General features: G+C 40.0%; 1 protein-coding gene and 1 long non-coding RNA gene across 4 annotated transcripts; both read left to right on the plus strand.

Moving 5' to 3' along the window:
* Positions 1-2,989: 2,989 nt before the first annotated feature.
* LOC131242968 (vacuolar protein sorting-associated protein 41 homolog) lies at positions 2,990-55,279 on the plus strand. 2 transcript variants are annotated; one of them, XM_058241983.1, is made up of 19 exons: positions 2,990-3,299; positions 4,647-4,916; positions 5,414-5,593; positions 5,660-5,932; positions 8,513-8,645; positions 8,728-8,818; positions 24,048-24,150; positions 27,765-27,868; positions 27,938-28,031; positions 28,141-28,296; positions 28,401-28,478; positions 28,607-28,672; positions 29,253-29,453; positions 37,234-37,311; positions 37,402-37,521; positions 37,672-37,752; positions 37,854-37,939; positions 54,239-54,320; positions 54,627-55,279. In XM_058241983.1, the coding sequence occupies exons 1-19, from the start codon at positions 3,051-3,053 to the stop codon at positions 55,050-55,052; spliced, it is 2,871 nt and encodes a 956-aa protein (XP_058097966.1). In that variant the 5' UTR covers positions 2,990-3,050; the 3' UTR covers positions 55,053-55,279. The 2 variants fall into 2 exon arrangements, with proteins under 2 accessions (XP_058097966.1, XP_058097967.1); XM_058241984.1 differs by having other exon boundaries at positions 2,991-3,299; positions 28,401-28,463.
* Positions 24,157-24,936, plus strand: LOC131242969 (uncharacterized). 2 transcript variants are annotated; one of them, XR_009169790.1, is made up of 3 exons: positions 24,157-24,492; positions 24,628-24,694; positions 24,830-24,936. It is a non-coding gene; the product is annotated as an uncharacterized LOC131242969 (long non-coding RNA). The 2 variants fall into 2 exon arrangements; XR_009169791.1 differs by having other exon boundaries at positions 24,834-24,936.
* Positions 55,280-72,089: the final 16,810 nt, after the last annotated feature.

The raw sequence follows: 72,089 nt of genomic DNA on the forward strand, positions 1-72,089 counted from the left end.
ATTGATATTAAGAACTACTTAAGATGTCGGGTTAGTCAGAAAATCACTAAATACAGGGGTAGCCCGAGTTAGGGCGGCCACTCTAGGCTTGTTCGATTGACCTGGGTCGAATATAGATGACCGATAGTAGGTGGACTACGCGGGATTCTTTCACCCAATGCTGGTTGCATCCGGGTTTTCTCAGGTCAATCAAATTTGTTTAATGACTGACTAATCATGTATGTTCACCATGTATGACCACGACTGATTAAATTTTGAGATATCTCATGCCCTTTGAATAAGTCCATTGATAACCATTAACGATACGATCAAGAATCATGAGCCAAGCATGGTAGTATGGGATATCATTTTCATGCTGTCAACCTACGCTGTGGTGATGAGCCTCCTTGTAGTGACTATAAGCAATTCTATTGACAACCTACCTATCGTATGTATTCGATTGGGAGTGACGAACCTAAACAGATTAAGGGACATATTCAATGAGTTGCTACAATTGTTCCGAGCCTAGTGATCCAGTTGAGACTAATGATAGAAGTGGAGGTACTCTAGCTTCCCTAATATGCTGGACGAATATAATTTAATAACTACTCGGTTAAACATACACATCCACCACATTACATTAACTCAGGTTGTGGTGATATAGTGTTATAGTCATGTGATGAGGGAGTATTGGTAATTGCGAAATAGGCATTGAAATCACTTGTGAGGAAGTGTTGGATTGTAAGAGCATACATCATGTTATAATCCAATTTATGTATATTAACAAGAGTACTTAGGAAATGTGTGTTTATATGCTTTATCATTACCTGTGTTGATAAAATTGATAACATGTGTAACTTAAAACTAATGGAACCAGGGATGATGTTTTAAAACACCAACTAAATGGTACTGTAGATGGAGGTGTTACTGAGGTCAATGAGTTGGAGGAGGTGTACATAGACTCAGAGGATTAGTTCTTATACATTTAGCGATCTAACGGACCGATTTGGCCGATGTGCCGCTCGGCTAGGAGTATTGGATGTTTTGGTGTTGGATGGACTTTACTTTGACATATTTTATTTACCTTTACAATTGTATATTGGACCCCAATAGTGGACCCGTACTCTAGATAGATGTGCATTATACCCAATAGCTTTACTTACTTTCGATGCATTTATTTCAGAGTATATTACACTATTTAGTTTAGTTCTATGTGAGCTCATATATCAAGTTAAAATATAACGAAACACCACATTTTTACAAAGCAAAAGTGACACCCGAAATATCAGAGAAAATCTTTGAGGCCACCCAGGTACTTAAAAATTATTTAAAAATTGCATAGTGGAATATAAGTACTCAAATGGGCTAAATTATGTTACCATGTGTAGACGTATCATTAACTTAAAATGAGCTTATTCTATTATCAAATTGAGGGACATTTATTACATGATTAAAAATGAAAAATATCTAATGTTCGTATTTCTACACACAAACATCCAAGAATTAGACGTTATGATTGTTTAACCAATTTGTTCGATCATGGCTTGGGCTAAAGAGGGTTATTCAATTTAGGCAGCTTTACTTAATTTAATATACGACTATATACAATTTGAGAATGCCAGTGTATCAAGCGTCATACGCAGCCTAGTCATCAAAGTATTTTAAATTTTGGCTTCACTAGAGCCAATGCAAGTTCAATAAAGCTCATGGCAACACCACACGTGCTAGCATCACTTGATAAGTCCGAAATCCAATCCATCCATTAGATTGGAATCATTATATTGATTGGCTAGCCCTAAGAACAAGTTGATATACTTAGTCATGTGGTCTACAATTTGCAAAATAATTTATGAATTAAGGTTTTTCAACCCATCCACATGTTTCTAATATTATGGCGTACCATTTTATTTATGGAAAAATATGTAGCAGATCAGGCTAACCTGATGGATGGATCAGATCTCATGCCACCACATGTGTAGCATGTATATAGCTTTAGTACATGCTTGTGCACTGAAGATAGCTCTTAATTCCTTCTGATTCGAAAAAAAAAATAATTTTAATTTGATTTTCCCATTGCATCTCTCCTTACCTAAATAATATAGGCAAAAAAGTCTTTTCACCTACGTCACTTGATTCGGACGGAAGCATACTTTCGTAGGACGCCGAATGCTTGATCCGAAACTTCTCCAGCTCCCAATAAGTTTTTAATGGTGGACAATTAATCCCCACTTTTTGGTCCACTTAAGCCCATTCCCTGCCTCATATTTTGGCTAATACCTTAAAATGATCTGAGAAAAATGATGAACGGTGTGGATAAAACACTTACATCACGGTGGGCCCCACAGTACCCTCCCGGGCGGATTATCGCATGGGCGGGGGTAGGACGCAATCCGCGTCCACTTACGTAAATACTAAATCCAGGTATTTTTTTTTTTTTTTGGAAAATCGGTATCCATGAGGAAATTTTAGGTAAAAATTCCAATGCTATTCAACTATTATGGTGGGGTCTACTGATATGTAAGTTATCCAAGTTGCACATCAAAGCTGAGTTCCATCATGACGATGGGACGCTCCAAAGATCAAGCATGTAAAGATCAGTAGGTGGGCCGTGCCATTAGAGGACAATGGACATCCACTCAAAAAGCTTTCAATACACGTGGTGGCCCATGTAACGGTTGGATCGGCCTTATGTTTTTAGGTATCCAAATTTCTCGGTGGGGCGGCCCTTATCCACGGGATTTCGTACGCAAACCACGGTGGACGCTACAGGTAGAGTTGTAGATTATTTGGGATATTTATGACGGTCCTGTGAAATTGCCCCGTTTAAAGAGTCGGTCCGATCGGGTCCATCCATTTACTGATTGGGTCAAACTTTCGACCGGGACCGCTGAAAAACTCTTTAAACTTTTTCATGTTGGCGATTATTCCGATAAGTCGCCGATTAAATCGCCGTCCCAAGTTCGTCTCGCTCCCGAAAGGAGCTGATCTTGAAATCATTCTGTCTCGTCACCCAATAAAAGAAGAAAAAAGCAGAGAGAGGAAGACGAAGAACGGAGAGAGAGAGAGAGAGCATGGCGCGAAATCCTAACGAAAATGGCGTTGAAGGCGACGATGAAAGAGAGGAAGAAGAGGAGGAAGAAGAAGAGGATGAGGAAGAAGAAGAAGAAGACGAGCCGAGGCTGAAATACCAGAGGATGGGAGGCAGCATCTCTTCCCTCCTATCCAACGACGCTGCTTCCTGCATCTCCGTCGCGGAGCGTATGATCGCCCTCGGCACCCACGATGGCACCGTCCACATCCTCGATTTCCTTGGCAATCAGGTCTGAATTCCAACTCCTTTTTTCTCCTGTTAGGGATTGCTTCTTTTTCTCTGCCAAAAAAAAAAAGGGCCTGTGGGTTTTGTTAGTTTTGAATTTTGGACATGTTTTGATGCTGCAGATTCTTGAATTATGAATGTGTGGAATTGCGATTTTCAGTCTCAGTTTTTCTTGATGTTGGCATCCTAGGAATAATCACATACGCGGCGCCTTACGGTGGATGCTAAGTTTAATTGCCCATCACATGTGGACGGCATCTAAACTGTCCATGGATATCACCTGGTGGAGAAATCGTACGGTTGAATTTGACTGCCAGCTGTTCTGATTTAAACTGTACGGTTGAATTTCACTGCTGGCTGGTCTGATGTAAACTGTACGGTTGAATTTGACTGCTTGCTGGTCTGATTTAAACTGTCCGTTGCTTTTGTACAGTGTAGACCAGGATGATTTTTGCACCAGGTGATCTTCATGGTCTGGCCCACCTTATGCACAGCTGGATTGTCTATTCCCACATGTGCTGGACGTGGGCATTCCAACTCTCATGTCAGTATCAGTGTATTTTCATGCCATGCCATTGCACTGTAAACATAGTTATTTCATGCGACAATAGCGTCAGAATGAGTTGTTAGCTTACCAGAATGACTTGACTTTGGAATATAGTTATAGTCATTGGGTAGGGAGAGCTTTTAAATTACCTGCCCTATCATGTCTCCATCCACATTCCAGACCATTGATCTGACGGGCCATATGATGGATGGAGGATGCCCAGACAATCTTTCAGACTGGATGATACTACCCGTTTGGTGACAATGAAAAAAGATGTAACCAGTTTGGTCAGTTGCCCACCTTAAGGGAAAAAGTACAGCAACAAGACAGAAAAAAGGCTGAAGTTTATGGATTGCTGGGAACATTCCCCTTCCATAGGCAGGGCCATCAGATAGACGTTATGGGTAGCAAACATAGGCCTACTTGCACATAGTGGGAGTTTCTGGACACTATTCACGTTCTGATGCATCAGGTGCTGGTAATTCCTCACTGTAATCCATATTCATGTAGGAAGTTGTTTCTTTCCATTTGGAGTTATCTTGCTCTGCTAAAATTTGCTTAACCGATCAGTATGGTATATTAGGGGCCGTTTCTTATTTTGAAGTTGATGATGGCCTTGGTCTTGAAGGACTTCAATATGATGGGTATAAAATGTGGCTTTGTAGTGTTTGTTTTAGAACTTCAAATGATAGTCCAAACTTTAGAAAGGCTGAGTTTTACGATTATTCATGATTTCTATTTACAGTAAGAAAAATCACTTGTGATTTGGAATGAGTAATTGAGTCCTTTGTTTCTTTCATTCAGGTTAAGGAATTTTCAGCTCACACCGCTACTGTCAATGACCTTAGCTTTGATATCGAGGGCGAATATATAGGAAGCTGCTCAGATGATGGACATGTTGTTATAAACAGCCTTTTTACTGATGAGAAATTGAAGTTTGAATATCATCGCCCAATGAAGGCCATTGCTCTAGATCCAGAATTTTCAAGAATATCATCACGTAGATTCGTTGCGGGTGGTTTGGCAGGCCATCTTTTTCTGAATTCAAAGAAATGGCTGGGCTATCGTGACCAGGTCTGTGCAATTTTAGTAAAAGATACTCTGTTGGGGGTCTGCCGACCCAGTTAGTTGGAATAAGGCTTAGATGATAAGGATATGCAGTTGGGTGTCTGGGGGTACATATGTGTATTTGTGCATGCATGTGTGGGTGCACCTGCATGCTTGCTTTGATTCATATGCATTGTGATATTGAGCATGCCCAATAATTTGAGGCCTCTTTGCATGCGGAGCAGTGCCAGAATCAGATTGTATAGTCCTATCTTTTCCATTTTGAGCTGGAGCTGAAAGGAACAGATTGGATGAAAAGGAACCCTTGTAGTGTATTTCCACTTTGGCTCTGTATGTTTTGGAGAAACCCGATATCCAACTTATTCAACTTGAAAAAGTTGGGGTTCTCCCTCATTCCAAACAGGCCCTTACTATTATTACTGTCGTTGTAATTGTTATTATTATATTAAAACATACCCTGCTATTGTTATTATTTTTATTTTGAATTTGACCACGCCCCCCAGGTTTTACACTCAGGAGAAGGTCCAATACATACGGTGAAGTGGAGAACAAACCTTATTGCTTGGGCTAATGATTCAGGTGTTAAAGTTTATGACATGGCAAATGATCAACGCATCACATTTATTGAGAGGCCGCGAGGGAGCCCACGCCCTGAACTTCTGCTGCCTCACTTAGTTTGGCAGGTCAGTAAAAGAAGTACACGTCTTAATTTTTGATATGCATGCCAACTAACATTTTAACATATCTAGGATGATGCTCTCTTGGTTATTGGCTGGGGAACGTCAGTTAAAATTGCTGCAATTAGATCAAATGTATCTGGAGGGGTTAACGGAAGGGCCAATGGAATACAAAGGACCATCTCGATATCAAGTGCAAAGCATGTGGATATTGTGGCCTCTTTTCAGACCAGCTATTTCATTTCAGGAATTGCTCCTTATGGGGATTCTTTAGTTGTTCTTGCCTATATTCCTGAGGAAGAGAATGGAGAGAAGGAATTTAGCAGTACAGTTCCATCTCGCCAGGTACTTCTCCCTCATCTTATCATCTATGAAGCACAAAAGCCAACCTATCTATCCTTGTATGGAGCCATGCTTTTGTCCTAACCATGCAGTATTTAAACTTGTTTAGTAGTTTGGTTGCATATCTTTATACTTTTTCTTGTTGAAATTTACTCGATTCCTATCTTGCTTCATCTATGTTAGTGTTTTTATCCTTTTCTGATCTTTAAAGTGAATTTTAAAAGGAAACAGGAATAAACAAGACACAGGAAATGTCAAGAAAAGAATGAGACCACAACTCTGGCATGTTCTACTGTAACACAATTCTATAGTAGTAGTGAAAGAAACCAAAATGTTCATTTGGGGCATGTAAGGTTCCATTTCTTAGGTTGAATGCTAGTAGTGCATGATGCACAAAGCAATTGTTTTTTTCCTCTAATATTTCAATCTCTTAAAAGACTTAATGGTCATGGGAATGTGAAGCTCAATATTAATAATGATAGGCAGAAATCACCCTATCAAATCTGTGGTTTTCTGAATATTCTCAACAACTACATTTTGCCCCCCTAAAAAAAACAACAAATTTCTACTTGTCAACAGTGGAATAGAAAAATCTCCAATCATGGGGAAGTGGTTTTTATTTATTTATTTATGTTTAAATTTAATACTTCAAAACTATGGTTCGATTTCTTGATAAACTTGAGAAGCTCCATGAACTAGGAGGAATTACTGAGCTTCTTGATCATTTTATCGGTAGTCTTATTGAATCAAAGATTGAGGGAGTTGATTATCATCTTATTTATTTATTTTTATATTACTCGCTTTCTTTGGGCAATGGAACAAATCACTAGATTGAAACAGGGATGAAAACAGAATGAGTCAAGGTGAATCCTCCCAGTGTTGGTCTCCAGGTGAGTTGCATCCTGACCACATAATGCTCTTTATAACGATGTTTAGGACTCCATAATTTAATGAATTGGATTTAAGATAGTGGACCCAAATAGGTTATTTTTAGACTTTCAGCTCAGGCAAGCTTCAGCAACTATGGACCACAGTAGCTGAACTATAGAGCACGTATAACATTGATGACAATCTGCCATACACTGCATTTATCGATGCTGATGTGCTATACAGACTGGAATTATCTTACCACTCATGGTCTCTGCAGAAAGTATTATGCGACCTTTATTACTTGCATGATTCTAGATTATGGGAATTGGGCGAGCATGTTTTTATTCATTGCGCCATACTTGACCTTTCCATTTCCCTTATCCTCTTCCCTGATAATTTGGCTCATCCCATTTCTAACAGGGTTTAGGTTCTCCAGCTGATGTGCTTTACAAGCTGGTTATCTCATGCATTTTTTCTTATAGGTATCCTTTTGGGAGTATGGATAATAATGATTGTGGGTGTTTTGCACTCTCATTGCCAGTTCCAAACACATAAAAATGAGGGTTGTGTCAGGTTGGCAGCCAGCATGAAACTTCGGCTACACTTTTAAGCTGATCCCAATTAGTTGGGATAAGGCTTACATGATGAGGATGATTTTGAGAGTATGGATGTAGCACCGTAGTCTAGTGAGCATGTTTAGTTATAACAGAGAGCTAGTGTAATGCAGAGGCATTTTCACACTGGGCTTGAGTTGGGTGGCCTGTGGGATGCAGGGGCACACTCAGGGTGGGCAGCCCGTGTGAGGTAGGCCCCATCCGTGTGAGGCGGGTCGCTCGTGTGAGGCGGAACCCGTGTGATGTGGGGCTCACGAGGGGGTTTCGGCCGGGGTGCTAACCCATGCGATGTAGGGCTTAGGTTATGAGATAAAGAGATTAATTTGCCATGCTCTATTAGTTCGAACTTTTAGAGCAAGTGGTTAATTGTCCTGCATCATGATGCTACTTAGATTCTTTAATATTTTAGCACATGTTTTCTCCACTTGCAGTCTTTCATGTGCACGGCTGCATCCATTTAGCTTTTTTTGCATGTCCTCTAAGCCTTACCTGATTTCCGTAGGACCTGTTATCCTCAAGAAGAACACAACCATGGAATACTATCATTTAAACCGAAAATAGAAGAAAGTGGGTGTTAGGCAGATTTCACCTTAGGCTAGTTACTCAGTTGAATGGTAGAGCATGAAATTGCTAATCAATAACAACTTGGATGGTTGTACATGTCGTGAGACTTAGAGATTTGGGATCTAGCTGAAGCTCGAAAGGTACAACTCATTGGAATCAATGGTTAAAATATTCTTAGTGCACCCTTCAGAATCTGAAGAGAGCTGTTTTCGAACACTCTCCTTAAAAGGGAGAACATTACTCCATTCTAAAGGTAGAGAGAAGTTGGTTCGTAGCCAATTTGCTCTCTTAAAAAGTGGGTGAAAAGTCATGTATATCTGACAAGTCCCTGGTTTTTTTTTTTAAAATGCTTTATTTGCATCAAGTTCTTCTGTTGAATAATCATAAATTGTTTGAGAACCATAGCCCGTGGAAGCTGTTTATTTTCTTTCTTCAGCTTAAAATATGAATATAAGTTTCACGGGTTGAACATATTTATAGCAGAAAGCTTCTATACTGCTTATCCTTCTTTACAGTTCTGTGAGTATTTGAGCAGGGAACTGCACAGAGGCCAGAAGTGCGCATAGTCACATGGAAAAATGAAGAACTCGCAATGGATGCTCTTCCCATACATGGCTTTGAACATTACAAGGCAAAGGATTATGCCCTTGCTCATGCTCCTTTTACAGGTGTGCAATATCCGAAATTCATATCTCTGTCCAATTGTATTGATTTGATGGTATATCTAACTGTTTATGCATTTGAATGTAGGTAGCAGCTATGCAGGTGGTCAGTGGGCTGCTGGTGATGAACCTTTGTATTACATAGTATCTCCTAAGGACGTGGTCATTGCAAAGCCTAGGTTAGTGTTGGATGTGTTAAAATGGATTTAGTTGTGTGATGGGTTCGTCACTTTGATTGTGTGGCAATCACTTGTGTCAATAAACTTGTTGAATTGGAACGCATGATCATGTTTAGAGGTTACTTGCACAAAACTTCTTATTGAGGTGCCACTCCTGCTTGAGTCACACCTCCATCTCTCGCTCCTGCTTCCTCTCTGTTTACTTTCTACTTGCCGACATTTTTAAACAGATGCCTATGTTGGGTTTGTGCCCTAGAAAACCAATGTTACCTTACCTTTTACCTTTGTTAATACATGATGCATTCATTCATTCATATATTGGCCTTATTTATGGGTGTGGAAGAGGTATTTTTCCTACTTTTCAAGACTTGGCAAATCCTCAAAATGAGGCAATTGTGTTTGCGAGGACGAAGCTTTGGAATATTGAGGAAAGAGTCGTTGGCGAACTTTAGGAGCAGAAGAACAAGAACCGAAAGATTTGTGTGTCGATTCTCAAGGCTCAGGAGAGGAAGGATCAATGAAGAGAAGGGGAAGAGGAGTTGAGAAGCCGGATAGAGAAGGTGATATTAGAGAGAGGAGGGTCAGTTAGAGAGCTTGGGGCCTGTTGAAGAAGCATAGAGGGTCTGCTGATTCCAGGAAAGGGAAGAGAGTGGTAGTTGATGAGGGAGGACCTTTTGGGGGGGTGGTGAAAGGAAAGAAGTATGGGCTGTTGTTGGAACTCCTGACCATCCTCGTGGAGTTCCTGGATAACTGGGAGGAGTATGACTTCTCTAGGGTAGTTTGGGTCTATTAGGAAGGTCATCATCCCTTAGGTCAAGGGGTCCGGAGGTAGGTAGGGATTTGCTTTCATGTATAAGAACAATGAGGTGGAGGTTCGTAATGCACTCTCTCCATGAAAGGGAAGAGATTTGACAGTTGAAAACTATCGGTACAATAGGCTAGATATGGCTCGGAAATGGTGAACCATGGAAATAACAGGGAGGAGGAGATGAAGGCAAAATGGGGTAGGGGGAGTGAAGGGAGACTTGGGGAAGAAAGGCAATAGGCTGATAGGGTTACTAAGAAAGGGATGGAGGAGGGGAGAGAGGTCTTACAGGGAGATGATGGAGGGGAAAGGTAAGGAGAAAAGGGATATTGGATTGTTGGAGGAGGTAGGGGAAGTGGCTATGGAATCAATGGGTAGAGAAGAGGGTATAAGGGATAAAGAGGTGGGATCAGGGTCTCGCTGTTGGGTGTGGAAAGAGGAGGAAGATGGAGGAACGGTGGTGAAGGTGCTATTGCAAGTGGTGGGGAATGCTTGGGTTGGAATGCAATAGAGCCTCGTAGCAATGTTCAAGATCGATACATTAGCTGCAGATCTGGGCAATTGGCTGCCTCAGTGGTGTGGCCTGCTGGAGTCTTGATTATTTTGGCCTTTGAACGATTCCGAATATTGGATTTCCTTCTAGTCGGGGAAAGACTTAGGATCATCATCACCGCGTCGCTGTGCAAAGAAGGGCTGCTTGTTTGTCTAATAAGATGGGCTTCTTATTCTCAGCTGGGATGGGATGATGTGCTACTAGCTTAGGGGGTGATGAGGACATCGTGCACACGCACGCCCGCACACCACCACCCCTACGCACGTACGTACGCAGAAGGAGGACCCCACCATCGATCTGGCTCGATGACGACGTCCAGGGAGGGCCTCCTAGCTAGAATACAAGTTTTGGTTCAGAAAAGTGGGCCCGATAGTCAAGAAAAGCCCATCATGGGATCTCATGATCGTAGCCCACTCGTCGGATTGATTTCATATTTTAGGTTTTGTTTATTGTTATTATTTAAAACATTGTGAACGCTTTAGATTTCTCTGTTTGGTTTTTATTTTAGTTTACTTCATCGCCAAGTAATAGGTTGCGCACATGGTGCGAGTTTTGGGGTATAGGATTTTCCTTATAAATAGACACCCCTTGTAGTTCTTTTGATTCATTGAAGTTAATAAAAAAAATTCTTGCTTTATTTTTCTGCTCGCTTCGTGAGTTGTGGAAGAATTCAAAAGTGGGTGCGAAGCCCTCCCTTTTCGAAGGGCTAACTACCGTGGTGCGAAGCCACATCGATCCCGATTCACCCCCATCCTCCATCATCTTTTTTTCCATCTTCCCCCACCATCCGTACTTCGAATTCGTCCTTTTGTTGCATCAGATTTCTTTATTATAGCAGGTTTCTAAATTTTGGCCCGCAGGCGAGCTGAAACTTCGGCGGAGCACCACGCACAAACCGTACATTGGATCGAGCTGAGATTTGGGGGTTGTGGAGACCATCCCTGGCCGACCAGGGCCAAGGTGGCCTTTTTCTAAATAGTGGGCCCCACACACGTGCGGCCGAGATCACACGCACGTCCGTCTGACCATTGTTGTTGTCCACACGCGGGATCGTCTTTTGGCTCAGGTTTTTATCCTCTCATAGCCGTTTTTTATGAATCCTAGCCCTAAATTATGTTTTCCCTAAGTTATTTGTCAATTTTCTTACCCTAGGGTCCCCCGAATTGGAATTTCTGAATCCCTTGGATTAGGGACTGATTACTATGCATGCGTGGATGATTATTTCTTATCTTTGAGTATTGTTTGGTTTATAATTTTTATTGATTCAGCCCTATCATGTGTAGGCCTGGACCCGCATAGATTCTCCTTAATTGAATGTTTGGACTTTTATGTGGGATATGGAATTTGTGTAATTGTTTCTGAACTAACGTGCTCTTAAGCCTGAAATGTCGCATATCATATTTAATTTTCATCTCCTGCATCAAATTTGGTATCGGAGCCTAGGGTTCTTGTAGGGGAATTCACCACATATTTAGGGTTTAGTTTGTTTGAGTCCTTCATGCATTCAATCCATCATATATAGCTGAATTTTAGTAACGGTGTGTAGTCTCCTTCATATAGAGTCTCGTAGGGTCATTTAGTTTTTTTGACACATATAGTTGCCATAGCAGGTCCTTAGGATTGAGTTAGCTTGTGTATGCCCACACGTACGGGTCGCGGTTTTGGTTTGCACCCTAGTCTAAACATGTAGCAACTACAAGAATCAATGGCCCAGTTAGCCCAGTAGGTTGAGTCTATGTCTAAGCATTTGGAACAACGCATAGATCAACGCCTTAACCAATTTGATGATCGCGTTACTCAAATAGAGGCCTCCCTCAGGGCAAACCCCACTATTGGGGAAGATGCCTATTTTGAGGCAGGTGGTTAGGAGATTAGACCAAGGAATGGAGGCGGCCAAGGAGTTGGTCATGGGCGTGCACCTGTGCACCCACCCCGTGAGGGACATGATGATCAATATGACCTAGATGCGCAACTCCTTAAGGGAGTTAGAGTAGATGCCCCTACTTTTGATGGTAACTTCGACCCTAAAGCTTTTTTAGATTGGTTGGCGGATATGGACCACTATTTTGAGTGCTATGATATATTGGATGCTCGACGAGTCCGATTCGCCAAGATGAAGCTTGTGGGTCAAGCAAAGAGGTTTTGAGCGACGGTTGAGTGAAAAAAAAGAAAGAGCGAGGGAACTTCCAATAGTCCATTGGGGAGAAATGAAAGAAACGCTGAAAGAGAAGTACCTCCCTTTCTCTTATCGCCTGCGGTTGATTGAGAAGTGACAGTTTCTTCAACAGGGTTCCATGAGTGTTGTTGACTATATTGAGAAATTCGAAGAGTACTTGACCCGCTGTGAGGTTGATGAGGATCCCGTACTCACCCTTGCTCGTTTTAAAACGGGCCTCCGTCCTGACATTAGGAGAGAATTGCTCGCCAAAGACTTAGACACTATAGAACAGTTGTACCAAGTAGTGTTATATGTCGAGCAATACCTTAAAGCATCTGTGGGAAGGCGGTTTGACTTTCGCGAATCCGGTGCTAAGGCCAACCCGTCTGGGGCTAGACCTAACACGGCATTCCAAAACAAATCTTCCCCTAATGTTCATCCCTGACCTAAGGATGATAAGGGTAAAGAGATTGTCGGGTCTAGTTCACGTGGAAGTGGGGCCACTAGGTGTTTTAGGTGTCATGGGTTTGGTCATTTTGCTCACCAGTGCGGCACGAGAGAGGGCACCAAAGTACTCCTTATTGATGGGCAAGTAGAAGTAGTGCCCCCAGAGAGTGATAGTGAGGAGGAGGAATATGAGCCAGTTGGAACCCCTAGTGATGAGGAAGAGGGAGCACAAGAGTTTGTGACCCTCGCAATTGTGCGTTGCGCCCTGGCTCAAGCCAAGAACACTGATGACTGGCGCCGCAACACGATCTTCTATACTTATGCAAAATGTGGGGAAAAGAGCTGTAAGATGATCGTGGATAGTGGTAGTTGTGCCAACGTGGCATCGACTAGCATTGTGAGTCGTTTGGGCTTGAAGATAGAAGTCCATCCTCAGCCCTATAGAGTTTCCTGGGTTGATGAAACATCCATTCCAGTCTCGCACCGCTGTCTTGTCCCTATTCAGTTCCGATCTTATAAAGACACAATTTGATGTGATATTGTTCCTATGGATGTGAGCCATATCATTCTGGGTAGGTCGTGGCTCTATGACAGGGATGTGACCATATTTGGTCGTTCAAATGTGTGTACATTCTGGTTTGAGGGCAAAAAGGTCAAGCTAAATCCTTTGCCACCCAAGAATATAACTAGAAAAGAGTTCACCACACAGTGCTATGAGCGGCCCAAAAGAAGTGAAGGAGTCGAAGTCCAAGTCTAAACCGCTCTATATTTTGAATGCCAAAGACTTTGAGCGAGAGACGGAAGTGGACTCGATGGTATACGCCCTTGTGACCAGAGACTAGCGTAGAGTTACCCACTGAGGCCATTTAGGTAGTACATGAGTTTCGTGATGTCTTTCCTGATGATTTACCGAATGAGCTTCCCCCTATGAGGGATATACAACATGCCATTGATTTAATCCCTGGGGCAACTCTACCAAACCTCCCGCATTACAGAATGAACCCGAAGGAGCACGCTGGGTTGAAGAGGCAGATTGATGAACTCCTAGAGAAGGGTTTCATTCGAGAGAGCTTGAGTCCGTGTGCCGTGCCCGCCCTTCTTACACCTAAGAAGGATGACACATGGAGGATGTGTTGATAGTAGGGCCATCAACAAAATCACAATCAAGTATCGGTTTCCCATACACCTTCTTGATGACATGCTAGATATGATGGCCAATGTTACTATCTTCTCAAAAATCGACCTCAAAAGTGGGTATCACCAAATCCATATACGCCCTGGTGATGACGAAGGATGGGCTATATGAGTGGCTAGTTATGCCTTTTGGGTTAACTAATGCCCCAAACACTTTCATGCGTGTGATGACCGAAGTGTTGAGACCCTTCATGGGGAAGTTCCTGGTCGTATACTTTGATGATATCTTGATTTATATCATGACTAAGGAGCAACACCTCAACCATTTGAGGCAGGTTTGTGGGATCTTTAGGGCTGAGAAGTTGTACGCCAACCTAAAGAAGTGCGCGTTCTTGTCTAGTAGTGTGATCTTCTTAGGTTTTATTGTGTCAGCTGAGGGTGTATCGGTGGATCTCGAGAAGGTCAAGGCCATCGTTAATTGGCCTGAACCCCGCAATATTCATGAGGTGCGCAGCTTTCATGGCTTAGCCACTTTTAATAGGCGGTTCATTCGAGGTTTCAGTTCCATTGTGGCTCTCATCACGGACTGCATAAAAAAGGGAGAGTTTCAATGGACAAAGGCCGCCTCGAAGGCCTTCAAGGAGATAAAGGTCAAGATGACCGAAGCTCCAGTCACGTGACTTTCAAATTTTTCAAAAGCTTTTGAAGTCGCATGTGACGCGTCAGGAGTCGGCATAGGAGGAGTACTCAGCCAGGAAGGGCACCCTGTCGCCTTTTTTAGTGAGAAACTGAATGAGGCGAAGCAAAGATATTCCACCTATGACAAGGAATTCTACGCGGTAGTGCAATCACTATGCCATTGGTAACATTACCTGTTACCGCAAGAATTCGTCTTGTTCTCAGATTACGAGGCCTTAAGATACTTGAACTCTCAGAAGAAATTAAGCCCCAGGCATGCTAAGTGGGTTTAATTCCTTCAAGAGTACACTTTTGTGCTTAAGCACAAAGCCGGTGTAGAGAATAAGCCCGCAGATGCATTAAGTCGTCGAGTCGCATTACTCAACTCCATGAGCGTTGAAGTTACGGGCCTTGAGTGCATCAAAGAAGAGTATTCTAAGTGTCCAGATTTTGGGGTTGTGTATACGTCTTTATTAGAGAGTCTGTCAAGAGCTAACAGTGAGTATTTGATTTTGGACGGATATTTGTTTAGGAGTGACCGCTTGTGCATACCACGCACCTCCCTTCGCAATTTTCTTGTCTGGGAGTTATATTCAGGGGGGGTCGCGGGTCATTTCGGTCGTGACAAGACCATTGCCCTAGTGGAGGATAGATTTCATTGGCCAAGCCTCAAGCGGGACGTGGCCAAAATTATAGGGCAATACCGTACTTGTCAACTGGCAAAGCAGAGGAAACAGAATACAGGATTATATACACCTTTGCCAGTCCTATTCATCCCTTGGCAGGACATCAGTATGGACTTCGTGCTTGGACTTCCCAAGACTTCGAAAGCATGACTCCATATTTGTTGTCGTGGACCGTTTTTCTAAAATGGCCCACTTCATTCCTTGTTCTAAGACCTTCGACGCCTCTCATGTTGCCAAATTGTTCTTTAGTGAGGTCGTCAAACTGCATGGGTTACCAAAAACCATAGTGTCTGACCGTAACGTGAGATTCATGAGTTACTTTTGGAAGACACTGTCACATGATGAATACTAGGCTCCAATTTTCTTCTGCCTACCACCCTCAGATCGATGGCCAGACTGAGGTGGTTAATAGGAGCCTAGGGAGTTTACTTCGATGTTTAGTGGGGGAGCATACCAGGACATGGGACGCCGTACTACCCATAGTCGAGTTTGCATACAATAGTTCTGTCAATAGGTCCACAGGTCTAAGTCCTTTTGAAGTCATTACTGGTTATAAGCCTAGGAAGCCTATTGATCTTATCCCCATGTCATTGTCCCATAGGCCATCAGAGTCTGCAGAGTCTTTTGCGCATCACATACATTCATTGCATCAAGAAATCAGGTGAAAGATCACTACTCGTAATGAGCATTACAAATTTTCTGTAGACCTATATAGACGTTTCAAAGAGTTCAATATTGGGGACTCTGTGATGGTCCGCATCAGGCCCGAGCGGTACCCTCCATGGGCCGTTCGTAAGTTACACGCGCGTAGTGCTGAGCCCTTCAAAATTATAAAGCGAAACGGTCTCAATGCGTATGAGGTAGATCTTCCACTTTCCATGGGAATTAGTTCCACATTCAATGTGGAGGATCTAGTTGCTTTTCAGGGACCCACTGATACTTTGTCCGGCCCTTCGCCCACCCATCCTGATGCCCCAACCTTACCCTTTGATCCATGGCCTCTTCTCGACCTTTCATCCCAGCCTCTGCCTCCCATACCTAGCCTTCACACACCCAGAGAGGAAATAGAGTATATCCTGGACCATGAGATAATTTCCACGTCAAATGGCGGGTTTCAGAAATACCTAGTTAAATGGAAGTCACTCCCAGCTTTAGATAGCGCGTGGCTCATTGAGGAGGAGCTTCAGAGACTTGATTTTGACATCCTAGAGCGGTTCAGGAGTTTTATTTCGCCAGTGGCGAAATCTTCGCAGTCGGGGAGAGTTGATGAGGACATCGTGCACATGCACGCCCACACACCACCACTCCTACGCACGTACGTATACAGAAGGAGGACCCCACCATCGATCTAGCTTGATGACGACGTCCAGGGAGGGCTTCCTAGCTAGAAGACAAGTTTTGGTTCAGAAAAGTGGGCCCGATAGTCAAGAAAAGCCCATCATGGGATCTCATGATCGTGGCTCACTCGTCGGATTGATTTCATATTTTAGGTTTTGTTTATTGTTATTATTTAGAACATTGTGAACGCTTTAGATTTCTCTGTTTGGTTTTTATTTTAGTTTATTTCATCGCCAAGTAATAGGTTGCGCACATGGTGCGAGTTTTGGGGTATAGGATTTTCCCCATAAATAGACACCCCTTGTAGTTCTTTTGATTCATTGAAGTTAATAAAAAAATTCCTGCTTTATTTTTCTGCTATCTTCGTGAGTTGTGGAAGAATTCAAAAGTGGGTGCGAAGCCCTCCCTTTTCAAAGGGCTAACTACCGTGGTGCGAAGCCACATCGATCCCGATTCACCCTCATCCTCCATCTTTTTTTTCCATCTTTCCCCACCATCTGTACTTCGAATTTGTCCTTTTGTTGCATTAGATTTCTTCATTATAGCAGGTTTCTAGATTTCGGCCCGCAGGCGAGCTGAAACTTCGGTGGAGCATCACGCACAAACCGTACATCGGATCGAGCTGAGATTTAGGGGTTTTGGAGACCATCCCTGGCCGACCAGTGCTAAGGTGGCCTTTTTCTGAATAGTGGGCCCCACACATGTGTGGCTGGGATCACACGCACGTCCGTCTGGCCATTGCTGCTGTCCACACGCGGGATCGTCTTTTGGCTTAGGTTTTTATCCTCTCATAGCCGTTTTTCATGAATCCTAGTCCTAGATTACGTTTTTCCTAAGTTATTTGCCAATTTTCTTACCTTAGGATTCCTCGATTTGGAATTTCTGAATCTCTTGGATTAGGGACTGATTACTATGCATGCGTGGATGATTATTTCTTATCTTTGAGTATTGTTTGGTTCATAATTTTTATTGATCCAGCCCTATCATGTGTAGGCCTGGACCCGCATAGATTCCCCTTAATTGAATGTTTTGACTTTCATGTGGGATATGGAATTTGTGTAATTGTTTCTGAACTAACGTGATCTTAAGCCTGAAATCTCGCATATCATATTTAATTTTCATGTCCTGCATCAGGGGGCTGCCATTTGAGTTGTAGATTTTAGATGTTTTTGTGTTAGTGGGTTCTTGCTTCTACGAAGTAATTGCGGTGAACTTGGAGAGAAGTTGGTATGAGCCGAGGGCTCCAAGCGTCTGTGTAAGGAAGAGGAGGTCGGTTAAGGAGCTAGGTTGGATCGTTGTGTCTATTAGAGACAATAGGGTTCTAGTTTAGGTGGTGCGTGATGAGGATATCCGACCATTTAGAGTGTACCAGAGGAGGAGATTGGCCCAACTTCCCGTTGGTTCGATGACTTGTACATGGGCCTAGGTGGGCCACATTGAGGCCTTGAAGACCCCCTAATTTAGTGATTATTATTTTTGCTTATGAATGTATTGCTTGTATTTCCATACATGTCTTCTTACGTTTATAAATTATATGAATAGACTTTGAATGTACTTGCATTAGTTAAGTTATAAAGCGCATATATTAGGACCTCATATAAAGGAAACCCCTATTATGTGCACTTTTTTTTTTGTAATGTTTTGATTTCTAAGTGTGTATTAATGTCTTTTTCAACAATCTCTTAAGTTTCATTGAAAAATTCGACCAATTTCCCAATGTTCCCATGTGCCCCAACAACAATGATATATTATGCGATACAATTGATATATCCCATGCGACAACCGATATGTATCCGTATCCCAAGGGTGCAATACATTACGCGATAACGATATTTAAAACATTATGTATAGGTACCATGGTGGGACATGAACCTACATTGACAGGATCAATTGCAAGTATCAAGACCTGAAGACCCATCATGCCTAGACTAGAAAGACTTGCGAATTCACTAGCTTCAACAAATCCCTATACCTGAGGATGTATGGATGGAAAGGTCTTAATTGAATGTTCTTTGGCTTGCTTTACGATGTTATCTCCTGGCTAATAAAAGTGAGTGCAGCTGGGCGCTTATGTTACGGTTGTTAAAGTATATGCGATTCAATAAGGGATCCATTTGGTCTACTCGGGACATGACTAGTTGGTTGATCTTATAGTTTAGACCGTTCATCAAGTGTTTTTAAGGCTGGCCAATGCATCAAAGGTTTTCAATTGGTTAATCATAAGTTTTCAACCGTTAACTTTTAGTTTTAACTATTAATTTGTTTTAAATTGTACTCGATGCGCATTTAATGGTTAAGATCTATTGATTCATTTCATAGATTGTCATGGATATTGGATAGGGATGGTGACCACGGAAAGTGGAGAGATTTGGTCGGTTAGGGTGAATGAAAAAGGCAGTAAATAGTTTTTTGTTATAGTAGGGTACATTGAAATTTATAGGGTAGCGGAGAACCATATGTGGTCTCTCCCGAAACTCTAGACGTCCTCCTTATATATATCAAGGGAGATGAGCTATAAAAAGAGAGAGCCTAGATGCCCAAGCCCCCTTGGGTGTCACATTATAGAGCCTAGAGAATGTGTGACAGAGATTAGGTTGCACTCACCTTCACACGTGTGCCCACTTGGTTCATGTGGGGTCCACCCTAGTGGACGGCTCCAAGTCGGCCTTCGCCTCGACTAAAGGGTTGATGCAAAGGTTCTCTACCTCTCCTCCATTTGTAATAGATCGGGGAGAGACTGCCTACTTTGGAAGATTGACAACAGTAAGATTGAGTGGTTTCTTCATACACTAGTATGAGTCTGTGGGATTTTGCTTTTTAAGAAACATGGGATTATCAAAATGGGGATCCTTAGTCTTAATATTAAAATTGAGATTTTTTGAAAACGTGTTTTATTCCATTGCATTTCTAAAAATCCAACAGCTTCCTCTTTCCTACACAGATTTGTGGTATGCTTCCATCCATGCTTTGTGCTACTGTTGTTTTGAGAATCAAACTCATTTTGATTACAATTTTCTTTACTTTGATCTGTATAGACATACACGTACAAAAATGTATACTTTCATGCTCATACACACGCACTTTCATAACGATGTGTGTATGCACATGAAAATACATCCACAACTATGCGGCCACACATGCTTATGTGCCTACATATGCAAACACGTGTATGCGCATGTGCGCCCATGCATACCATACATGTGCAGATTGGGGTGATATGGATCGAGTGGGCCCATGCACAACTTGCCTAGACAATGGCTGTGTAGGGTGCAAAGTGATGCGTTTGAAATCCATCCCGTTTGGCACGACCTCCATGTTTGGCCTTGAGCCCAAAAATCAGGCCAAACCATATCTCAAGTGGGCTACAACACATGCAACAGTGAGGGAAGATGTCCACCATAGAAAAATATCAGTTGGTATGGGGGGCCCACCATGGTGTGCATATGCATCCAATACATTGATAAGGTGCACCCCACTGGGATGAAGGGACACCCAAAACATTAGGTGGTCCAGACCACTTGGACTGGAGGTTTTGGTCAAGTTTTTACATTGTTGCTCATGGTTCGGAGTTCATATTGTGTTTCAGATAAGCTTGATGCTTGGCACATCATGGTGGGGCACACTTGATGCATTGCTTGGATGCTGCACCCACAAACAGCTCAGTGGTTTTCATTAACACCAAACCCCCCCCCCCCCCCCCCCCCACATACCATCGATCTGTTGGCTGCGATGAAAGGTTCAAATGACCCATGGATGAGTATTTATGGGGAATAGTTGTTCACAAGGGTTTATGTACAAAGAACGGGCAATCCTTTATGGGTTGTATCCGAAGACATGGAAAAGAGATGTTTTTTATGTCAGCAGTAGAAAGCCCAAGCTCATGGCATTGTTGATCTTGTAGCGGTCGAAAATACTGGGGATTTCGCATAAATCCGTTCTCCCATCAATAGGTTTAGCCAAAGCATTTATAACACGACCCAATTAAGCCTCGCTCACTGGTATGCCAGCCATTTAGATCTGGTACACAATAAAATAATCTGGATTTATTCATAGACTACTTTCAATTTGGAAGTTATCACTTAGTAGGTTTCCATACCAAGGTTCAATCCCATCAAGTCTGTAGCTTTTACCAATTTCACCATATGCCCCTTATGAGGCCATCCAATATAAAGGCGGTTTTCAGTGCTGGTTATCCAGTTACAGAAGCGACCCTGTAGGCTTGTGCTTTCGTGGAAAGCAACACAACAATGTTCTGCATCACCCACCCATGGGCTTCACTTGTTGGAATTGAAAACCTTCAGTGTATTGGTCCGTATTGGTTGTGATATGATATGTATTGGTTTCATTAGTGACTGGTACGATGCACTGAAACCAATTTTTAACCCTTCGACATGTACATGCTTTCAAAGCATGGACGTGCACACGTACTTTCATAGATATAGAGATATGTATATGCTTCTTTTGTATATTTGTGCGACTTAGTTTTAAAAATATACCTGGATGGCTGCATTTGCATTTTTTTCCTTTTCACAGTTATCTAGTTATGGGCATATTTATGCATGCATAAATGCAAGTACATTCATCATACACACATACATCTTAATTACTCTTTACAAATAATATATGCATTCATATTGTTGGATCTATATTTATATAGAATTGTGTTTAAAGAACACGCTTACATGGATAAATTTGTATGTACAATGTAAATGTAAAACATACATGTCATGTTTTCAATATCAACGATATTGGCCGATATATTCCACTTGTGTGATACGAAACACAAGTAGTACTGATATATCCCACCTGTTTGATCCGGTGAGCATTTTTGATTTTTGATCCATTTTTTTTTTTGCTATAAATCATGTTAAATGGTTACAAATCCATGATTCTTCATGTTTTGCATGAAAAATTGTGGATTTGGAGCATCGATTTTGAGATTTTGGGGAGATGGGTTTAGTTGTGGAATATTGCGAAAGATAAACAATTTTCAATTTCTCACAAATCGGTTGCAATATTTGTGTCCAAACACAAAATTAAATATGTTTGTAACTTGATCTAATGATTCTTAGTAATTCGACATTTTTTAGAAAAAAATATTTTTTAATTAAAATATAAAAAATTTCGAATTTTCACTTTGATCAATGGTTAATTGGCCCTCAGTTTAGAGTATTTAGGAGTGTTTGATGAAATCATCATCATATACACTAATTTTGGGATTTGGGGGAAGATAGCCTGATTTGTAGAAAATTGGGAAAAATTAATAATAATAATAATAATATTTTTTTAAATTTCTCAAATCAGAGAGGATGAGTACTAGTGTTACGTTAGAGAGTATTTTCACCGGTATCATTCTACTATGACTTGAGCATAGTATTGTTGGTTTGTGGAGCAACAATACTATGCCTGCCCCTGTTGAGATGGAGATGATGATTTTGAGCCATCGCGTAGCTCTATGTGGGTCTAATCTACAATCACACATTATTCATTGGTATATTTCTAGTTTTCTACTTCTTTTGCTTTTGAATGTATTGTTTATGTTTTCATACATGTCTTCTTACATTTGTAAATTATATGAATAGACTTGGAATATACTTACATCGGTTCAGTTAGACAACGCATAGATTAAGACGCCATATAAAGGAAACTTATTCTGTGCACTTTTTTTTTTTTTTGTTTTTTGTGATGCTTTGATTTCTAAGCGTATATTGATGTCGTTTTTAACAATCTTTGAAGTTTCATTGAGAAATTTGACCAATTTCCTAAGGGGGTGTTTGGTGCATGGACTTGAATGGGATAGGTGGGATAGCACTCGGAATCCTACATTGGGAACGGAAACATGCGTTTGGGCAGCGCATTCCTCAACCGACGAATTCAAGCATTGGAAACCATGCCAATGCTGTGCTGGCTGGAGATGGGATATGGTCTATCCCTCTCGGATTTGAGACACATTTTTCTTATGAAAGCCTTTCGCATGAAGTTTCTACGCCGGGATGCTAGGTGGGGCCCACCGTGATGGTTGTGAAAAATCCAATCCATCCATCCATTTTGTGAGATCATTTTAGGGCATGTAACAAAAAATGAGGCGGATCCAAAACTCGAGTGTGCCACACAGAGGAAACAATGGGGACTCAGTGACCACTATTGAAACATTCATGCGGCCACAAAAGTTACGTATCAGACTGTTTTTTTTTTTTTTTGTGATTTCGCTTCATCCCAGTGGGAATGACCTTATAAATGGTTTGGATGACATATAAACATCAAGGTGGAGCCCAAGAAGGTTTCAATGGTAGGAAACTCTTTCCCTACTTTTCCCTCTCTTATGGCTAATGCAGGGGCATTTTCACATTGGGCTCGAGTGGGGTCGCTTGTGGGATGCAGGGGCACACTCGGGGTGGGTGCGGCCCACGGAGGAGGTCTCGTGTTCGAGACTCCTCACCAGGGGTGATTAATGCGCATTTCACACCGGGCTCGAGTGGGGTAGCCCGTGGGATGTGGGGACACACTTGGGGTGGGCGGCCCATGTGATTTGGGGCCCACGAAGGGAGTTCGGCCGAGGTCCTAAAAACCCATGAGATGTGGGGCCTGGGCTATGAGATAAAGGGATTAATTCTCCATACTCTAACAGTTCGAGCTTTTAGAGCAAGTGGTTAATTGTCCTGCATCAATGGCCCACTTTAGTTTTGGATCCACCTTATTTTTGGTCGCATGTCCTAAAATGATTTTGCAAAACGAAAGGACGGGGTGGATTTCTCACAAACATCACTGTGGACCCCACCTAGCATGCAGTGCAGGAACTTCCAGCAAAAGGCTGCACTCTACTATGGTGCATGTCCCAAACATCATCTGAGGTTTGTCCTACTCCCAGACCAGTCTGAAAATTTTACATCCCAAACACGACATGAGATTTGCTGTGTACATCTGAATTCTGCAACAATCCCGGATGCGCTCCCTAATTATTACCTTTATTGCAATTCCATCCCACCTAATCCCACTTAAGTCCATGCACCAAACTCCCTTTAGTGTTTCCATGTTTCCCAACAACAACAATACATTACGTGATACAACCGATATATCCCATGCGATAACCGATATGTATTTGTATTCGAAGGGTGCAATACGTTACGTAGAAACGATACGGAAAGCAGTGCATGCATGAATGAACATAAACCACCATTAATGCACACATGGACACACATCCATTCTATTCACACACATGCATGCGTGCGTTTTTTTACTTTGGATTTATGCATTCATATCGTTGAGGTATGTGCGTATGTAATATGCACAGGGCTACAGGCACACTTGCATGGTCATTCATACTGTAGGGATTCATGTTTTTCCCTAAAGTTGTGTGACTGGACATGACAATCTGCAAGAGCATATTTGGATTTACAGCCATCGAATTCTCATAATGTTGTGATTGTTAGGGATGCTGAAGATCACATTTCTTGGCTTCTTCAACATGGTTGGCATGAAAAAGCCCTGGCCGCTGTTGAAGCAGGACAAGGACGAACTGAACTTCTTGATGAGGTATGTTGAAGCTTGTACTTCTGGACACTCCAGTAGCTAATTCGAGTTTTAATATCATTTATTTTCAACTTGCATATGAATTCATATTTTGTTTTTGTTATTTATGATATTTTTGTTTAATTTTGTTATTTCATTTGGGTCACTGATTATTAAAAAAAATTAATACAGACTCTTAACATATGCATGCTATATATCCAATGGACTCTATATGGTTCACATATTCCCCTCCTCTCTCTGCCTCTCTCTGCAATTTGGGGTCAGCTTTTAAATGGTAGATTGGCAGAAGTTCCATGATCACCTGCCTGCTAGACACCAGCCATCATTTTATCCTCGGGCTGCTTGGTATGCATGGCTATGAAACTTGATAATAGAAATTGTTGAAGATATTCTAAATTATTGCTTCATATTACCTCACCACTATAAGCATAACATTGAACATGCGTGTGCATCTTTTCTTAATTGTGTGGGTACTGGTAGGTAGCGGTGCAGCCTAAACCATCAGGCGTTGAAGAGGCTAAAGAGAAGGAATAGAAAAGGGGTTAAGGTGTCAACTTTCTACTATCAGGATAATAGAAATTGTTATATATTCTAAAATATTGCTATAGGCGTTTTTACTGCCTCAACACTATAAGCATAATATTGAACATGTATGTGCATCTTGTCTTAATATGTGAGGTAGGTAGTGGTGCTGTCTGAACCATCAGCTTCTGAGGTAGGAGCATTGAAGAGGCAAAAGAAAAGGGACCAAAAAGGAGAAGGTGCCAACTTGTGGCACCCTTATTTTCATACTTATTATTTGGCAAATTTATGGGTGCTAATGATGTTTGAATGGCACTAAATTGGTTGTCTGCAAGCCTATTAAGTAAGATGTCAAACAAGCCCATGATCATGTGATTTTGACATGGTTGGGTAAGTTGTAATTGATTTAGTGAAAGGTTGTATATTTGTGATGGGATTTAGGGATGGTAATCATTATTGATATTTTATTAAACAGATGGTTAGGATTAGAACTGCGCACCTGATTAGATTAGGGTTTCTTTTACTTCAAGGAATGTATGTGTGCGTGATTAGATTAGGGTTTCTTTTACTTCGGTAGAAGTATGTGTTGGGGGTGGGGTGGGTGATGTGATTGCGCACGCGCGTGCATGGGTGCATGCGTCTCTGTGTGCATACGTGTGTGTCTGTGTCTCTCTGTTTGTGTGATGCTAAGCATCTAGAGGTACGAGTGATAAATCTCTATCTGATTATTTTATTAGATAAAAAAGGAAAGATGCAACATCTGTCAAGGCAATGGATAAGAGTTGTCTATACAGACCGGAAGTCTTTGGATTGCTTCCTTTGCGTGAGAATCTGCAATAGAATTGGCATCTCTTAGAATTTGCTGAAAGCTAATTTCCATGGCGCCAAAGAAAAAAGAAAAAAAAGAAAAAAAATGCCATGGCGCAGCAATTGAACTCTCTCATAATCTGTTTTTTGACATTCAGTAATGTTATTTTTATTCCTCCACGTCGAGCAATTGTCTGAGAAGATCACAAGTTCCAGGAAGCCTCCAAAATAAGTACAAGAGAAACAGGAGTAGGTCAAACCCAAATCTCACATTTGGTTTGAGGTTTTCTAGTCTGCTATATTATAAGAGTTCATGTAAATCTTTCAAAAAAAGAAAAAGAAAAAAGAGAGTCCATGAAAGAATACGAGGGGGGTCTAGAAAGGATGAATAGGAACGCCTTTACCAAAAATGTTGTATAGTTGCTTGATGAGTGTATAGAGCCAATTTTAGAGGAGTTGATGAAAAGTATGAAAGGGTCAAAGATGGATGTTCTATCCAAAATGAAGGCAAGGAACAGCATCAAATATATGTACAATGCCACGGGAGGAGTGAGTTTGCACAAAGGCACATGATTTCCTGGGGAACAAGAAGGAGATACTTGGTTCATTGTGTTTGATGGTGCATCAAATGGATTCATTAATGTTGTTGAGGAGGCGAAGCACTTCAGCATAAGTATTTAATCCAGTACAAAAGAAAGGCTGCATTATCAGCTCTCAGCTTGAGGATGGGTACACTGAAACTGATAGAAATGTAGGAGCCTCGAGGAGTCAAATGAGAAATGAAGAAGCTTAAGCATCTATGCCAGATATGAAATGTGTGTAGGGCCAGGATGGGCTCTATTTGTTGGCCGATCTGTGAATAAAGGGAAAAGGGGCATCTGATTGGACTATTGGGCCCACCGAACATATCAGATGTCCCATAGATGTGATCAGGTTGTTCTGTGGAACCCAAAAGACCAATTCTGGCTCCATGGAGGAGTGAGTTGACTTGCTCTTCTCTTAGTTCACATGAAAGAACCACAACTGCATGAATGAGATTATTCTATCCATTACTTGCACTGCATGCACTTCATCATGTCTATAGTCATTCATAGCTCGTATAGTTTCTACAGGAAGTTCTTCTCTTTTTTACCTTTCTCTCTTTTATAAATTGTTTTGTAGGAAGTTGTATTGGGTCCATTTTATAGTATAACTTCGTTGAGCTTAACTGAAATTTTAATCAAGTTAAAGTCTAAAACCACAAATTCTCTTACAATTAAAAATTGATGAAAGTTAATCATTTGTTTGTTGGGGAACACCCATCATCTCTACCATGAATGATAGAATTGTCCAAATAACTTCGAGCTGGCTTTGCAAATCCTAGTTCTCCAATCAATCAAGAGTCAAAAGCAGGAATTCTCATGATCGCCTGGCAAAAGTTTCGTAATCTCTGGCACTTGACACAGCCCCTCCTTTACCGGGCTTGGGACTTGCTCACGCGATGCTGCCAGGTGGAACACTGCTATGGCAAATTTGTCTTTGTATGCATTCTGATTATCTGACAGCTCACAGCAAACCATTTCGATTGTGTAGGACTGACTTGCAGTGGCTAGCAAATCTGAGTAATTAATACCCGTGGGCAGAAATAAAAGGAAAGATGCAACTCTGTATGACACTCATATCTCAATAGGGAGTGAAATGTATACATTCCTTTTCTTGTCGTGAGTGGCATTGACAAATATCTTGTTGTGTGTGGCATTGACAAATATCTGGTCTCATGCATATGCATTATACGGTAAATCGATCTCCATGTAAATTTAATGTCAAGCCACACAGGTGCAGACAAGTGCATGGGCAAGGGAACAGTTTATTTATCAGAACTAGTATTTCCACAATGCCACTTTCTAACTTTCAGATATACTGGCAGGTTGCAACTACTTGAATCCTAAATAATGGAGATCATCCTTTTCCAGTTCAGTTTGTTCAATTCATTCATTATTTGTTTGCATATCATCCATACATCTCCTTGAAGTACCAAACATGATATTTTATTTCTCCGAATGTCGTCTTGTTCCGTCATTTAGTTATGCTTTCAGGCAGTAGACCAGTCAGCTTCTGAAATTGCATTTACATCCAAGGTCATTTCTATGTTCTTTCGGAGTCCTTTTTCAGCGGAAAATTTGGAGACGCGTTTTTCTTTAACGTCAACTTAATGCTTAACAGTCTTTAAATCCAGTATTAAAGAAAGTCAGCAGTTCACATTTTCATCAACAATTATACTTGAATCTACTTGCCCTTTATATTTTAAGGTTGGATCGAGATACCTTGATCATTTGATTTTGGAAAGGAAGTACGCTGAAGCAGCATCTCTGTGTCCCAAGTTGTTGCGCGGATCTGCTTCAGCATGGGAGAGGTACAAAAAGTAGTCATTATTTAAGCTATTCTGTGTTTATCTTGTCAATAACTGGATGATTTTTCCCAGATGGGTTTTCCACTTTGCTCATCTCCGCCAGCTTCCCGTGTTGGTTCCATATATACCTACAGAACATCCAAGGTTGCGGGATACTGCTTATGAGGTCTGTCAACCAGGCCACCTGTCTGCAAATTTTGCTCCATCTTTATTGCGTCCTCATGATATGCCAATGTAAGGGCCTTTTCCAGTATGTAGTATTTTCCTTGTTGCAGGTGGCTCTTGTGGCTCTTGCAACTAATCCAGCTTTTCACAAGGACCTCTTGTCAACTGTTAAATCTTGGCCACGGGAGATATATTCTGCCTTGCCTGTTATTTCCGCAATTGAACCCCAGCTTAATACTTCCTCAATGACAGATAACCTGAAAGAGGTGGGTTAAGAGTTTTTGTTTCTTGTTTTAAGTTTTTTTTTTTTTTATAATCCATTAGCACACTGTAATTCTTTTTCTCACAAAAATGTCCCTTTACCCTTCAGGCATTAGCTGAGTTGTATGTGATCAACACACAGTATGAGAAAGCACTTGCATTATATGCTGATGTAAGTACCCCACTGGTCAGTGTACCCGTTCTAATTATCATTTTTAGGGAGCAGCTTCAAAATTAATACTGAAATGTGGCGATGAACTTTTTAAATTCTTAAAAGCTTATATTTTTGTTTTTGTTTTTGTTTTAATATTTCAGCTGATGAAGCCTGAGATATTCGACTTCATTGAAAAACATGGTTTACATGAGGCCATTCATGATAAGGTATGCTACATTGATATCTGTTCAGGTGAAAAGTTCTATGAAGAAGTTACTCTTCTATAAATTTCCATACTAAACAAAAAACGAAAAAAGAAAAAGAAATGTTGATCAATTGTCTTCTGAAGGACAAGATACACGTCCTTTTCTGAAAACTTTGGATGCAGCAGCTGTGTTAGCAATATAGTGGGCCATGTTCCTTGAAATGATGTTGCTCATGTTTACAAATTTTTTTTTTTTTGCCACCGTATTACTCTGATAATCTTTCTTAACAGTTTGATACATACAACTGTTCTATTCGACAATTTTATTGTAACTGATCCTTCTTGTACATGTAGTGTGAATATCACCATTTCCACCGTTCTAGATGAGAAATGCCCATCCATTTCCAAAAGAAAACTCAAGTTTCGCAACTTTTGAAAAACTTTCATTTTTTTAAATCTTCTCAATGTTAATAATTTTTATGAGCTATTACCAGTTTGGTGAGAATAGATTCGGATATAATCTTTCACTCTGATTATTTTTTTATTTTTATACACCAACTATTTCTTCATTTTTTTTCAAATTATGTTTGTTCATTTTATAGGTTGTCCAACTGATGATACTGGACTGCAAACGAGCAGTTCCTCTATTGATCCAACACAGGGATTTAATTACTCCATCTGAGGTAGTTTCTCAACTGTTGAGTGCCAGTAAAAAGTGTGATCATAGATATTTCTTGCATCTATATCTGCATTATCTATTTGAAGCCAACCCGAATGCTGGGAAGGAATTTCACGATTTGCAGGTACTCTACTTTTCTTTCATTCCTTTTATCTTCTTATGTTGCAAAACCATTCTGAAACAATTCCCATACCTTTTTCATTAGTGTGCCTAAACGATGGAAAAATGGTGTGATGGTCAAGATTCATACATTTAATGTTTCTGTTGTGATACTTTATCAATCATGAATCATTTTCTTTCTTAATGGAAGCATGGTTACATCTCTGTAAAAGAAGACTTGCTAATGCAGGAGCATTTTCACTCCGGGCTTGAGTGGGGTAGCCTATGGGATGCGGGGACACACTCGGGGTGGGCAGCCTGTGTGAGGCGAGCCCATGTGAAGTGGGGCCCACGAGGAGGGTTTGGCCGACATCGTAACCCATGGGATGTGGGGCCTGGGCTATGAGATAAATGGATTGATTCGCCACTCTCTATCAGTTTGAGCTTTTAGAGCAAGTGGTTAATTGTCCTGCATCACTTACATGTCTTAAAAATGCCACTTCTTTCTCCATTAACATATCCGCTCGTGAATTTACCTGTACCACAGACTGAACTTAGTGATATTCCCAGACTAGGATTTCTTTTGTTCTGAACTGAACCATTAAAAAAAATGGAGACTAAAATTTGCACCAATGGAAAGCTTTGTAATTTTCCAGTAAAAGTAAGAAAAGAAAAGTTAGTGTTATTGGGATCCTCTAAAAAAAAGATAAGTTGTATTTTCCCATTAATGAAGAAGGTAATGTTGCACAGGATAGTGGTGAAGCATTACATACTGCTTTGAGTGGTGAAGTGTACATGCTGCAATGTTTGCACCACTAGAAAAGGTGGCGAAGCATTGTGTGGTGAAGCTTAGAACCGATGAAAAGTTTGTGCCAATTTAAAAGGTTGCACTGATAGAAAGGTTTTAAGCTTACTGCAATGTTGTGCCATTGGAAAGTGGCGAATCATTTCATATTGTAATGTTTTGCAATGTTGCATTTGGTGAAGCTTACTGTGTTGACAAGCACATCTTGTGCATTGGAAAGTTGGCCATTGTAATCACAGCTTAATGGTTAACATTGATGGAGACTATCCTGATTCCTGAGATTTGTCAGAGACTGCTTCAGCTATGTACAGATGGATGCTACTTGGTACTGTTCCATACCTCCATATTTCTCGCTTACTGGATTATTCATCTTAAAGCCCACAAAGCAGGCACAATCCATCAACATCTGGAGTATGTATCTTTGCAGTTACTGGTTTCAGGGACATTCAAGCAATCCACTGACTTTGCCTTCCTACCACTTCAGGAATTTTCCACTTTCAAGAATTTTATTCGTCTTCTTTTGCCTTCTTACTGGTTGGAGAAGCCAGAGAAGCCAGCATTCTCATCATCAACCTCCGCAATTTGCTTATGATTTTTGTATCATTCCTCCACATTTCTTGCTTAATGGATAAATTTCATCTTTAATCTTGTAAAGCAGGCACAAATCCATCAGCTTCTTGGAGTTACTTTTAAGCTCTATTGCCTGTTTCAAATCTTCTCAGCAGCGTTACCTAAATTGCCAAACCCCCTACATTTCCCATTCCGAGTCATGTGATATGGATTATGGGTCATTTGTGATCCAGATTGTTATTTTTACTGACCCAGAATTATGGTTCCAGACTCTTAGTGCTGATTAAGTTAAAAATGTAATATATATATTTAAAAGTAGATATTTATAGTTTGATTTGTGCAATAGCATGCTCATGATGTTAATTCTCAAAAAAGGAAAACAAAGAAAAAAAAAGCATGCTATAATGTAGCTTCGTGCATGTCAGATATATAATAATAACATTCATCATATCATATATAAATTAACATACAAGTTCGAATATATAGCTATATTGGATATACTCAGTGTATGAATTGGAGCAACCCATATAATTGTACCCCTCCCGAACCACATATTGGAGGGAGTAGCATACCATGCACCTGTTCGCATACCACGAAAATGAGCAACCCACTAACCATGCAACCAGTGGTCTATAGCTTGTTTTGAATAGATTTTCAAACTCTCATCATCATCTTCACGAATCCCATTACGCCATTTCTTAAGATTCACGAGAAGTGAGGGAAATTTGATGCCAGCTGCTAGCCTGATGATACCCTCCTTTATCTGGGCTTGAGACCCGCAATAAGAACTCAAAACTCCCACTGACAGTTATTTTCAAACTCTATGGTGGCTATTTCTATTCTTATGCATGGCCTCATCATTTGGGGCCATAAATTTTATGGTCTAAAATTACTGGAGGAAAAAATAAATTTTGTTTTTCTGTGGAACAAGCAATTAGGGACATTTTAGATATTTCAATATTAATAGGAATTATGGTTAGGTGTGGATCCATAGGATTATAATAGTTTATGGTTTTAGGATTTAATTTCGTTGAGTTAGTGCAAGGGAAGCCGACCCCAATTAATTGGGAAACGGCTTAGATGATGATGATGTTAATGTAAGGGAGGTTTTCCTTATTTAGTGAAATTTTAGGTGGCTGTTACTCTAGAGGTGAACAAACTGGTCTCTTGCTTGTCGATCTCTTCTTTTACATGATCTCTTTAGTAGAATCGGTTCTGTTTTCTCTTCTTTCTGATTTAGCCTGGCAGATCAAGATTTCCCTGCCATCAGTTTGTTATCAAAGCCAATGTTATCAAAGTCAATGTATGGTTCTCATGATGGAAGATTATGAGTGTTGTGGCATTTTAGCATAATATATTGAATTATTGTAAGGTTTTTCTTTCTCTTTCCATTTGTTTTATTGAGTAAATGGGATTTCTGTTGATATTTGCTCCAAGATGGAGGGCATCACTTCTCTATTCTTTTCCATGATTTTGTCAACAGATTCATCCTTTTTTTTTTTTCTTTTTTTTTTTTTTTCTTTTTTTTTTTTTGAGAAGAAAGTCACAATTTTATTAAGAAAAATGAGAAAAACAAAAAAGAACAATTAGAACATGGAGAACCACTAAGGGACAAAGCAAAGCAAGTGACCCTCTTGTCACCCACATAAAAGCCACCTTGAGGAAATAGTCCTGAAAAAAAATCAAAAAAAATCTATAGAAGAGGGAGAATAGTGTCAAGTGCCTTGAATCCTCCCTTCTATCACATTTCCCCACTTGTGTATAATCTTAAACTCGAGAAGCCATGAAACTCCGGACTCATGGAAGCCCAATCTGTTATCCTGGAAGCAATTCTTCTCTTTGAAATGCCATAATGGCTTGCCGTCGAAGATTTCCCATTTCCTTCTTTCACACCCCACGAGAATATGAAAATATCTACGTACGATATTGCCCTGAACTGAGAGAAAACCCCATAGCCCCCCTAGAATGAGATATTTCAAAGACAATCCACTGGATTTTAAATGGTTGAAAAAGTGATACCAAAACGGGCAATTCAGAAACATGTGGCTGACATATTCTTCATTCTCCCAACACATGATGTAGATACTTAGAAGCATGGTATTAAAAAATGGTTACATAACTTGTTGGAGTTAGTGCCCTAAAACACCAATATGTGGCCCACTAGGCATGTGGATGTGATTGGGTCAATCTCAACCATTGATCTTGAATGTGTGATATATCTTAAACATATATAGTGTTACATTATTCTTAGATGTTATATTCAATGGGTTGTGTGAAGAGTACCGAGTACATGGTACATCCTCTGGTCCCTAGGGAACCTAAGGTTGGACACAATGATCACTGATTGGGGAGTTGTGTTCCTTGGATCTTAGTACCTAGATGAACCATGACTGTTATAGATGCTTAGGATACATTTGTGGACATCAATCTTTGAGATGTACGATCATCTTATATGAGGGGACTGACTTGGGTTAAGATGGTAGGTCTCCACCACTGGGAATCAACTTGGTCTTGGTCGTGCTTTTTGCCCTTACTCTTGTGTGCCATGGATATGGGATCTTGGTATGGACCCTTAGACTCACACATTGGTGGATTGAGGTTCAGGTCAATAGTCTAGAGGGCCTTTAGCCTGGGTTGTGATCATGGACTTGACTGCACACATTGATTGACCAATCCTTAGATTCGAGGACACGTAAGGGTCTTGGATCTTGACCGGGCAACTTTGGTTCACTTTACGAGGTTTCTTAGAGGCCAATGAAGGTGGTTGATGCTGGGCACGTCCATCAGGGTTCATAATTCTTGTATGGGCCAACAAGGGATGCACTGGTTCTACCATGAGACTTGTTTAGGGCAAGATCTAGTTAGATTGGGATATTATCAAGTGGGTTTTCCATTGGGCCAACACTTAAAAAGTTTTAATAGACTTTTAAAAGGTTTTCAATCGTTGAAGTTTTCTTTTAACAATTAAAATTACTTTGATCGCACTTGATGATGATTTGATGATCCACTTCATGATCAACAATGGATCTAGATCATAGGTGAATGAATTTGATAGTGGAGAGATTAAACCATAGCTCTGTGCATAATAGAGGCAAATTAATGGGCTTCATTCCCAATGCGGTACACTGAAGTCTATAGGGTGGTGGAGCATTATACTAAGTGCATCCCCCGAAACCCTAAGCTCACCTTATATAATGATCATATTGGGGAGGGGAACCCCCAAGGAGAGAGAGAGAGAGAGAGAGAGAGAGAGAGAGAGAGGTTCCAATTCCTTCCTTCACTCTATCTTCATCATAGCTATTTTTCTTCTTTGTATGGTCCACCTAATGGATGGTTGACACATTTCCTTGGCTACCAAGGGAAGTCATGTTCTCTTTAGGCTTCTTCATATATGATAGACCAAGGAGAGACTCCTTGGTTTAGGAGATCGGTATCTATAGATTAGTATCACAGACATCCTCTATGCGATTATTCATATCCAGGTACGATCACAACCATTTATATGTTTTCTTTTGATTTAGAAACTTGATCTTACAGTATTTAGGATTTCCTAGGGTGGGTTCCTTGAATAGATTGTTTTGTTCGCAATTTTGTTGTGCATATACCCTAACTACTCAATAGGTGGTGTTAGAGCGGGCCCGTATCTTAGTAACCATTGGTTTTTGAATTCGTCCAACAATTCCTTTGATTTCTTTTCTTAATAGACATTGGTCAGATCCTAGTCTTCTGGTTGAGGATCTCACTGATTTCCGTTTCGTGTCAATCGGATTCCTAAATTGGGAGATTTAGCCAGTTGAAGTTAATGTGTTCTGGCGCATTCTTTCTGGATCTGATTTTTGCATGGTTTGGATGATCGTGTTTTTGTGATTCGTTTGAGATAGTTGTTGCACATAATGTATTATGTTGATTGTCCTATTTTGTGGTGCCCTTGGATTATATGGGTTGGCCCTGGATGGATGGTTATGATTGGTTTCCCTTTTTGGCATAGAGAGTGAAAATGACAATTGTCAATCCAGACAGAATGTATTTTGTATGATACCACCTTTTGGATCTTTAGTATATATATGCATAATGGAATTGTGATGTACAAAAATAATCTATTCAAGGAACCTGTCCCAGGAAATCTTGAATGCAGTAATATCAAGTTTCTAAATCAAAAGAAATACATGCATGGTTGCGGTCATACATGAATGCGATTAATCTCATAGGTGATATTTGTGATATGTCGGTGATGATCTCTTAAACCAAGGAGTCTCTCTCTGATCTATTGCAGATGGGTGAATCCAAGGGGAGAACATACCTTTTGTAGGGACGAAGGAAACGTGTCAACCGTCTACTGGTGAACCACATAGAGAATGGAAAAAGAATGAGCAATGGTGATGTGAATGAGGAAGAGCGTATTTCTCTCACACACTCTCCTCTCTTTGGTAGGTAGGAAAGTCGAGTGTCCTGGCGCTCTCTCATTGGGGTTTGTCTTCTGTAAAAAGATCATTATATAAGGAGGGGTTAGGGTTTCAGGAAATCCATTCGGTATGGTGCTCCACCACCAGACAGACTTCAGTGTACTTTACTATGAAGGAAGCCCGTCAATCTGCCTTTATCGTGCATATATCTATGACCTAATTCCTCAAGTGTTAAGGCTATCCGACTATGATTCAGATCCCATACTGATCATGAGGTGAGCCATCAAATCATCATCAAGTGCGATTAAAGCAATTTACTAGTTAAAATAAACTTCAACGGTTGAAAACCTTTTAAAAGCCAATTAAAACCTTCTAAGTGTTGGGTCCAGTGAGAAAAGGTGGCCTGTAATGGTCCGATACGGGGCCGCTATATTTTTTCCTTAAATTTTTTTTTGACCTTTATCGGTCGTATCCGCCATAAAGCTGGCCGTTATGGCCACCTTTACCTATTATTGAATTCCTTGCTCAGAAGGGAAAAATATCCATTTTCTTTTTGAATTGATCCAAAGAATTTTGTTAGCTGTAGTGGTCTAGGAAATTGCTCCCACTCCATGATGGATAAAATTGCCTCACACCTTGGCCCCATGGTGGGGACTCTCCATTGTCTTGAACACATTGACAAAACAGGTAGCATGATGTGAACCACCAATTATGGGCCCGTCTTCAAACTTTTCGGTCAAGCTAATTTACATCCACATGGACCTTGTTGAACACACCCATAAGTTCTTTGAAGCTACTAATCTCTTCATCCTTGTGATTCCTGTGGAATATGGTTTTCCGCAGCACTGCTTCTTCTAGTATCTCATATAATTCCTTAATGAGACCCTCTTTTCAAGCGTGTCAGAGAAAAATGCAGGGGGGAAAAATAGCTATCATGACATCATCCCAAAATCGAATTCCATTCCCAACTCCAACCAAGAATTTGATGCCCTCTTCCATTATACCCCCATCTATATATGTGCCTAATCAACAATACCCCTCCTTGCAGAATGCCCAAATCTACTCATCGGCTTCCACATATCTACTGACCCTCCCCTCCTAAAACCACCCCCAGGAACCAACCCCCACTAGAGACCACAAATTTATTATGAGAAACTCTGGCACACAATGAATTCTGCTCCCCAAACCTCCACCGTTTGCTTGGCCAATGCCACTGTGTAAGCTGTCTATGTTTTGTCATCTTTCTGGTGTGCCTGGTAATCGACATTTCCACAGTATTATCTTTTGTTACCATTCTCACTGGAGCCCATCTGTTCCAGCTTCCATAGGTAGTTGCAAAGAATAACCCAATCAGAATTCCAATTGTTGCTTATATTGTCCCAAACTTCTCCAAACTTCTCCCTTCTAATTTATTTCTGCACCTCCTTTTGTTTAAGTAGCCCAAAAATAGCCTATCCATCAGGCGAAGCCTCTTGTATGATTGATATCCTCATGGAATCCAACATATTTTGCCAATAGTTCAATCCTAAAAACCTCGAATGTTAAAACCATGCTATTCATGGTTGGTCATGCATATTTTGTTTATCCATGTTTTTCTGAACTAGAAGTGGAGAGTTTTTACCATGGCAGATTGGCAGAGACTCCCAGAAAACGAAAAAAAAGAAGAAAAAAGAAGCTTTGAGATAGCATTTGCTTTCAATTTTAGGGTTTCAGTTGAATGAAGGAATTAATTGGTTTGCCACAATTTTCTCATGGCCGAGGATAAGATCTTTATACATGATAATTTAATATCTGACTGTTTTTTATGCTCTAATTTATTGTGCTTTTCTGTTACCACTTTCAATTTCTTTGAGAGTTTTTCTAGAGATTGTTATCATTGTTCATTCACATGCTGCAATATATGACTAGTTTACTTAATCCTGTAACCGACATGGTTTTGATCTGCTTTTGCCCACTTGGTTGTTGGTATACACGTTTGTATGTCTAGAATATCCAATAGCTGAGTGATTATTATTTGACTGTGATAGGTAGATCTCTATGCTGACTACGAACCACAGATGCTGCTTCCTTTTCTGCGTAGCAGTCAGCATTATAAACTTGAGAAGGTTTGCATTTTATCCTGTGACTTGCATGCCATTATTCACTACTCAACCCTATTATGACAATCAAACAATCTCATTGGCTTTGATCGTCAGGCATATGAAATTTGTGTTAAAAAAGATCTTCTGCGAGAGCAGGTCTTCATCCTTGGAAGGATGGGGAATTCCAAAAAAGCACTGGCTGTCATCATAAACAAGCTAGAGGATATAGCGGAGGTATGCTCATCCGTTTCATTTTTTGTAATATTTGCAAGAGGCTCTCTTAGCGAGGACTCCTCTTTTCTTTCCGTTTCTAATTGCCATATTTGATTCAACATGCGTATTGAAGTTGGAGATTGATGGCTAAAGCATTCCAACTATATACAGGCTATAGAGTTCGTGACGACGCAACATGATGATGAGCTATGGGAGGATCTAATTAAACAGTGTCTCCGTAAACCTGAAATGGTACATAAGAGGCATTCCTAATTTTCATATTAAATATTCTTTATTTTTCTGCTAGCTATTCATTTGCAAATTTGAATGTTTATCCATTCCAATAAGAGCAGGTAGGCATATTGTTGGAGCACACTGTTGGAAATCTCGATCCACTTTATATTGTTAATATGGTGCCCAATGGATTACAGATACCAAGGTCAGTATGATCACTTGTTTTTTTGCACCATGGGTTTGTATGTTGCATCTAACAACCTTTACATTGTTATCGCATTACGTGATTTATTTCATTCACAAGTTTGGTTGTGTTGCACACACACAACACAGGGAGGAAGGGAAGGATGGACTTTACTAACTGCCAACTTGTCCATCGTGGTATGGGCTCGAGGCCAGAGGATGCAGACATATCCTTTGGCCTATGATCAATATGATTCCTCTCTCTCTCTCTCTCTCTCTCTCTCTCTCTCTCTCTCTCTCTCTCAGCCTGGATCGGCCCCCCACACACACGCCCCCTCTTCGGGCCCACGATCATAACTTCATCACGAGCCAAAGCTATGCTTCATTTTTTTAAGGGTAGGGACCAATATAGGCAGTCTTTCTTTTCGTATTTTGTTTAGTATTAAACGAAGCTGTAAATGGCTTTTCGTTCATTTATGTATGCATATAGAGAAGAGTTAATACATGAAAGTCTATGTTACCCAGATGCTCTGAAACTGGTGCTATGCTCATGTCCAACACTTGTGTAACTGCCGTTTCAGGCTGTACCTAATGCCACGCCAATGTAGCATATGTTGAATTCATATGTAGGTTGATACGGGCTGATACCCCAAATCTGTGTTGTTACTTCAAATCAGATGGTTAGGATTTATTGATCACGGTGATCTCATATATATGATTCATCCACAAGGTGTCCCATGGTCCGATGGTCATATATCAACAAACAAGTATTCATGGATCAGAGGATAGAATTGTTTAAACAATTTGATTTTTGGATCGACTAAAAAACAGCGGGCCTCACAATTTAGATGTTTAAGTTTTTGTGTGCCAAATATTCAATTCGTAAGTGCATGTGTACCAAGCATCACACTTTGCTAGAGTATCAAAGAGCTCCCCTCAAAATTTTCAAAATTACAGCAGCCACTAGCTGTTGCAGCGAAAGGGCAGTTCCTATAGAGTCGACGCACTACTTAAACACTAAACACATCCCATGTATGCAGCCATCACGTCACGTGTTTTGTGGGCCATATTGATGCATGTGTGGCATCCAAATGGTGCACTGTGTGACACAATGAAAATAATATAAAATGCCCCAAAACTCTAAATTCAAGTGGCGTGGTCCACCTGAGTTTTAGATTAGCGTGATATTTCTCGAGTCCACTAATCTTGATATTACACACCTTGTGAATGGGCTGGATGTCTTGGTAGACATAAAGGTGGGCCCAAAACAGAGCTGGATGTCTGGATAGACGTTAAGGTGGGCCCAAAACAGATTTGGATATTGTTCTTTGGTGGGCATTTTCCGTCATTGTTTCCACTGTTGTGGCTAGCTCAGCCAGTTGATAGGAAAGATCCGTCCAAATGTAGGCACCTCCAATCTAAGCTTAACACAAGAATAACAACTAAATTCGAGAATAAAATCCAATTTTTTTTTCCTTGAATTCAGAAGTGCCTTGTGAGTACTCATGTGAAGCCCTTAAATAGACCTCTTAGACGTATAAGGATAGTTTCAAAAGTTTTTCTTATTTTAGTGTAAGATTTTCTTCCTTTCTTAGTATCATTGACAACTAAGGATTTATTATAAAAATAGAAGGCTAATCAAAGAAAGATACTAAATAGATAAAAAGATCTAGTGGGAATTTATTGTATGACCGGCTGATTGGTTTTGCTGAGCTGACTAATTGGATTATACCAAATTAGGAGGCTTGGGCCTCTTTGTTGATGAGCCAATTGTGGGGCATGGGCTTGGGCCCGGTTGATGTGGCTCGTCTTGTATCAACTCTCCCCGCCTTGAAAAGGACTAGATTTTGGCAAGTTAATGGCCTGATATGCACGGAGTATCAAACCTTTCCCTTTATGAGGTCAAGAGGCATCACTCCCTCCCCTCAATTGATTTATCCATTTAAATTGACGAAGGGGCGGGGCAGGAGCTAGCTTTGTGGAGCTCATAAAGGTCAGGATTCAGACGTTGCAAGTCTGTAATTATAATCCATGTGGTGTTGGAGAGAGGCCATCTTTGCCAACAGATGAGAAACTTCTGGTAGATATCTTGGCGCTTGGAGATGATCTAGACAACAAGAGTATCGATGATTGTGTCTGTAGGTGGCAAATTGGTTGGGAGTGTGATAGTGTGGTCCTCCATACCATCATAGATGAAAGATCTTCCTCATTAAAAGTAGGATTGATAGTTAACTTTGGTGGGATATGTAGAGTGTAAGCATAACACTAATCTTCTCTATGATTTTAAATGGTCCCATACTACGAGGATGGAGCTTCTTCGAGAATCCAGAGGGCAACCGTTCAAGACGGATACAAACCACAACCATGCCACCTTTCGTAAATACGATATGTATTGTATTTGTATGCTACTTATAACTCTCATTACCTGCAGTGATATTAGGTCAAACTTTGTTATGCTCCTGTTGCATATGCTGGATGAAATCATCAACTTCTGTGCATAGTCTCGACTTTGTGGTAGAGGCACTAGATTGACTGGAAGACAGCCACATATCGGTCATTGCTTTAAAATGTGACATCCCCGTGGACCGGACACAAGTGCATTCAAGGTGTACCAACGAAGAAAGCGCCAACCACAAGTGCCGTCCTTGTGGATAGGCGAATATTGAGGAGTTGAAGACCTTTCACATGTGATTGGACATATAGAAGACCCCACTTAGGGAAGACACATGTGAAGGAAGATTGGAGAAAGAAGACCGAGCGCACAAAATTTCCCATACTTATGTTATTTGTGCATTTTTGACTTAGTTAGGGGTCTTTTAGTAATCTTATATCTTTATTTGCTTATTCTAGGGGTATTTTAGTAATTTTATGTCTTTATTTGCTTATTTAAGTGGGGTAAAGCCCTAAACACGAATTTTAACTATTGATGAATGAAAAGCAAACCCTTTGGTTGCCTCCTTCCTCTCTTCTCTCTAATGGTGCTTCTTCTCTCCCCTTGATCTTCTTCTTCTAATTTCTTCTTGTGCCCCTCCAACTTCCTCAAGGTAATAACTTTCTTTCTTCTATTTTTTGTTTTGGCTAAGTCCTCTTCGATCAAAATCTTGAGAACCGATCTAAACCCTAAATCCCCAAATTCTCAAATCCCTAATCCAAGAAACTTCTTGGTTCTTCGGACTAGTGATCTTCATTGATCGATTGGGTGTGACCATGCAAGATCGGGAGGTCTCATCCTCGCCGGATCCAACCTAAGTAGTAATTGAATTCCATACTCCATGGTTGTAGTGATGGCCCGCTCCATTGCATGTTTCCTTTATGATTTTCTCAGTTATGATGATTATTGTTAGAATTTTAGATCATTTATTCCTTTTATTTCCGCTGTTTAATTATTTCCATGAGCATGCATCATAATTAGGGCTGTCCTACGTCAAATTTGGTATCAAAGCCTAGGCTTGCATGGTTTTTGTCTAGATCGAGTTATCAAATTAGGGTTTTGATTTTTAGGTTTAACTTAGGAAAGTTCTAGGTTTAGAAAGTTTTCAATTTTAGAAACTTTTCAATTTTAGAAAGTTCCTAATCTGGAAAATTTTCAGATTTGAGTTGTTCCTGTTTCAACTTAATTGTGTCAGTTCATAGTAGTTTTGCATTCATCGCATTCATCTTGAAAGTCATAACACCTAGTAGTCTAGTTAGGTAGAGTTTGGTTCAAGTCTTCATTGTATGCCCACGAGAAGAGGTAGAGGTTTCGGACTTCAACCTACCATGAATAACGAGCAGTTATCTGAGCAACTTGCTCAATTGATACAAAAGATAACCGCCCTAGAAGCGGGTCAAAGGCGTGAGTTTGCCCGCCTTGAGAACCAAATTACCACCACCATGACTAAGGTGGAGCAACTAGAGGCGTCCCAAAAGGAAAACCCCACTGTAGGGGAAGATGCGCACTCCCAATTGGAAGGAATCATTGAAGAACGTGTTGCCACACGTGGTGGTAGTGAGGATAGAGATCGTGGTAACGGTCGTGGTGTGGTGCGAGAGGCACGAGCCACATGTGGTCATCAAGACCGTTATGATCCAGATGAGCGTGCGATGAAGAGTGTGAGAGTTGAGGCTCCAAGTTTTGATGGACGCTTGGATCCCAAGGCATTCCTTGACTGGGTTGCTGACATGGACCACTACTTTGAGTGGTATGACATGTCAGAAAACCGTCAAATGCGGTTTGCTAAGATGAAGCTTGTGGGTCAAGCCAAGCTCTTCTGGACCAACACCGAGCGTAGGATAGAGAGAGTTGGTAGAGCCCCTATCACACATTGGTATGAGATGAAAGAGAAGTTGAAGGAGAAGTACCTTCCTCTCTCATACCGTCAGAAGCTCCTTGACCAATGGCAATCCTTACGCCAAGGGTCAATGCCTGCCGCTGACTACATCGCTAAATTTGAAGAGTATGTGATGCGATGTGATATTCGAGAAGACCCTCTAGTAATACTCTCGCGTTTCAAGACGGGCCTTTGTGCGGATCTTCAGCGCGAGCTTATTACTCGGCCCTTAACGGACTTAGATGAAGCATATCAAGTCGTGCAGGAGTTAGAGCAATATCTGAAGGCTCCTGTCGTTCGTCGTTTTGAGTCCCGAGACTCCAGTGCTAGATCTAGTTCCTAAGGAACTAGACCTAATATTGGTAGTCAACCTAGGGCACAGGCGACCATTCCGCCTAGGCCTAGGGAGGACAAGGGCAAAGGGGTTCTTGGTGCCGGTCCAAGTAACATGAGCTAAGTGAGGTGCTATAAGTGTGGCAACCTTGGCCACATGTCTAATCAGTGTTCTAAAAAGAGCCGTGGGAGAGCCTTAGTTATAGGCGAGTCCCATGAGGATGGAGATGACCAGGGTGATTATGAAGTTGAAGAGTATCACCCTGAAGGAGGACTTACTGATGAAGAAGAAGTGGATGGAGAAGCAACGCTTGCAGTAGTCAGGCGTGTGTTAGCTCAGTCTAGAAGTAATGTTGACTGGCGTCGAAGCACTATCTTCTACACTATTGCCAAGTGTGGTGAAAAGAATTGTAAGGTGATAGTGGACAGTGGAAGTTGTCAGAATGTGATTTTCACTAGCACCTTAGATCGCTTAAAACTGAAATCCACACCTCATCCAGACCCGTATAAAGTTTCTTGGGTTGACAAGACATCCCTACCTGTCACCCAGCAATGTCTAGTCCCCATCGAGTTTGGGTCATACAAAGAGTCCCTGTGGTGTGATGTTTTACCTATGGATGTGGGGCATGTTATCCTAGGTAGACTGTGGCTATTCGATAATGATGTCACGATCTTTGGCCGTTCGAATGCGTGTACTTTTATGTATAATGGTAAAAAGATCAAACTTAATCCCATGCCACCTGAGAATACACTAGGGAAGAAGAAGGATGAGAAGGCAAGTGAGCCTAGAGAAATGGAGAAATCCAAACCTAAGTCTTTACATATAATCAGCGCAAAAGAGTTTGAAAAAGAGGCTAAGGAGGATTCTATGGTGTATGCCCTTGTGGCTAGAGAAATTACACCTGAGGTTCGATCAGAGTTGCCCTGTGAGGTGACCTCGGTCCTGAAGGAATACAGTGATGTATTTCCTGAAGACTTACCGAATGAGTTGCCACCTATGAGGGACATACAGCATGCCATTGATCTTGTCTCAGGGTCTACTCTACCGAACCTTCCTCACTACAGGATGAACCTTGCAGCGCATACAGAGTTGAAGAAGCAAGTTGATGAGCTTCTGCAAAAGGGCTTCATCCAAGAGAATATGAGCCCGTGTGCCGTGCCTGCATTGTTGACGCCAAAGAAAGACGGCACGTGGCGCATGTGTGTGGACCGCCGTGCCATAAATAAAATTACTGTCAAGTATAGGTTCCCTATACCTAGATTTGATGATATACTTGACATGATGGCCAGGCCTACTATATTCTCTAAGATAGACCTTAAGAGTGGATATCACCAAATTCATATACGCCCAGGAGATGAGTGGAAGACGGCGTTTAAGACGAAAGATGGGCTGTATGAGTGGTTGGTCATGCCCTTCGGCTTGACTAACACACCCAGTACTTTCATGCGGGTGATGACCCAAGCTTTGAGGCCGTTCATGGAAAAATTCCTAGTGGTGTACTTTGACGATATTCTTATTTATAGTACCACTAAGGAATCACACCTTGAACATTTAAAGAAGGTCTGTAGTGTCCTTAGGAAGGAAAAGTTGTACGCTAATCTTAAGAAATGTGCATTCATGTCTAACCAAGTTATGTTCTTAGGATTTATAGTGTCATCTGAAGGGATGCGCGCAGACCCTGAAAAAGTCAGGGCCATAGTTGAGTGGCCAGAACCAAGGAACATTCATGAGGTGCGAAGTTTTCACGGCCTAGCAACTTTTTATCGTCGGTTCATTAGGAGTTTTAGCACGATCATGGCTCCCATTACCGAGTGCATGAAAAAGGGAGAGTTCGTGTGGGCCGTCAAGGCTTTTAAAGAAATTAAGGGCAAGATGGTGGAAGCTCCTGTCATGCGTCTACCTGACTTTTCTACAGTCTTTGTAGTAGCGTGTGATGCGTCTGGTGTCGGTATAGGTGGAGTGTTGAGTCAAGAAGGACACCCAGTGGCCTATTTCAGTGAGAAACTGAATGAGGCAAAACAAAAATACTCCACTTACGATAAAGAATTTTATGCGGTAGTGCAATCCCTGAGACATTGGCGACACTACCTCCTACCGCAAGAATTCGTTTTGTTTTCTGACCATGAGGCTTTGAGATATTTGCATTCTCAGAAGAAACTCAACCCAAGGCATGCCAAGTGGGTAGCGTTTCTTCAGGAATATTCGTTTGTTTTGAAACACAAGGCCGAAAACAAACCAGCGGATGCCCTTAGTAGGAGAGTGGCGTTGCTCAACTCCTTGAGTGTAGAGGTAGTCGGATTTGAGCAACTGAAAGATGAATACCCCATATGTCCTGATTTTGGGGGTACTTACGCGTCATTCTCTAGTGACCAGCATATTATGGGTGAATATGTTCTTAAAGATGGCTTTCTTTTCAAGGGAGACAGACTTTGTATTCCCCGTATGTCCCTTCGTGAATTCCTCATCTGGGAGCTTCATTCAGGAGGGATAGCTGGCCATTTTGGTCGTGATAAGACCATTGCCCTCGTGGAAGATCGTTTCTATTGGCCAAGCCTCAAGCGAGACGTAGCCAAAGTTTTAGGGCAGTGTCGAACATGTCAACTGGCAAAGCAAAGAAAGCAAAATACCGGGTTGTACACGCCATTGCCAGTGCCACATGCTCCGTGGCAGGACATTAGTATGGACTTCGTGCTCGGGCTTCCCAAGACTATAAAAAAGCACGATTCCGTTTTTGTCGTTGTGGACCGTTTTTCTAAAATGGCGCATTTCCTCCCATGTTCGAAGACGTCAGATGCGTCTCATGTTGCTCGTATCTTTTTTGATGGTGTGGTGCGTCTCCATGGGTTACCTAAAACCATAGTGTCTGATCGTGATGCTCGATTTACTAGCTATTTTTGGAAGACACTGTGGCACATTATGGGAACTCGTTTGCAATTTTCTACTGCTTACCACCCACAAACAGATGGTCAAACTGAAGTGGTAAACCGTAGCCTTGGAAATCTTCTACGTTGTCTAGTGGGTGAACATGTTAAGACTTGGGACCTAATTTTACCAATTGCTGAACTTGCTTATAATGGGTCAGTTAATAGATCTACAGGGTTGAGTCCTTTTGAAATTGTAAGTGGTTATAAACCTAGAATGCCCATAGATCTCTTACCTATGTCTGTTACCCAAAGGTCTTCTGAGTCGGCCGATGCATTCGCACGCCATATTCATGATTTGCATACACATATTAGACAGCGGTTAAATAAGAGCAATAATGATTATAAAGTTTCAGCTGATTCTCATCGTAAAGTGCAAGAATTTCAAGAAGGAGACTATGTAATGGTGCGAATAAGGCCAGAGCGATTCTCTCAAGGATCTGCAAAGAAATTACAAGCGCATAGTGCTGGACCATTCAAGATATTACAAAAGGTTGGGTCCAACGCGTATCGGGTTGACCTTCCACCTGAAATGAGCATTAATCCAACTTTTAATGTGGAAGATCTAGTCCGTGCCCATACTCCCATTATTGATACATCGTCCCTTTCATGGCCTTTTTCTGAGTTTGCTACCCAACCCCTTCCACCACCTCCTCCACCCATTACCCATAAAGAAGCAATTGAGGAAATCTTGGATGACGAGATAGTATCCACGAGAGATGGGGGTTTCCAAAGGTATCTTGTCAGGTGGAAAAACAAACCATCGTCTGAATCTACGTGGCTGTCGGGCGACGCATTGCAAGGTATTGATCCAGATCTACTCGAGCGCTACAAAGGTTTCAACTCGTCGGAGTCGAGTTTTTCTCACCCGAGGGGAATTGATGCGGACACAGGTGCATTCAAGGTGTACCAACGAAGAAAGCGCCAACCACAAGTGCCGTCCTTGTGGATAGGCGAATATTGAGGAGCTGAAGACCTTTCACATGTGATTGGACATATAGAAGACCCCACTTAGGGAAGACACATGTGAAGGAAGATTGGAGAAAGAAGACCGAGCGCACAAAATTTCCCATACTTATGTTATTTGTGCATTTTTTGACTTAGTTAGGGGTCTTTTAGTAATCTTATATCTTTATTTGCTTATTCTAGGGGTATTTTAGTAATTTTATGTCTTTATTTGCTTATTTAAGTGGGGTAAAGCCCTAAACACGAATTTTAACTATTGATGAATGAAAAGCAAACCCTTTGGTTGCCTCCTTCCTCTCTTCTCTCTAATGGTGCTTCTTCTCTCCCCTTGATCTTCTTCTTCTAATTTCTTCTTGTGCCCCTCCAACTTCCTCAAGGTAATAACTTTCTTTCTTCTATTTTTTGTTTTGGCTAAGTCCTCTTCGATCAAAATCTTGAGAACCGATCTAAACCCTAAATCCCCAAATTCTCAAATCCCTAATCCAAGAAACTTCTTGGTTCTTCGGACTAGTGATCTTCATTGATCGATTGGGTGTGACCATGCAAGATCGGGAGGTCTCATCCCTCGCCGGATCCAACCTAAGTAGTAATTGAATTCCATACTCCATGGTTGTAGTGATGGCCCGCTCCATTGCATGTTTCCTTTATGATTTTCTCAGTTATGATGATTATTGTTAGAATTTTAGATCATTTATTCCTTTTATTTCCGCTGTTTAATTATTTCCATGAGCATGCTTTAAAATGTGACATCCCCGTGGACCTGTTGATTGAGATTGAGTTATTATAGGCATATTCAGCCGTGGGTATTAGCATCACAATGTCCCATGTAGTTATATGATCGCGAACAAGATGCCTTAATAACATGCCCGAGTTCCGTTTGACGACTTCCGCTTGACCATCAGTCTGAGGGTGATAGGCACTAGAGAACTGAAGCTTGGTCTTTGTTGCTTTCCAAAGTCTTCCAAAAATAGCTCATGAACTTGGTAACACGATTCGACACAGTTGCCTTTGGAAGCCCATGAAGACGGACCTCCTCTCCAAAAAAATAATTGAGTAATTTTGAAGGCGTTTGTTGTAGTCGAGATGGCCCATGAATACCGAGTTAAAATTTTCGGGCAACCACCACAAATACCGAGTTAAAATTTTCGGACAGTCTTTGGCAAACTCAAAATGAAGTCCATGTTCAGATCTTCCCATTGAGCATATGAGATCGGTAGTGGTTGGTCCAAACCATTGTTTTTCTTTTGACCTTTTACGGAGTTGGCAAACCCTACATTACTAGCAGATCTTCACGATATCCAATTTTATATGAAGCCAAACGTATCAATTTCTAACAAGGGCTAGGGTCTTATCATGACTTGAGTGACTATCACATCCATCGGGGTGTAATTCTCTCACAATATGCTTGCGGATGGATGTAGCTGGTACCAGTGTTGTTGAATTGCATATGCGATCATCTGTGATCGCATATGCCTATGCGCATATGCGATTGCACAATCACATATGCGACCGCATATTTTTTGTTTTATTTATTTATTTATTTTTGAAAATTTTAAAAAAATCGAAAAATATGGAAACTTCAAAAAAATTGTAAAAGAAGAAGAAGAAGAAATTAAGGGTAACTTTCCTACTTTCCTAAGTTAATAAATAACTAATTTTACATATTTAAAATATATTTGAGAGAAATAAAATTAATTAAACAATGAATTAAATAACAAGTGCTTGAATCTTGATCTTTCAACTTCTAAGAGAGGGAATGTAGGGGAGAGAGAGAGAGAGAGACTACTTGGAAGTAGGAAATATAAGAAAGAGAGAAAGAGAGAGATTAAGACCACTTCGAATTAAGAACTGTAAGAGAAGAATAGAGAAAGAGTTTTGAAGTGAGAATATTGCAAATGGGGGAGGTTTGGAAGCCTTCTTATAGACAGTTTTTTTTTTTTTTTTTTTTTTACAAAAAATAAAATAATGTGCCAACCATTGGCCAATATGCGATCGCATATGCTGTATGCAATCGCATACATCGCATATTTTGGCATATGCGATCTGCATATGGATATGCGCATATGTGGTCGCACATGACAATAATGGCTGGTAGGGAAAGTTGTCTCTTGGAACAACTAGCCATCATGATTTTTTTTTTTTCAGGTGCATATTATGCACTAAGAATGTCTATGTAAATATGCCTGGAATTCTTGTCTTCCGCATACTCACAGTGTATGTCTTTGAGTCCTGAAATAGTGACAGACATTGATGATGGTGAATGTGAACGACGGCTCAAGGCATTAGCAATCTGATTGCCCTTGGTAGCCTTGTGATGAATGACAAAGAACTCCTGTAGGTAAGTGCTCCACTTAACACAATGAGCACTCATCTTATACTGAGAGTTTAGGTACTTAAGTGCTTCATGATCAGAGTATAAGACATACTCCTGCCAACCAAATAGCAATGCAATGCCATAGAGTCTGAATAATGGCACATAACTCCAAGTCATAAGTGGAGTACCGTTGCTTCACATCAAAGAGCTCTTCGTTGAATAATGCTATTGTATGACTCTCTTGAATGAGAACCTTACCAATACCGATGTTGGAAGTGTCGCAGCTAACCTCAACACCTCAAAGTCCGGAAGACACAAAACTGGAGCTTCCATTATCTTATGTTTGATCCTATCAAATGCTCTTGTTGTTTCACTTGACCATCAAAACTCTCTTTGTTTCATGCAATCGGTGATTAGAGCCATGATGCTGTTGAAGTTTTGCACAAAGCATCTGTAAAGTGTGGTGCTGCCATGAAAACTACAAACTTCAGAGATAGTGGTAGGTGTTGGCCAATCAACAATGGCTTTCACCTTGGCGGGGTCCACTTCTACACCTCGAGATGAGACAATGTACCTTAAGAAGATCACAATTGTACTCATGAAGGTGCACCTTTGAAGGTTGATGTAGTCGCGCTTGCGATGGACTCTGAAGATAAGACTCAGGTGATTAAGGTGCTCTTCCCCCGACTTCAATAGGTAAGAATGTTTTCAAAGTAGACAATGACAAGCTTGCCAATAAATGGGTGCAACAACTGGGTTATGAAGCACAATAAAATGTTAGGCACGTTTGTGAGACCAAATAGCATAACTAGCCGCTCGTGGAGACCATATTTCATCGTAAATGTTGTCTTCCGTTCATCACTTGCTTGGATGTGGATTTGGGGGTTTCCTCTATGAAAGTCAATCTTGGAGAAGACGCTAACAACTGGCATCAAGTCCAACATATCATAAAGTTGATGAATGGGGAAGGGGCACTTGATTGCGATTCGGCTATCTACACACAAAAGCCAACTCTCATCCTTCTCGGGAGTAAGGAGGGCTAGTATAACACATGGGCTTAGGCTCTTTCAGATGTAGACCCCTTTAGGGCCTGTTTCTTTTTCTAATCCTGGGTAAATGAAGTGTAAATGGGTAATTATTATTTGCCGTTGTATTTATGTTGGGAAGCCGTCTTTGACATTGACTTGATGTTGACAGTGCATTGAAACTGAGGAAAGGCGGATTTTTTTTCCACTAAGACCTATGGGGCCCACTATTATGTATGTGCTTGATCCTATCGTCCATTTGTTTTATCCTCTAATTTTAGCCCATGAGCCCAAAATGAGGTAGATCTAAAGCTTAGCTGGACCACACCACATAAAACAGGGGGAAATGAACGCTTACCTTTTATTTCTTTTTTGGGGCCACAAAAGTTTTGGATCCAGCTTATTTTTGTGCTTTCCCTTCATCCATGTCTGTGTGACGCTATGAACAAGTTGGATGGCAGGTACTCGTTCCTGTGGGCCCTACGCTCGTTTTAACTTTCAACAGTAGGCATTAAATTCCTCCTATATCCTATGGTTTAGTCCACTCGAGCCTTGTATCTGCCTTATTTTTTGGCTCATGCCATAAAATGAACACGTTGAACATATGAGGGGAGTGGATCAAACACATGCATAACAATGGGCCCCACAAATGTTACCATCATAATATTCGTCTGATAACGATGCCTTTACAACACGGTTTTCGATGCCAAATTACATCCACAATTCTTCTTTTCCAAACAACCGTAAAAAACAATAATGGCTCATTTACAACTCATTTGCAGTGGATTTTGAAAAACAAACAGGCACTTAGCAACTCATTAACTTGACATTTCAACTTGGTGTGCTCGGTTGGCTCATTCTGTATGCTGGTAAGTTAGGTAAAGCTTGCTTAAGGAACCAAATATATGGTGTGTTGAATATCCTTTAGTGGATGCAACTCCTTAGGCAAATTATCAAGGACCAAATCTTGAAAGTCATGGAGTGTGGATTTGACTTCGGTAAGAATAGACTCCTCTTGATCAGTAAGAAGCTCCTACACCTTTTTTTTTTTTTTTTTTTTTTTTAAAATTTTAAAATACTAGAGCGAACATAGTGCCTTTCTCCCTAATCTTTCTTGAACTTTTGTATGGTGAGAACATGAGAGTTAGGATGAGTATCCGATGCCGATGTAGATGGAGGAGGAGACGTAGGTTGAAACGGGCGAAGGTGGATTCAATGACCTCGTCATAGGAACATTGTTGCTTTGCACCTTTCAGTCAAAGAACTAAGGTTGACTGGGAAAGATGTGGGCGACATTCATTGAAATTATGTCACACCAAATGTCGGATGGAAGTGTCATCGACTCTTATATGGTTTTGGATGTTTTTCAATTGACAATTTGAGCATATCAATTATCTGTTATTAGACGATGTTCATCGCATTGCCCCATCAACGATTACGGTATATGATCTATTATGCCACTTTATTGGCGCATGCAAAATAGTGGTTCAGTGCCAATCTTTCGCATCCTCTGTAGTGGTCGTAAGGGGGTGGTGTATGATAGAAGTGGGATCATCAATCTTAGCTTCGATCACGGTTTCAGTAGGGGATTCCTCTAGTTGTGATGTAGTTTCCATACATGGTTGTTCCATCATGACGTTTTTATCATGATACTTACAACTATCTTGGTAGTAGGGGTCCTCATTACCGCAATAACGAAAGTTCCTAGCTTGCGGACACTTATTAGAATATTGTCATTTCTCTCTATAATGGTGACAATCAACATCCCGCCACTCTCGCCTGAGGGGAGGATTAAGATTAGGATCAGGATCTTGCCCTCCGTGTCCTGCCCTTGCAATGCCGGCTGCCTCTTGTATGAATTTTGCAGCGGAGGACGCTGCAAAGGTTGTGGTTGCCTAACGGGTGAAGTTTGTATCCATGGCCGCATATGAAAAAGATAGGGAGGTGGTCAGTAGCCCAGCGACGGAGTCCTATTAAGATGTTGATTAGGACCTTTCCTCATGGTAGGCTCCTCGGTTAAAGAGCTAAAATGCCAGAGAGTTTACTGTCCTAGCTGTTTGCTCAACTTGTTAAGCATTTCGATGAACATCATCGACTGACTGGAAATCATACATGGCCATCATGCATTAGATCTCATGATGCAACCCAGTCTGACAACGGTTAGTCGTTAAGCGGTCAGATCGTGTAAGCTTACAATGGACAATAAGCTCATTGAACTTCTCGGCATAGTCATCCATGGATAAAGTTCCTTATTTGAATATGGGGAGCTCTTGGAGAAGGGTATCTATGTAATTTGAGGGCAAATACTTACTTTCCCGCTTCTCTCTCATGGCAACCCACTTGGTGATATAGGGGGATCCATAATGAGATTGTTGTTGTCAATGTTGTGCCACCAGATTATTGCTGGACTCTTCAGCTTGACCTTGATAAAGATCACTCGCTGAACACTGTTCACGTTATACTTATACCGTACAAAATAATCCTCAAGCATTTTAATCTCGTTGACAAAAACTTTGACATCAAGACAAGTTGTGAACTCCAGAACTTCAACTCATACTTTCTTGGTAATATTGTCTTTCTTGGGCGTTTCAATAGAGTTGTCATGGACTTTCTTTGCAAAAAGTTGTTGCATGAGATCATAAACATCTGAGGACCGGTACCGTTTTGATTCACCGAAGGTTTGCGAATAACTTGGTGATGCAATTATCTTGTTGTTGATTGATAAATGTCCCTCAATATATGTGACTGCTTCGGGAAGACATCGTATCAGGGAAATGATGTCAGCAAGGTAATGGATCGAATATCCAGGCTGATTATCGGCGTTAATGGGCTAAATTTCTGGGCTTTTAATGGATTGTAATAGAGCTGGATTTGGGCTGAAGTAGGAAGTTAGTTGTGTGCCACAATTTCGGCAGTGGCTTCCCTTATCAATTTGGATGTTTGGACTTTGTAAAAGAAAAGAAAAAATAAATGGAGGGAGGGTAGGAGAAATAAATGCAATGAAGAAAATGAAGCAAAAAAATACAGATTTTATGATTTAAGAACCCAGAAGCAGAATAATAATGTGATTGTTGTTGATCCAGAACTCCAATCCAACTCTTGGAACTTGCTCTGATACCAATTTGGTGTAGCCAGCCGATAGGAAGGGTCGGCCCAAATGTATGTACTTCTAAGCTAAGCTTAACAAAAGAACCACAATTAGAGTAGAGAATGAAATTCAGATTTTTTTTATTTTTTTATTTTTAAATAAAATTAAAATCAGAAGTGCCTTGAGAATACTCATGTGAGGCCTTTTGACCACTTAGATGTACAAGGAAATTTTTAGTGGTTTTTCATTTTTTGGCATGAGATTTTCTTCATTTCTTAGTGCCATTGAGAACTAAGGATTTATTACACAAATAGAAGGCTAAAAGAAAGATGCTAAATAGATAAAAAGATCTGATTGGATTGTATCGCATGGCTAGCTGATTGGATTATGCCTCCTAATTAGGAGGCTTGGGCTTTCTTGTTGATGGGCCAACCGTGGGGCTTAGGCTTGAGTCTGGCCCATGGGTCTTGGGCCAGTTGATGTGTCTTCGCCTGCATCAGTGGCCCACCTGAGTTCCTTCTTAGCATCAAATTTAGTGTAGAAACTAATAGTAGACCGGTAAAGTTGATGAATGGAATGGATCTTATACACAAAACATGGTTGGCCCCCACATGACTGCTCCCAGTCTCAGGTTTAAGTTATCGAGTTGGACACCTGTAAATCAATCTGACAAGCGAGTTGGCCTGATTCATGCCTGCTAAGTTTGAATCGGCGGAGTGGAGGGCATTGACTTGTCCACCTTTGATACTGGTATGTATTGGGCGATGCATATCGATTTTGGATGATACTTTAAACCTTGATACTATTACAACCAAGTTTATAATGCATGTCCATAGGACACTAATCTCGATGAGTGGGGGGTTGTATATTGGAAAATGGTAGGTATTTTGCATCAGCATCCTATTCATGCCTTTGAAAGCAATATTTACTGCAGTGCCTTCCCTCACATTGTGGCTACATGCAGTAAATATCAAATGGAGGGACAAACTACCTGATGATTTATGACCAAGAAAATAGTTATGCGGACAAGTTTGCTTGTGCACAGATAGATTATATATCAATAATTTACATCTCATGTAGAAAACCTTTCATTTAAAAAAAAAAAAAAAAAAAAAAAAAACACTAGATGCATATCTCGTGTAGGAAGCATGCGATATACATGATTTCTTGTTCCAGAACCATGCTTTAATCTCCTCTGCTTACATTTCTTTGCACCCCATTTTCTTAATAACCATGCCTTGATCTCTTCTGCTTACAATTCTTTGCACCCCATTTTCTTAATAGACTTCAAGTTGCTTTTAGATTTTCCTTTACTTTCCATGTCACTCAATTTCCAGCTTCTCCGTCTGGCTTTCTTTTACAGGCTTAGGGACCGTCTTGTCAAGATAATAACAGATTACCGGACAGAAACTTCCCTTAGACATGGATGCAATGATATACTCAAGGTATTTAGGTGCTCTGTTTTCATATCATGGCATTGGATATGTCTCGGTGTTCCCAGTCCCCGAAGGCCTACTGGATGCACTATAGTGCACTCAACCATGTTTCGGGGTGGGTAAGGCAGGGAAATGGTGGCCCGCTTAATGCTCATCAACACCAAGTGCATTATGTAGGCTTGGGAAACCAAGGCAACCTTGATTTGGAGCTCCATCCCTTTAAAATTGGTCACCACAGCTCATGCATGGAAGAAATGTCTTTTGAGTCCCTAATGTTTCTTTGAACAGTCCCTAATGTTTCTTTGAACCTGATAGGCCGACTGTGTAAATCTTTTGGTGAAATACTACAAGGAGGCCCGGCACGCGGTCCTTTTGGGCATTGAAGAAGATGAAGCGCGTGGGAAGAGGGATGACAGTAGTACTCAGGCATCTGAGAGAGCAGCCAGCTCAGGAAATTTGGAGGTCAATTCGAGAACCAAGGGTGGTGGAAGGTGTTGCATGTGCTTCGATCCGCTTTCGATTCAAAACCTCTCAGTCATTGTATTCTTCTGTTGCCATGCTTATCACATCACATGCCTCACCGGCTCCTCTGATTCGAATGGGGTTGGTGCCGGCAGAGGGGTTCAAGCCTCTTCTCGACGGCCTTTACCGGATTATGATGATGATGACGACGTGGATGATAATGTTGGGTCTGGTGGGTCCCGGATGCGTTGTATTTTATGTACTACAGCCGCTGCATAAGCAGCTGTGCACTTGAGAGGGATGTGTGTGTGTGTGTTCGCGCGCGTGTGTTCGTGTATGTGCAAGTTTTGGGCCCCCTTGGCATTATTGCTTGTATTTTAGGATTTTTTATTTTTTATTTCCCAAGAGTGTCTTTTTGCCATATAGCGATTGATGGCAGGATGGTGTACCTGGGTACACATTTTTTTTAGTCTAATATATAATATAAATATAATGAAGGTTGTTTATGATTGTTTGTTATTTTCTTATCACAATGGCATATACATGGGGTGCAATCGATATTCACAATGGCATATACATGGTTGGTTATCATTAAGCTGGATAATAGTCATGCCTGTCCTAATTAAAAACCTGGCATGCTGGCTGTGAATTGGCTGTTATTGCATGCGGAGGTTTTCTCTTTTCCCCACTTAAATGGTCTATCCGCAGACCTTCGATTGTATTGTTTGGATTGATTTGGCTGAGAAAGTTTATGAGATATGGTCTATTTTGGGGTTCATTAGATGGTCGGTCCAGAGGAGGCTGGAGACATCATGGAGTGTACTTTTCATGTACGTGTTGCTCGCTATGTGCCAATGGGATTCAGTGATCTAGACGATCTGATCAGATATTGTGGTTAGGCCATGATGCAAAACTATCTTAGTGGAAAAATCTCCACCTTCTAATTTGTGACCTGACAAAACTCTCTTAGTGGAAAAATCTATGTAGTGGAAGGGGTGAAGAATAGAGCACCATCTTCATTAATCTATAATAAATATTGAATAGAGCACCATCTTCTTTTCTCTATGATAAATCTTGAATCCATAGGGCAAAACACATTTTTAAAATTATAAGCTTTCTAAAAATGGCAAAACGCTTAAAACTGATTCAAACTTTTTCACATGAGTCAAACAAGGACAAGCATAAATGGATTTCTTCAAACTCAAAACACATTAAAAATAGAGAGAGAAAAAAAAAAAAACATAACTCATTAAAAATAATAAAATTTAACTTTGAACTAAAAATTAACTCCTAAAATGACCCTATCTACGAAAACTAGTTTAGGGGTCAACTACCTTTGGCATTGACAATATGATGTAGAGTTCCTCAATAACATTCTGACAATATATTATAAACATGTAACAGATAAACTTTCCTAAAGTTATAATCGTCTTCAGCTATGATGTGCACTAGATTCTTGGATTGAACTCTCTCTTAGTCATCATCCCATTTCAGAACTCCTGCATGATAAAATTACCATTTATCCAAGGTTATCCTTAAGAGTAGTTATTCACCATCTTATAAATAGTAATTTACTTGCCTGCATTGGCTTATTCTCTTATTTATTTATATTTACGACGGGCCCACCATAATGTGCGCATGCCATTCAACTCATGCATTAAGTGAACCCCACAAAAGAAACAATAAACGACCACCCCAAAACCTCCAAATTCATGTAGTGGTCCAGCCTTACTTTTGAGGTGTCCAACTTTCATTATTGGGCAACCCTAATGGATAGGTTGGACGCCATACAAACAGTATCGTGGCCCATCACAACTCTTGTAAAATAAGCTTCTTTGACAAAATTGCCCTAGGTAATCAGGCTTATAAACCTGGTTGTAAATAGTTTTATGTGCTTGTTGGACATGTTGGATGCCATACACAAATGGCAGTGGCTGCTTCATGCAGGACTTGTAGAATTTCAAAATTTCAGAATTTTCTGTTGGACTCTCGACCAGCCCTAGAGACTACTCGACCAGTCGAGTGAACAGTGCTCGACCGGTTGTGCAAGCTCGACTCAAAGTCAAGCAAGGTTTTTTCATCCCATTAGACCAGTCGAGTGCATTGCTCAACCAGTCGAGCACGCCACTAGACTGGTCGAGTAAGCCACTCGACTAGTTGAGTAACGATCTTATCTTATCACGCAAGAAATTCTGAAATGTGGTTGGTCCTTCGACCAGTCGAACCGACCCTTATACCAGTCGAGTGAACAGTATTTTCACCTATAAATAGGACATGAATTTCAGAATATTTTCATTCATTCGAAGCTAAATCAAGACACCACTCTGAGAGATAATTTTGTGAATTTATTAAGCTATATTGTGCTCATTTTAAATTTTCTTTATTAGCTTTTGTAATTTAATTTTGTAATCTTCATTCCAATCACATATTAAGAATGGATTTGTGTTTTACCCCTTTTTGAGATCAAAATCAAATCAAGCTAGCCTAGGTTGATTGAACTTTGACAAGAATAACCCTGATCATTGCTATGTGATTGTCGTTGGACATAGACCATTTCTTCTATACCGCTATTTCAAATCCACATTTGGCACGTGTGAGATCCAAGCCATCCATCAGATTGGGCCCACATTTTTAGATGCTTTTGGGGAAAAGGCTATCCATTGTTAAGGTGAGCTACACTTTATGAAAAATGAATGGATGTACGAAAAAATTTAGGCTTACATGTGGCCAATTGATGTGTAGAATGGCTTGATTTCTGGGTACCTCAATATGTACGGCTTGGATATTGCACACGTGCCATGTTGGCACATGTGTTGGTCGTACAAGCTGTTCATTCGATATCCCCACCCAACGAAATAGGCACATTCGCTCATCAGGTGAAACCTTCGAAACATCATTTCCTTTTATTCCAAAATTATCTGCTGTAAGAGTCAGGAAATGGGCCCCAATGTGCCAATATCCACCTTGAAGCGCCACACGTGCTAACGTTCCATGTGTACCATTGTTATCAAGTGCCCCTGCTCATCTTCAAGCTCTCCACACGTGAGAGGATATCACATGTGCAAGATGTACAATCGACCAACAAGCATCCCTGTTGTACGAATGCGCCATCGTCCATCTGCAAACTCCTTGGTCCTCGACATGGCAAATGCTCATGGTGTGACCAGTCCTTTCCAGACCATCGATTAGATGGTTCCAGCTGCAGATAAATGGTATGGATCGTAGCAACATGCTCTCCACTTGTACGTACTGGTGCATCACTACCCCATGGGTTCTCACGGATTACGTGGGACTTTGCAACCAAAACTCACCCACGTGTGGCAATGTTGCACGTGCGCGTGGGATCCCTACCGTTCTTAAGCAGCCTCATGTACCAAAAATGGTCACGGTTAAAAACTTGGCCTAAGGGTTCATCTCCATGGGTATATTAAACAATGGTCCTCTTGGCAGGCGCCCGCATTCGAATAGAAATGAGATTTTTCCCACTGGAAATCTCACCTTTTACTCACCGACTTTTATGAGCCATTCAAACTTTATCTTCCTAAACTAAACTAATGCCTTTTCTTAGACCATAATACCCTTGTAATACAAATCAATTTTTTAAAATCTTCTCTCCTCTCCTCTTTATATCAAAATACTATACCACCAAAAGTTCATTTTCTAAAATCCTCTCTCCCCTTCACACCAAAATACTTTACTATCGAAAACCCATTTTTTGAAATTTTCTCTCATCTTCATATCCCAATACTTTTCTATATAAAACTCGTTTTCTGAAATTTTCTCTCCTTTTCATACAAGAATATCCTTTCACCAAACCGTTACTTATTTTTCTTCATTTTATTTTGTCAACAAAGGATAAAAATAGTGCCTCTATCGAAAAAACAACGCATTGCAGGTATATTTGAACAAATTGCCTTAAACCTTAAATCCTAAACTAAAAAAATTTGCACTTGCACGAGTTCTTGGTCGATTTCATCGAGTTCTCAGTCAATTTCATTTACTTCTCGGTCAATTTGCCCGAGTTGTCGGTGAAATTATTGAAGTGTGATCGGTGAAGTTGCCCGAGCACTTCATGAAATTGGCTTGAGAAGAAATCATAAAAAAATTGACCAAGAAGTTTTACAAGTTGACCGAGTACTTCTTGAAATTCACTTTCATGTAATGCTCTTATGATCGGTCAATTTCATATGATGCTCGGTCATTTTCTTGTAAAGGTCGGTCAATTTCATGTGATGATGGGTCAATTTTATGTGATGCTCGGTCATTTTTATGTAAATCTTGGTCAATTTCATGTGATGCTTGGTCAATTTCATGAAGTACTCTATTAATTTCATGAATTACTCGATTGATTTAAATTATTTCTAAATTTTCATACTATGCTTCACTAACTATTGAACTTTATTTTTGACATGTTTTGCAATTCATTCTTATACATGATGAGTCTCTAGTTGGAGTCCCAAACCTATCCTCCAAATGTTCACTAATATGATGGTTTGATACCGTGAAGCGTGGGTTGGAGAAGAACGAGAGCTAGTTAAATCTTTTTAGGCAGTCCCCATTTTCTTTTTTTGCCGCACATTCCATTATTTAGATTTATATGAGCTATATTTCGCCTGCTTTTTGTAAGATATAGAAATGATCTTCTATTTGAGATATGGAAAATACATTTGAAATTTACGAAGATGGACTTTGCCCTTATAACAGGGGTTAATAGTGGAGACTTTTATATAACGAGAATTCATCCCGCGCCTTCGATGATAATAAGAGAGAAGTACTTCAAAGGATATCCAATCTTAAAGAAACATCTAAGAGAGGTGTTTGAAAAAATAGTTGACACCAATAAACATGAGAATGTCATGAAGGTTACCTTAATTATGTGTGTAGAGTGGTTTGTTAGGGAAACTGACACCAAAACTATGTGCAGCATAGAGTATATTGATCTAGAAGACTTCTATAGCTATCACGTGCCTTCCACTGTTCCACACAATGTCTGAAGGGGTAGAAGGTGCCGTAATGGCATCACATGTGAATCGCTATAATGTATACGGATGCACCTCTCCTCTACAAGTAAATATTCTTTCCTTATTTCACATAATTAGAGTTTATATTAAAGTATAGTTTCTTAACTTCATGCAATTTCATTGTAACATATATGGGCCATAGAGAGAGTACCGGCCCTTAAAGAGTGTGTGATTTCATATGTTTCCTCTAAAATTTCACGTTCCATTCAATATTGAGGTTGGAATGGTTGGAGGTACAACAAAATATATGAAAAGTTTGAGAGTAAAGATGTAAGTCAATGTATTTCGAGCTATTTGGTCGCTTATTTTAACATATAAGTTCTGGACATGAATATGAAACAAATTCTTTTGCAGACTAAAATAATCATCACCTTGGAACCCACCACTGAAGAACTGGAAATGGACGTCATTGGCTTGGCCCATGATAGGTTTTAGGTGAAGTTATGAAAGTCTTTTTTTTTTGTTGCATATTACTATTTTCATTCGTTTGGTCCATAATACTAATGTCTTGGAAAAAGTATCCCAACTCTTATATATTCATTGTTACATTTTATAGGTAATTAAAGCTGAGGAAGATGAGGCAATAGAAGAGAATAATGAGGATGGGGAGGATGAGGAAGAGAATAATGACGAAGAAGATGGAGAGGAGATTATGAAGGCATATGATTTGACGGAAGAACTGAGAGAGGAGAGGGAAGAGCTGAAGAAGGAGAGACATGAGTTGAAGAAGGAGAGAGAATGGTTGAATCAAGAGAGGGAAGAATTGAGGCAGGAGTTAAAGAAGGAGAGGGAATGTTTGAATAGAGAGAGGGAAGAGTTGAGGCATGATTTAAAGAAGGGGAAGAAATGTTTGAATAAAGAGAGGGAAGAGTTGAGGCAGAAGGAAGAGAATATGAAGGAGAGGGCAGAGTTGTAGAAAGAGAGGGAAGTCTTGAGGGTGGAGAGAGAAGAGCCGAATGAGAGAGAGAGAGAGCACAACTGAAGATGGAAAGGGAATTATTTTTGAAAAAAATGGAAGACTTGAATAAGGAGGAAGAAGAGTTGAAGAAGCAGAAGTGTAAGTTTTTGAAGGAGCGAGAAGATTTAAAGAATCAGGAGGAGTTGAAGAAAGAGAAGGAAGAGTTTTTGACATAGAGGGAGCAATTTTTCAAGGAGAATGAGGAGTTGAAGAAGAAAATGGAAGTAGAGAATATGGAAGAGAAGGAACAAGGGAATGGAGAGTTGGAGATTCAACTCTATACTATGGTAGATGGTACTGTAGTAGAGAAAGCACTCATGTCTACTCTTGTTTATCAAATGAGACCTAAAATGACCCTGAAGCCGTCTTACTATAAGGTTTCTTCATTTTTGAACCTGTCTGCAATTGATACAACTCCTAACATGATCGCCATATCCGAGAAATTCAAATACTTTCCCAGTTCTCTGATACCCTTCCAGACCCAGATGAACCGTTCATAATGATATCGGCGGAGAAATTGCAAGAACTGGAGAGATGGTATGAAGCAAACAAATAGACGGTGTCGGCTAGTTGGTTCAAATCTATATGGGTGAAAGATGAATGGGTTGATTGCGTTGTAAGCATTCTTAATATACATATACACATTGATTTATATATATTTATCTGTTATATTTGATTATAACTGAATCATATCATTCTATGGATTAGGCTATTAACAAATACATCGATTTTCTGGAGAAAAGGCAGTTTGAACTTCCAACGATATATCCTCAGGATTGCAAGTTTTGTCCCACTTATTTTATGTCAAATGTTTACATTGGATTATTGTTAACCTATTTTTTATTTTTATATTATTTGTAGTAATCTTTAATTATATTTGTAATAGCAATGTTTTGAATTAAGTATGTGAGTTTGATAACATATTGGGACAAAGGCAGCGATTCAGAGTGAACGGAAATATAAATCGAGAAGTTCATTGTCTATGGAATTGCTAGGTGACGAGAAGGAGCAAAGGCCATATGGCGCTATGAACGGGTAATTTTTTCATTACAACTTATCAACATTGGCTGTACCGTTTTCTATCATGTCTTTAATACTATATTATTTTGTCAAACATGGACATGTATATGTACCCATGAACCACTGTAACAACCCATTTTTTTGTGGGAACTAACCCCACCGTCCGTTTGGTTGTGGCCCACCTGAGTTTTGGATCAGCCTCATTTTTGGCCTTATATCTTCTCTTGGCCTGGCCGAGATAATGGACGGAGTAGATTTATATTATTGTTAGTGGGACCCACCATATCTTAAAAAAATAAAAATAAAATCTTCCGCACGACTAAACCACTTTCTCCACTTTCCTTCCTTTTTGTACGGTAATGGCCGTCGAACCCTCCCACGAAATGAAACTGCCTACATCCCCCACTCTTCCGCCTCGTTCCTCACATCCATTAAAAAGGAAGGAAGGATATAAACAAAGTTTCAATCGTATCATAAAGGGAGAGAGAGAACCAGGTAGATTAAGAGAGAGGGAAAGAGAGAGCTCTGTAGATCAAGAGAGAGAGAGAGAGAGAGAGAGAGAGAGAGAGAGAGAGATTAGAGCGGAGGCAAATCATAAGACTTTTAAGGTAAGTGATCTTATCCTGAAGTTATCATTTTTAGATATTTATTATAAAATTTATTCCCAAAATTTTAATAGGAATATTATTGCAGTTGATTATTATGTGGGTGATTCTCCTCCACTTATGAACTTTCTAATTTTATATATTTTCTGAAATTCATTTATAATGACTTTAATAAATATTTCCAAATTCATTTATACATGATATCTACTTTTTTGAATTTTAGTAATTACTGAATTTATAACTTATAGATTAGATCATAATATCTTTTATTTCTGAAATCAAGTGTTAAGATTTATACCATAAATCTGAGTTAGAGTAATTAATCTAAATTAGTTGGTTTAGAATAAATACTAACTAAATTTATTTCTAAATTTAAAAATATAATAATAATAATAATAATAATAATAAATAGATAAAAATAATTTTACTAAGTTTGTATTCTAATTTAGAAGTTTTAGAATCCCTCTTGTCAAATTAAATCGTTATAAGTTTAAATTTTAAGCATTTAGGGATTTATATGATTTAATTTAGATGATTATTTAAATTATTTAAATCAAAATCTTAATCTGATGTTAAATTAAACTTTCAATTCATACTAATTTAAAGTCTGATTTTAAAAAAAATCTAAATATAAGGTCCATAAAATTATTTTGTAAATTATAAAAATTAGAATTCAGAATGAAATAATTAGCTTTTATCCGTACATAACTAGATAAATAAATAAATTATGATTTTAAAATATATATGGTATTCCAACATTCTTCAGCGGTATCTACAAAATAAATAAATAAATAATAATAAAATCCTGAATTTATATTTAAAATAATCAGATAAATTTTTAGATTAACTTAAATTATTAAATAATAATTTAATTACATTATTAATGTTATATTATAGAAATCAGTATAATATTTTTGTTTCTGTAAATATAAAAATTCAAATTTTAAATTCTAAAATTTTAAAGAATTAATTAAATTTAATTTAGATGAACTTAAGCTTAAGAAATTTTTCAAAATTTTAGAATTGAAACTAAAATTTCTTGTACATTGTTTCATAGAAATTTCTAAATTAAATAATAGTAAAACATTTTATTTAAGTATTTGAATTATTAAAGTTTTAGCAAATTTTAAATTTAGAATTATTAATTAGAATTATATCGTTGATATTCTTTTATTGTGTAATGATTATTTATCTTACATGTATGTCTACCATTCATTGAGCATCAATTTTATTATGTTGGATGTAACGTAAGCAAGTAGGGCAATCGTGTCCCTTGGGTGAGAGACCCTAAAGCCAACAAGTAGAGCAATTGTGTCCCTTGGGTGAAAGACCCTAATATCCACTGGATCCTTTAGAGTCTCCTTTGTGTACGGCGTATGAGTACAATTGTGTGTGTGGACATACGTCAGAAGTACAACTAGAGCAGTAGTCTGATTAGCTAACGTATAAATGGGTCCCTCACCATGAGGTACCGGTGCGTGGGTGTTAATGCAACGTGACCATCCGCTTGGGTATGGTGTTGTAAGAAATAATATAAATGTTACAAGTATTCATGGAAATATTACATGCATTGCATTTTCACAATTCTATTGTTAAATTCCATTGTCTGTATTCTATTTCCTTCATTGTTATAAAATTGATATTATTTGAACATGTTAATTTTGGGTAAGAAATGTCCCTACTGGGCTGTTATGTTCATCCTAGTAAAACAAATGCACAGGTGCAGAGCTGGAATACTATGAGCAAGCGGGTCTCTACTATTAGCTTTTTTTTCTCAAAAATTAGGTTTAATTTTAATTCAATTCAGTTTTTTTTTTTTGTTATTTAGGTTTAGTTTATGTTTAAATTTCGATGTAAAAAGGGCAAACTAATAAAAGAATTGAATTTAATAAACATTTCAGTTGTATTTTCTTTTAGATGACGTTGAGTACTGATTGAATTTGATTAAATCAACTGAATTGTAATTAATGTCATTATATTATAATTCACTCCTTGGGATTCGGGTTCCAAAGACCTTATTCGGGTAATCGAATTTCGGGGCGTGACAACCACGATAATAGTCTTTGTTTTTTTATGGTCATCTACCCATGAAAACGAGTGATCATTGTTCTCGATAGTTTATATACAAATGCACTCTTGAAACATGAGCAAGAGATTAAGATGATGACTGAGGGGCTCCCCATTATCTTCCATGCCACAGGAGACACGTTTGCGCTTGACGGGAAGATTTGGACCGTCGAAGAAGAGAGTTCGGTTCTGAAGAAAACCAATGGTTATAATTGTGGCATATTTGTAATGAAATTTATCGACATATTGTGCAGCGGTTACATTTTGGCGGGAATGGAGATGAAAAAATGCACTCCAATTTTGAGGAATTCAATAGTATATGATTGTTTAAGTGTTAACTATAAAAGATATTTGTCTTAGGCATGAGAGGAAGATGAATTTTTTTTTGAAATGTTGTATTCTGTTTTGTGATTGATATTTTGTATAAAATTTATAGTGAATGAAAATTTGTTTTGTATAAAATTTATATTGAATGAACTTTTATATTTTGAAAATTTTGTATATTTTGTTTAAATTGCGGACTTTGAAAGATTGAATCGGGATACTGACCTTGAAGACTTTCATGTAAAGCTCGATCAATTTCATGAGGTGCTCAGTCAATTTTAAGAAGTAATCGCTCAATTTCATAAAGTACTCGTTCAATTTCACAAAGTATTCAGTCAATTTCAGGAAGTACTCATTCACTTTCATGTGATGCTCAGTCAATTTCAAGAAGTAGTTGTTGAATTTCATTAAGTATTCGTTCAATTTCACGAAGTAGTTGGTCAACTTCAAGAAGTACTCATTCAATTTCATGTGAAGCTCGGTCAATTTCATGTTTGTATTAATGGACAAAAATTGAAATACATATAGGTTAGCATGCATTTTCAAATCAACAAGTATAAGTCATTAACTGAAGAATAAGGTGAAAGTGCCTTTGTTTGTCAATTAGCGTGACGGTCGAGTCAATAAATCAAGTGAGCCCCATGTGAAGAAAATACAAGATACTGCCTCAACCGAATAGGTGATTCAGGAACGTCAAAGGTAAATTAAGCCTCACATCCCATGACTAAAACACCCTAGCTATATAATTCCCTCTAAAAGTCTTAAGAACAACAAGGAATTTAATGTTTGAAAACTTGGTTCAAATAAGTAAACTCTATAAGTTTTTTGCATGTCACTTCGAGCTATCAAACTTGGGTCGATGACATTAAACACACCTGTTCGACGACATCGAACATTTTTCGATGACATTGAAAAGCGACTCTCATATGTCCAGCAACCACATAAATATATGAACGGAAAATTCAATTCATCAAACGTACCTTCGATGACATCAAACATGTATATTCGATGACATCGATGGTGATTCGATGAGATCGAAGAACTTAGAGTTTTTGTCCAGCAAGCTTCTTGGAAAAACTTCTAAAAATTCGAGGAATCGAACTAGACTCGATGTCATCGAGATTCAAACTTCGATGACATCGAAAAAGTACAAGAAAATGTCTAGCGAGCTTCCAAGGAAAATCTTCTAAAAGTTCGAGGAATTGAACTAGATTTGATGACACCGAGATTCAAGCCTCGATGACATCGAATAAGGACACGAAATCGTCCAGTAAGCCTTGAAGAAAAATCATGTATAAATTCGAGGAATCGAACTAGATTTGATGACATCGAAATTCAAATTTCAATGACATCAAATCAAGTTCGATGACATCGAACGCAGTCAGATTCTGACAATTATATTACTGTTGGACTTTTTGCCTTTATAAACAGAAGCTTGGTTCTAGTGGTTGGATTGAGAAAAAGAGTGAGTTCTGAGAGAGTTGTTGCTTATCTAACATCCTTTACATTTTTCTCATGGGAGTTCATCCTTCAATCCTCTCTTAATCATTGATACTAAATAGATTGGATTGAAGAATGAACTTCGCTATTCAAGTATTCTTCAGCTACCTTCTTAATGGCATATCATTAAGCTGGAATCTCTTGATTGCATAAACTTTGGAATCTCTCTGTCTCTTAAATGATCAACATTCATTAGAGTAAATTTCATAAAATACCTTGACCTAATCTCGGTTACTTATATTGGAGCATCTTCAAGTGTTGCGGTTCAAGGGAGCTAAAGAATCTCTGTCATCAAGGGAGATCGTCTTCATCAGGCGCTGAATGAAGCTCATCTACTTATAAGTAAGTCGTTAGAGTCCAGAGATCCTATAGATCATTCATTGTGTAGGATTGGGTCACAGGTTGTATCTCAAACTTACCAAGCCCTCAGTGGAGGCCTCCGACGGGAAAATACATTTAGGTTCTTTGTGTAGAACCTTGGCTTGTATGGCTTAAACCTAGGCCCTTGTGTAGGACCTTGGACTGTGTTGCCTAAACATAGGCCCTTTGTGTAGGACCTTGGCCTGTGTGGCCTAAACCTAGGTTCTTTGTGTAGGACCTTGGCCTATGTGGCCTAAACCTAGGTTATTTGTGTAGAACCTTGGCCTGTGTGGTCTAAACCTAGGCCCTTGTGTAGGACCTTGGCCTGTGTGGCCTAAACTTAGGTACTTTGTATAGGACCTTTGCTCTTGTGTATGGTATAAATTGTTGAGTCCTTATATAGGACGATTTGCCTTGTGTAAGCATCCTTGGGAACTTTATGTAGGTCCTAGTGTCAACCTTGTGTAGGTTGTAACGGTTTGAGGTGAACCTGATTTGAAACTTCCGTTAGTGAAATTCGGTACACTCAAGGGTTGAGTGCGTTCGCCGGGAGTGGAGTAGGCACATAGCCGGACCACTATATATGATCGTGTTTGGGATTGCTATTTGCACACTTATTTGATTATACTTATCTTAAATGCTTAAAATGATGCATGTGAATGGTTAAAACTAATAGGAATCACATCCCACACACTCATATACACGATTCTACATAGACTAATTGCTTAAATTGTTCAACCTGAGTAGTCTATTGTTTGGATCCTCTACTTAGCTTGGAAGCCTGTAGAGTTAAGATTGCTGCATCTTGATTAATTGCACATTAATTCAAGATTAGGGGATTAAGATTTTAAACTGGCATAAATTTTATAAAGTCCTATTCACCCCCCTCTAGGACACTTTGACCTATTCCATACTTCTACTATAGCGGTCTAAACTGCAATTTCAATTGGTATCAAAGCAGGTTCCTCTTAAGGTTTTAAGGACCTAGAGAGTGATCTGGACTAAAGTTGGGAATTATGGCCAAAGGAGAGGAATCATCAGTGTCCAGACCTTCTTTCTTTGATGGTTCAAATTATGCGTATTGGAAAGCTAGAATGCATTATTTTCTGCAATCTCTAGATCATGATGTTTAGGAAATAGTTGAAAACGGATATGTACCACCAACTGACTAAGTGGTACTTGAAAATGGTACAACTATCACCAAACCCAAATCTAAAGAGATGTGCACTACAAATCTAAAGAGATGTGGACTACCTATGATAAAGAAAAGAAAACATCTAAAGCCAAAGCGATGAATGCTACCTACTATGCTGTATCACAAGAAGTTTTCAATCAGATCAGTATGTGTGGTACATCAAAGGAAGCATGAGATTTGGTGGAAACAACCCATGAAGGAACTAGCACAGTAAAAAGATCAAAATTACAACTTCTGACATCGTAATTTAAACACATTAGGATGGAGGAACATGAGACCTTTATGGAATTTTTCACAAAGCTGAACATCATCTATAACTCCATGGGTGGATTGGGAGAGAAAATTTTGGTATCTAAAATTTGTAGAAAAATTCTGAGATCCTTACTGGAACGTTTCAACTCTAGAGTTACAACCATTGAAGAATGTAGAAACATGGATGAAATGAAAGTAGGGAAATTAGTAGGTTCACTACAAACGTTTGAACTACACTTCAAACCATCCCCAAAATCCAAAAGTAATGCCCTCAAAGCTGCTAAACACATAACCATGACTAAGGAGGAGGAAAGTGACAAAGAAAATGATGATGAGGAAGTGGCTCTCTTGGCTCAACAGTTCAAAAAATTATTTAACAAAAACCGTGGCAGACCATACAACCACAAAGGCAAACAATTGGACAACAAGCGCCACATAGGCAAACCTTTCAGAAAGTCCAAAGAGCCTTAGTGTTACAATTGCCAAAAATTTGGGCACTTGTCCACTGAATGTCTCACCAAGAAGACTAAGGGAAAAGCTATGACAGCCACATGGGATGACACTGAAGAATCAAATTTATAATTCAATGATTCAGAGAGTGATGGAGACCAAAAGTCTTTAAAAATACTTATGGCCTTCACTTCTACTGGCATCCCCAATCCAAAGGATAATGAGGAAATGGATGAACCTCAAGTTAAAGAGACACTCCCCTTAGATGGTGAAGAAGAAGAAGAAAAGGATGACATTCATGATGCCTATGATCAACTTTACATTCATAGCATTAATATTCTTAAGAAGCTTGGTATTATTGAAAACAAGAATGAATTGCTACAAAAAGATATAGATAAGACTCTAAAAATTAATACCCACTTGATAAATGATCTCGAGCAATACCATTCGAAAAATGATAAGCTTGAAAGAATAACATCATTCCTTAAATCTGAGTAACTAAAATTAAACAAACAGATTGAACTTTTAAAAACTGAGAATATGCACCTTAGGAATGAAAATCATACACTTATTCTTGATGCAGAGAAATCAAAACAATCTGTTGCACTCAGTCATAGATTCTCCCGAAGCAGCGAAAAACTAGAGAGACTTCTGGGGATGGGAAGAACACAAAAGGATAAGAGAGGCTTGGGATATGAAAATTACAAATCAAGTCCCATTTCTACAGACCTGGTAATTAAGAAAATTGCTGCCTCTGGGAGCAACACAAGGGACACTCCTATCTGTCATTCATGTGAAGACTCAGGCCATTATAAGTTTGAATGCCTTACTTTTGGTAGGGCTCACTCCACTTTCGGTTTAAACTTTTCTGGTAAATTCAACCAACTGGAAGAACAATACAGAGTATCGGAAGTCCGTCAAAATACATACCAAAAGAAGGAAGCAAACATCCTATTCCACCCAAAATGATAAAAAGAATGGAGGAGTTATTGAAATAGGTGGCTCAACTGAATTAAAAAACCAAAGAATTGATGAAACAAGGGAATGTGATTCAGTTACCCAAAATATCCAAACAGGCCCATGGTGGAGACAAATCTACTTCTCCAAGAAAAACTATCGCCAAATGGGTAGTAAAAACTAAGAACAATTGCCTAGTGACTCATTCTTCTTTTAATGCAGGCAATAGTTCTAGATGGTATCTTGATAGCGGTTACTCAAGACACATGACAGGTGACAAATCCCATCTTTACAATTATACAGAACTTGATGGCGGGATAGTCACATTTGGAGATGGGAGTTCCGCCAGGATAAATGGGCAAGGAACAATAGTAGGACTTGAAATGCCCAAGATTAAGGATGCTCTTTACGTAGAAGGATTAACACACAACCTTCTTAGTATCTCACAAATCTACGACAAAGAACACGTGGTGACATTCTCAAAAAATGTGTGCAAGATATCAGACCTATCAGGAAAGCTTATTATGAAGGGTCTTCACACAAGTGACAATTGATAAGTAATTGAAAGTAGTAGAAAGAATGATCCATCTATTTGATACCACATGACCAAGAGTAATAAGCCCAAGTCATGGCGTTAAGACTTGGATATGTGTGAAATGATCCTTTTTGTGGTCTTCATGATATATTTGAGGATTTTAAGCCTCCACATTCTTTTTGAACATAAACATAGCAAGTGTTTATAATTTTGGCTCTCACACCTTTTTGTATAAATTTTGTTGAGTGTACAACTTGTTAAGAAGCAATACTATGTTGTACATCTCCTTGATCTAATCAAAGTGCTCAGAACAATTTTGAACTTATTGCTTCAATGATATATTCGATGAATCGAATGACACTTCGATGACATTGAGCTAATTTCAATGACATCCAAGAAATAACAGGAACTGAAACGTCGGACACTACTTGCTGTCATCGAACACCTCTTCGATGACACCTCATTCTGATTGATCGATGTCATCGAATCAGTTTTGATGACATCGAAGATCCCTGACTTATAAAAGTTCGGGCGAGCGCGAAATTTTATTTTTGGGCAGAAGTCATCTTCCTCATTCTTCTTTGTCCCATTGAAGCTATGGTGGTGATCTTGAGCTCAAATCGAGGCCTTTCTTGGTAAAACCCCACATCCCCTCACTTTATTTTGTATGGATAAGTTGAATCTAGGTTGCATTACGTCTAAGTTGGATTTTGGGAGTTTTTCTTTCAAGTCTTGTTCTTCTTCCTAGTCTTTCCTCCTTTTTCCTTGTAAATCTTTGTCTTATCACACATGGCAAAGGACAAAGGCAAAGCACCGGTCGAAGGGGAATCTTCCCGGCCAACTAGGAAGAAAACCCTGGCCTCTAGAGAACGGGCTAGGGCGTCTGATCAGGGTTCTCTTGCATCCAGACGTGGCAACCCTACTCGACAGCCGTTGCGCAATGGTGGCTCGCCTGCTACCCTTGCACCTCCTGCTGGACCGTCGATTGCCCCACCTAGTGTCAGCCTACTAGAAAAATACATTGGAAGACAACTAGTGCACAAGAGATAGATTGATCGGGAGTGCATTCGGGTTTTTGAAATTGAACCCCTTCTGTCAGCCATGGATTGGACCCCACTATTAGATTATGGAGGGCCATGTCGCGATGAACAAGTCTATTGCTTTCTTGCTTACTGTCATTCTCCAGTTTTGGATCCACCTTCCGTAACTGTCACATTTGGGGAGACTAGCGTAGAAATCACGGCTAAGACAATTGCTAGTTAGTTCAGTCTCTCACTATCCCCGATTGGTCTGTCCGAACTCGATATTGATGATCTTATGATCCGTTCCCTGATGACTAAGTTCATGTGTTATGGTAGAGACGTTCCCTGACACCAAAGGAATGCTCTCAAGACTAAATACATGCTACCAAAATATCGATTTCTTCATGGCGTCTTCTCTACCAATGTATATCCACGAGGGAAAAATCGAGTCGACCTAACACCGTTCATGCTTCTAGTCCTATATAGTGTTGCATTAGGAGTGAAATTGTGTCTTCCATCCTTGCTTGTCCACCAATTGGCTGTCGTTGTTCACACCTTAAGACCCACTCATCTCCCTTTTCCACACCTATCAGTGTTTTGAGCAATGAGTTGGCCATGCCTATAACAAATGAAGCGTCCTTTGCAACGCTTCACCAAACTAAATATCAAAAGGATGGATCTCAAATTTCATCCAACTTTCAGGAGAACCGGATGAAGAAGAAACGGAGGCTAAGACCGAGATAGGAGAGACAACTGCACCTACAGAGGAGGCACGACCACCGCTGGTTATCTCAACCACTCCTGACTCTATAGAAGCACAACGCCACAAGCGGTATCAGGATCGTGTTAGGGCGACTCTACGTGGACAGGCGCGGCTAGAGGACAGGTTTGAGAGATAGGAGGAACGCATGGTGCATACGGAGGAGCGACTCTCCAGACTTGAGCAGATGGTCGCAGCACTACAGCACACTGCTCAACACATTTTCAACTTGCTGACCTGTCACCGTGACGACACCGTTTTGTTAGATGCGGCCCCAGCTCCGTAGCACA

This window comes from Magnolia sinica, chromosome 4 (assembly GCF_029962835.1).
Source record: "Magnolia sinica isolate HGM2019 chromosome 4, MsV1, whole genome shotgun sequence".
Lineage (NCBI taxonomy): Eukaryota > Viridiplantae > Streptophyta > Magnoliopsida > Magnoliales > Magnoliaceae > Magnolia > Magnolia sinica.

Bases quoted from the DNA above. Each gene is read 5' to 3' on its own strand.
- LOC131242968 (XM_058241983.1), top strand. From the start codon at position 3,051: ATGGCGCGAAATCCTAACGAAAATGGCGTTGAAGGCGACGATGAAAGA. The intron at 29,454-37,233 runs GTACTCTACTTT...TGACTGTGATAG, and splicing joins AGGAATTTCACGATTTGCAG to GTAGATCTCTATGCTGACTA. The intron at 37,940-54,238 runs GTCAGTATGATC...TTTCTTTTACAG, and splicing joins AATGGATTACAGATACCAAG to GCTTAGGGACCGTCTTGTCA.